At 50.9% G+C, this 71607-nt stretch overlaps 1 long non-coding RNA gene across 1 annotated transcript; it reads right to left on the reverse strand.

The window, feature by feature from the left end:
• Nucleotides 1-19532: 19532 nt before the first annotated feature.
• On the reverse strand, nucleotides 19533-54180 carry LOC104660450. The gene is made up of 3 exons (XR_747710.2): nucleotides 54110-54180; nucleotides 37232-37352; nucleotides 19533-20338 (listed from the first exon to the last, which is right to left on the reverse strand). It is a non-coding gene; the product is annotated as an uncharacterized LOC104660450 (long non-coding RNA).
• Nucleotides 54181-71607: the final 17427 nt, after the last annotated feature.

Raw genomic sequence — 71607 nt, forward strand, 5'->3', positions numbered from 1 at the left:
TGGACTGTGCTCGACAGACACACATTGGACTCCTCACAAGGGGATGGTGTGGCACGAGCAGCCCACCTGAGGCTGGCGGGGGACTGAGCCCCACGACTGCAGGGCCCTGCACAGTGAGGCTGTCCAGACTCTGCCATTTTGACCCAGTGGACATTTTCACCTTGAGAGTTCTTGACTCCAAGTTCATAACCCACCATATTAATCAGAATTAAACCAACTGTTGACATTTGTCAAGGAAGCATTTTCTGAAGCAAATTTCATGAACCCAGTTTAGTTCTTGGGTCCGTTTTCTACACAGAGCAGTTAACCAAATTGTTTCCATGTTTATTTTTCAGTGATAACTTGACTCATCCATTTTTTTTGTGGCTTTTTGTTGTTCTTTCCTTACCCGAGTCTAATTTCAAAAAGTGAATTTTCCGCTTTAATGAGTTTTCTTTTTGTGGCCATTACTTCTGCAAAGTCAAATTTCTCAAATAATTTGCACAGCTCTAAATTAAAAAATATTCTTCTTCTTCTGTCAATATGAATTTTAAATTTAACATCTGTATTTTTACATACTGTCAGTTACATTTTCCGCTGATAATTTCTAATTTCCCCAGTTCAGTTTTTATAGTTTTCAATGTTAATAATGACTGACTGTTCATTCAATTTTTTATCTATAACAACTTTTGCTGTATGCTTCAGTTTTGTAGTTTTTAAAATCTGTAACAATTTTTGCTTCAGTTTTTGTTGGCTTTATTGTGTGTTATGTCTGCTGTGATATTAATTTTGAATTGAAAGACATGTGTTTGTATTTCTTAGGTAGTCCTGAGCCGTCGCTCTTGGTAACTGCTCTTGTTCATCCTGAGCCATCGCTCTTGGTAACTGCTCTTGTTCATCCTGAGCCATCGCTCTTGGTAACTGCTCTTGTTCACAGCTGGCCACTCTATGGCTCATCAGGTTGTTCCATAAGCTTGTAACAGCTCTACGAACTCCCAGTAATCATCTGCTCTGTGGCAAACGGGCAAAGTATCTGCCACGGAGTCGAAACATCTCCAGGTAAATACGGCAAAGTCAAAGGAACTTCTTGGATTCACCCAGAGCCACGTCCAGCAGATAGGGCAGTGGCCATTCCCTAGGAGAAGCTGGGTGCTGCTCCTACAAGAAGGGCAAAGGAAAATCATGCTTGGACCCAAGGAGGCTTTGCAAGGTCTTGCCTATCCACTTCTTAAGATGTCTCCTTCCCCCAGTCTTTATCCTGCCTGCTGTCTATGCACGTCTCCATATCCCATGTCTCACTGTGGGATATGAACCTCAGTTAGCCCCCTCCCCAGGGTACTTATGCAGGGGCTTGGCAAATTACCAATGGAGGACCAGCCCAACACTCCCTTCTCTACTAGTACCCAACACCCACCTCTCCTCCCAAATCCAAAGCTCTTCTTTCCTCCCATACCTAGCACTCCCTCCCCACCTGTATTAGTCCATTCTCCTACTGCTGTTAAGGAATACTTGAGACTGGGTAATTTATAAAGAAGGAGGTTTAACTGGCTCCGGGTTCTGCAGGCTGCACAGGAAGCTGGCGGCACGTGCTCGGCTCCAATCATGGGGAAGGTGAAGGGGAAGCCGGCACTTCACACAGCCGGAGCGGGAGGAAGGTGAGGGGCTGCCACACACTTTTAAACAGCCAGATCTTGTGAGGACTCACTCACTGTCATGAGAACAGCACCCAGGGGGAACTCCACTCCCATGATCCAATCACCTCCCACCAGGCCCCACCTCCAACACTGGGGATTACAATTCTACATGAGATTTGGGTGGGGACACAGATCCAAACCGTATCACTAACCACACCCAACGCTCCCTTCTCTGCTAGTACCCCATGCTTCCCTTTTTAACTCATACTTCAGACTGCCGCCCACTGCCGGAGAAAATGCAAAGGCAGTTGCCTGGGTCCCCAGGGAGCAGGGAACACAATACCAGCTGCAGCCCTGGGCTGCACACGACGCCCTGTCTGGGCCTGTGGGTTCTCCACAGTGACTTGGTTTTCCTCCCTGCACACCCCACCTGCCCCTCACTCTCGGCTGATGTCCTGGCTACCTGCTTCTCTGCCTCTGAGTCCTCCACAGTGACTCAGTTTCCCTCTCTGTGCACCCTACCTGCCCCTCACTCTCGGCTGATACCCTGGCTCCCTGCTTCTCCAAGCAGACAGGAACCGTCCCCCAAATCCCTTCTTGCCTTCCTGCAACCCCCGACAGACTTACCTGCATCCACACTGTATCTTCTCCCGTGGTGCCCCGATGCCCTCCGTCTGGTTTATTAAGAACTCTTCTCCACTGATGATCTCTTCCTGTCTGTTGTCTTCAGTGTTCTCTGTGCAAGGGGCACAGCACCCCTAAGGCGCCCTTGAGTCCTGTTATCCGGGGACACCTCAGTCTCTCTCTCCAAAGCCCTGAGATCCGTTGTCCCGGCTCCTCCCTGTGCCATGTGACTGCTGTCCTGTTGCACTCTGCTGGGCCTGCACCTGCAGGGATCCTTGTCTTCCTGAGCCACCCCTTCCCTACCAGCGTGGTGGCTTTTCTGCCTCTGCTCTCAGCCCTCTTCTTTCCAGCCAGAGCCCCCCTTTCCCATTGCCAGCTTAGACCCCAGCTTTTCTCCTGAGATAGGGCCCTTGCTTGCCCAGGAAGGAGCTCAGTTCCAGATTCTTCTCTTTGTCCTGGAGTCCTGTGGTCTTACCTTTGGTCTGACCTCCTCTTGCCTGGGGCTGATTCTCGCATTAGGCTTAAGGTTCATGAGGGGTGAAATGGAGCAGTGTGGGATGTTTCTTGACCTTGGGGAAGTTGAGGCGGCAGAAAGGGGTGGATCCATCTGTTCCAGCTGGCTGGGAAATCTGCTGTTTGAATATGACCTGGTATATTCCAGACACAGAGGCATCAGATGGCCAGAGCTCCAGGACTACTCCACAGACACTCCTGTGCTGGCGGATGGCAGAAAGCCAGGGCTGGGCAGATCCGTGCTGCCTCCTTGGACCCAGTGTCCGCTCCTCTGGAGAAGCGCTTGGGCTTCAGTGTCAAGGGCACAGATCCACATAGCAGCCTCGCAGCTCACCAGCTCTGAGACCAGCCCCCATGCCCTTTCCTTTTGCACGGGGTGATAACAGCCTGACCCGTGACAGCTGTGTGATCTGGTGCTAAGGACTGTTTCACATAGAAGCTGTTAGGCTCCCTCCCAGTACGTTACAGTGGAATCACTTATGTTTCCTGGGTCCCTATGTGTTTTCTTCCTCCTGAGCACAGCATGCTATTGTGCATGTCTGTGCTGTCAGAGTCACCGCCTGAAGTTAACGATGGTGGTCACAAAGTGTCACAACTGTCCTTGACTTCCCTTGCCCTCAGCCGAAGCAGCTCTGGCCCCAGCGGTGCCCTGGCCTTGGCTGGGATGACCCCTGTCTTGCCTTACCTCCAATCTCTGCCTGGGAGCTCTCTGCCCCGCCCTTGCCCCCACGTGGCCTTTGTAAGGTGACACCATCAGACCTCTGCTTCCTCCTCCTCTCCTCTTTCTTGGAATTACAGCAGAATCCACCCTTCTGTCCCTGGAAGCCCTGACTGACACTGAGGCTGTTTGTTTGGATGACCTCCCAGCATCCATCTCTCTGATCTCAGCCACCCACTCCTGGTTTCCTGGGAGGTGGGTTTGATTTTCCCTCTTCTGTCATGGCCAGGATCAAATGCCCACTGGGTGCTCAGTGCTGGCGGCAGAGAGCTGAAGCCCCCGAGTTCCTACTCTCCGGGCACAAGTGATCTAGAAAACAAGGATGTGGGTCATTTCAATACAGGGACAGACTTCCAAAGGTACAGTCATGAAACTGGGCTGGAAATGCCATGAGGGGCTTCCCAGCAGAGGTGATGCCCCCGCTGAATTTAGAGAAGGGGCAACGTGTGCCAAATCGAATCACGGGGAGAAGGGGCTGGGGCCACAGGAACGGAGGTGCCAGCAAAGGCCCAAGCACCTGGAGCACAGATACGCACAGATCAGGGCAAGCTGGACAGGCACCTGCGTGGGGATGAGAGGAGGGGAGAGGACACTAACCCTAGCCTTGGGCCAGGAGCGCCAGGCAGCCCAGCTTTGGACATGGCTCCTCTCCAGAAAAAATCATCAGATACCAGATAAGGCAGGGGATGTGTGTGGGTGGCTGCATGGGTGACTTCACACAGACGGTTTGACACTGCTGCTGATCAGATCATGATCCTGCTGCTACTTTCTGGAGTGGAACTCGAGGGAGAAGTTCTTTAAACGGCCTGTTTCTGAGGTTCAAAAAGAGACTCTGACACTCTGTCACTGTCCCTAGACAGAGCCTCTCCTCCTTTCCCTTCAGGTTCCTGGAAGACGGTCCTCTCTCCTCCAAGCACATCTGTCTCTTGGACTCTGAATTCCACCCCTTTGCCCCTGCAGACCCTGGGCAACCCTGCCTGGCACAGCTGAAGGTCCACGCCCTCCCTGGGGACTCCCACCAGGCCCGGGCAGTGGCTTCATCAGTCAACATGGAAGGGGCTCCAGGGTGAATTGTCCTTGTTTGCAGATGAAGAAACAGAGCCCTGGTGTGGAAGGCCAGAGTCCAGCCGTAGAAAAAGCTGTGGCCCCCACTCCACTCCACATCTTGAGACACCTTCCTTACCCAATGCTGGGTGACCCAGGAACCCAAATATTCAAGACAGAGGCCCCATTTATGGCAGCCGATGGCCCTGGGCAGGGGTGGACTGATGTCTGCTGGATACGGACTGTAGGGTGCGCTAGTTGCCAATTCTGGAATGTCCTGGAGAGCCGTGACTGGGAGGGGACAGCATCGCCCACCCTGCTAGACAATTGTTCCCGTATGGGAAAGTCACAGCCCCTCTCGGGCTGTGGTGAGAGGTCAAGGGCCTGAGGGATTTAGGGTTCAGGTCAGTGTGCTAGTGAAGGATCAGATGAGGTCCAGGCCAGTAGCCGGGGCTGGGATCCCAGGAGGGCAGGGACAGAACGTTGGGCAGGAACTTGGAGTTTCTCTTAAGAGGGACCTGGGCTGGTTGGCATCTAGTACAGTGGTCAGGGAAAGAAAACACCCCGCTCAAGGGTTTAGAACAGGAAATGCGATATAGTATCTATCGAGTGGTGAGAAAAATACCACAAAGGGGAAGAAAAGGACCAGGACAAGCCTACAAAGCTCTCTGGTCCCGAGTCCATCAGCTCAGCCACTTCGGGCACCAGCTGGTGGTGACCAGCCACGGGGGCTCAGATGTCCCTGGGATGACAGTGAGTCCCACATGGCCTGGACCCCATGCTGGCGGCGTGGATCACAGACACCCCTGAGTGCCCTGACTCCACTTCTCACCAGGCAGATCTGGGGCTTGCTGTGAGACAGCTCTGGAGATCCAAGGCCCCCTTGGGCCTCTCCACTCTCAGGACAGGGCAGACCCTTCTCATTGTCTGGCCTCACCCACCTCTTTACCCAGCATAAAAGCTTAAGCCAGTCACTAATCGCATCATATCCACATTAGAGGGATGGCAGGGCTCCCGAACACAGGGCTTTAGTAGATTAGCTACCCTTGTGGGTCAGTGGCGCTGGTCACCGAGGGACCTTCAGAAACCAGGGAGAAGCCCTGGGAGTGCAGAGAGCCCGTGTGTGGTCCTGGCATCAGGGGGCACAGAGGCAGGCCCCGGGAAAGCTGCCTGGACTCCTGCGGAAAGTTCTGATGGTGCCGGTTCTCACGTCCCTGAAGCTGTCCCTCTTGATGTCTTCGGTTCAATGTGATACGTTGTTTAATGTGACAGATGGAGGCCTTATCACCTACAAGGGATGTTGGGTGCAGCATCTCTGCCCATCATCTGTCACATCACTGCTGGAATATGTAATCTCTCTCTACGGGGGTAGCCTGAGTTTTGCTGCTAATATTAATGCTGCACGACATGCGTGCATCTCCGTTTCATCAGGAAACGCTTCCTCAGAGGTGGTCTCAGTGGTCCTCCCAGGCTTCAGGCAAGACATGACTCATGCACTAGGTGCCTCGAGAATGCAAACATGCACGTGCCTCGGTTCCCCCATGAGAATGTAAACATGCATGCGTCCCAGTCCCCTCTCGAGAATGCAGACATGCACGCGTCCCAGTCCTCCCTCGAGATGTAAACATAAATGCATCCCAGCTCTGCCTTGAGAATGTAAACGTAAACGCATCCCAGTTCCCCCTCGAGAATGTAAAATAAACATGCACGTGTCCCAATCCTCCCTCTGTGTGCTCCCTGCGCCCTTTCTGGTTGTTATTGTGTGATCCAGATCAGGGGTTGGTAGAGGATCACTTGGGGCTGAGTCTGGCTGACTTTTTAAAATAAAGTTTTATTGGCACACAGTCCTCCCACCATTTGTATGTTATCTGTGCTGCTTTCCCACTGCCCTGGCATCAGTGAGGTGAGTTGTCCGACCGAGGCCGTGTTGCCCAGAAAGCCTAAAGTGTTTCCTGTCTGCCTCTTCACAGAAAATAAATGTCTCCCCTGATCCAGATCATGGAAAGGAAGACGTCGTTTTGATCCGGGAGTGCAGCCCCCAAGTAGCACCCCTCTGGGGGAGTCGTCAATACTCAGCTTTCTGGATGTTGCCGGGGTGGGGGTTGTGTGTCTGTTTTGTAAGGAAAGGCAGAGTTCAGACAGCACAAAACCAACCGTTAACACACGAATGTATCACAACGCAGGGTTTACCTCACACCATTCCAGAACTGTTATTTTCTGGAGGGCCACGAGGCACTCCAGATTGATGTGGATTCTAGTGTCTTCCTGATTTGATAGATGACAAAGCTGAGATTGAGAAAGGTGGTGGAGTTTGCTCATGGTAGCTTCCTGTCTAAGACTTGATTTAAAGCCAGGACTGTTGGTCACAACCAGCATCTCCCATGCCAGGAGGGAGGCCAGTGGACACGACAGTGCAGTGGACACGCTTGTGTAGCGGACACATCTGCGCACGCCATGCACCTGATCTGACCCCTGACATGGCTCCTTGAAAGCCTTCTGCCTGCCAGCCTGAGCCGCAGCCTGTGCCTGTGATTCTGCCTCCCGCGAGCCTGCGTGTGCATGGATTATGGCATTGGGTCCACGTCACGGAGCCGCACACAGACTTGCGGGCTTCCTGCACTTGTGGCTTCAGCTCCTGTGTGTGGAGATGTGTGCCTGATTGTGCTCTCATGCTGAATTTTAAATTAGTTACATTTTTTAAAATTATAACTGAAAGTGGGAAACAGACCTCTGGAATGGTATTAGCTAAACCTTGCACAGTAATAAATCTGTGTGCTAGTGGTTTGTTTTTGTGCTGTTTGGTTGTTATGGTGACAGGCTGCATTAACTAATACGTAAGTTTGTTTGGAGAATTTTAACACCGGTTTGCCAAATGTTCTGTTTCTGCTGCGATCTTAGGCCTTTACAGTTCTCATTGGTAAGGATCAGCTTGGATTTCAGGGCCCTTCATGGTCTGAAAATGGCCAGAGCCCCCTCAACAAACACTAACTGACACGTCTGAAAGAGGTGCCGTGTGTAAACAACTGTAAGAATAATGGCACTTCAGAGGCACTACAGGGGAAAAATAACCAGCAAGACTCTCTCGGCTTTTGTGGAACACGTTTTCACGCAGGAGCTGGGTTGTGACAGCCAGCAAGGAAGGCATCCATCTCTCCCCAGTGGCCAGACAAGGGCTCCCGTGGAGGGGGCATTGGTCCCAATGGGGAGCGAACCTAACTGGGCCTTCCCCAGTCACCATCAACTGCTCCAACAGGTCCAGAAAGACGGAAGAACTGCTGAGACACTGGGGCAGGGTGTCAGGTGTCCAGGCCGGGCGGGCAGCCTCTTACCTGAGAGAGGCAGAGAACAGTGAGGTCAGACGAGAAGGCCTGTGCTCCAGGTTTGGCCTAGGAGTCTCCAGATGGAGCACTGCCTCACAGTGAGGCAGCGTGGGGAAAAGGATGGGAAATGCGGGTGAGTCAGAGGCCTGTGCATTCGTGCCTGGCTGCTTAAAATGCTCTGGATCTCAGCATGCCTGCTTTAAAAATGGAGGAAGCAAGTGAACGATTAATACCGAATTCCAGGAACGGCTGTGCCAGAAAGGAAGTCAATCTGGGAAGGGGCAGCAGGGAGAGGCAACTCTTTAAAAAGTTGGCCAAGGGCCAGTCGTGGTGGCTTATACCTGCAATCCCAGCCCTTTGGGACACAGAGGTGGGCAGATCATAAGGTCAGGAATTTGAGACCAGCCTGGCCAATACGGTGAAATCCGGTCTCCACTAAAAACACAAAAATTAGCCAGTCGTGGTGGTGGGCACCTGTAATCCCAGCTACTTGGGAGGCTGAGGCAGCAGAATCTCTTGAACCCTGGAGGTGGAACTTGCAGTGAGTAGAGATCGCATCACTGCACTCCAGCCTGGCTACAGAGTGAGACTCAGTCTCAAAAAAAGGTGGCCAGGGAAAGCCTATGAGAAGGGGAGCTCAGGCCAAGCCTGAGTGGAGTGTGCAGGACCGTGGACAGGGGCGGGGAGTGTGAGAGAGTGTTTAAAGGGCACCCTCAGGGACACAGGTTCGGAGAGGCACTCGGAAAGCAGGTGCCATCAGTGCCTGGGAAGGGTGCTCTGCATGTGCTGGTGGCAGATCTGACGCCCTCCTCCTGGGAATGGCAGGGCTCCTCCAGCAGCTGAAGGTACCCGTCACCCGGGCCTCTGGGGATGATGTGTTGGCCTCAGCATGGGCCCTGGGCAGCCCGGCCTTCCCTTGAGATGTGCCTGAGCATGCAGCAGTGAAGGCAGCCTTGGGCCCTGGATGACCTGGAGACAATGTGGCAAGGCCAGGCCCACACAGTTTTAAGAATTCAGAGCCCTTCACATTCATTCAGAAAATTGTTGCCAATTGTTTGCAACGTTCACTTAACATTTATCTGCCTCCATCTCCTTGACTGGAAAATGGGGAGCTCGTGTTTGGACAGTCAGGGATGGACATGGCAGGAGAATGGGTAGCCAGGGTGTGTGGCACAGACGCGCCAAAGACGTCCAAAGCCAAGGTTGACGTCCCTCCGGTAGAAGCGTCCCCGGGGGTCCATGGATGTACGCCTTATTTTGGGAGTTCTTGGGAGTGCAAAAGGGGCTAAAACATGGCAATGCACTCAAAAGAACCATCGTAACATATATTTTGGTGTGTCATCGATTCTGGAGTTTTGAGTGATGTGTGTGTGACTGCGTCTGTGTGTTTGGGACGGAATTTACCCTGGTTTTCAGGGTCATTTCCAGAAAGGACATTCGTGGATGTCTGTCATCACTCTAGGCAAGGGCGCTGATAACAACAGGACAGAAACACGTGGCCACGCTGGAATACCTTCTCCTATGAGCACCGCCAGGAACCAAGACGCAAAAGCTAAGGGTTCGCCAGGCACTAAACTCCCGCATGTGACTGGGAAGCTGGGCCCTGAAGACCCTCCCTGGAAGCCCACTCTTTCCGCTCCACACACAAAGTAAACACATGTGCTTACCTGCTCTCCTGAAGCACAGCAGATCAGTCACAGCTCAAAGGGAGGAGTAGGACTTTTTACAGCAGCAACATTTGGAAGCTGCTGCTAGGATTAAAAAAACATAAAAAAGAGTACAAGGAAACAAAACATGGAAAATGCAAGGGCCCCTGACTGTCCTCGAACGCAGGACACTTTAGGGTTGGGGCAGCTATGGATTCCCGTGTGCGTGCCATGATGGGACAGACCTGCAGCTATCATCCGTGAAGGCATGTCATACAGGAACTTGCTATTGGTGTCCTCGTGAAAGGAGGCACAAAGGCACAACACAAAAGGCAAAGCTTTCATACTCACTCTGCTCTCCTGAGCTCCTCCTCTCTGGCCCCTTAATTTTATAGAAACGCCAGGCTCAGCGCAGACCAAAGCTATGTTGCTCATTGGTCAGCAGAGCCACATGCAGCTCTGTCTAGCTCAGTATTTCTCTCTGTGGAAAAATGAGGTGGAGGAGCACGTGGAGTGTCCCAGGTGGGGCAGGAGGACGACTGTTCCTCCTTGCGGGCAGTGCCCATGAACCCCCTCCCTAAGCCGGGCGTGTTCTAGTTGCAGGGTGGTGTAGGGATGAAAGCCAAGATTAAACCATTGGAACAGAAGAGTTTGAATGCTTGGAACCCACGGCAGCACGGGGCGGGGAGAAGGTGCCTCTGCTGTGACATGGAAATTCCTCTCTGCTTAAGGAGGATGTCCATTAATAGTTCACTTCTGACCAGATTATGGTATCACTGCCAGCAGATCTGAGAAAAGCCTCCGCGTTTCCAAATTCTAAAGCCATTTCACTTTTTCCTAACATCAGACATTCCTTGATTCCTGTTCAAAGCGGCGATGGATGCCAACTCTGCTTGGCTGAAGGCTCTGAGCAGACTCCTTTGGCCCTATTTACAACCTCACGGCCATTTCCCCTCGAGGTTCCTACCTGGACCCCCACAGAGGTAAGCCCTACTCTCTGCTCAGAGGCCCTCGGACGAGCTCTAAGGGGATCTCTTGGGCTCAGAGGGGAGCTGAGAGAAGCAGCCCCCGTCCTGGCCAAGCTGGAGCTGTGCTTTCGTTCCTTCTGAGCCCAGCTCAGCTCCTGGCACTTGGGGAGCTGAGGAAGCGCAGACCCACCTTCTACTGAGAAGCTCCTGTCTTTGTTGACAAGAGGGAGGGTCAGGAGGGGACTGGAGTCCTTCTCCTAAATGGCACTGAGCTGAGGATATCTTCCTGGGACACAGACTGAGCCTACAGTCACTCCCACCACTTGCCATCGGCCAAGTCAGTCGCCAAGGCCAGCCCGGACTCTGGGGAGGGAGCAGCGCCCAAACAGGGAGGAGAGAGGTGGTGGGCACCTTTTGAGACTCTACACAGACCCAAGACAGAAACACAGACACGAGGTTGGAACGCAAGGCCCTGGGCTCCAGGACACAGGGTGGGTCTTGGGTGGAGGAGCAGAGCTGGCTTTAAAGGAAGAAAGATGCTACCATGGATGGCTGCAGAACAGGAAGGGCCCTTAGAGAACGTCCAGGGTCCACAGGCTCCAGGATTCCTGGGAATCTGTGATGGTGCCTCGGCTGGTTCCCTGGGGTAGCAAGAGGGTTACAGGGTACTTTGTATCCTGAATTATTTACTTCTGTACTTATCTATTGTTCTAATGACAAGATAAGGTGATGCTTATTATAAAAACTCAAAGATTCCTTTTCCCTTAAAATGGAAAAATGAAAATCATCAACTTCAAACAGGAAAACTGTAAAAAGGAGCTACGTCAAGGAAGCAACATGGCCAGGAGTAAATGTCCTTAAAGCTCCTGCCATTGCACCCAGCATGCACGGGGCAGGCTGGACGGACAGGCGGACTGGCATCAGGGGAAGGGGCTCTTCAGACACATGACAAGGATTGAGTCTATTTTTCAGAAAAACGTTTTGAGCCAAATGGCTTGGCCTGTGGAGAAAGAACACTGTTTGAATCTCGTGTCTTTAAAACTCAGTAAATTCAGATCCATCAAAGAATTAAATATTAAAAACTAAAATGTGAATGTTCTAGAATCAAATGATGCTGAAAAGACTTGGAGTTACTGAAGGAGGCCTTTTTTTTTGTATGTTCCCAACTTCAGAAATCATATTGAAAAATACTGATAAGTATGACTATATAAAAATGTAAAATAGCTGGAAAAAAAAAAAAAAAAACGCCTACAGCCAGGATGAAAATCAAATTTAAAAACTGGGAAGGTGTTTTTCACACACATGATTGACAAGGTCTATTATGCAAAGGATATTTACAAATAAATTAGGAAAAAATCCCAATAGAAAGAAATGGCAAGAGGCTATGCACAGGCATACAAAAAAGACAGAAAAACACCCAAGAATTATAGAAAGTAATACAAGTATAACAATAAGAGTTTTAAACATTAGCTATTGGCTGGAGAAATATTAAAGATTAAAGAAATCTGTGCTGGTGACAGTCTTCTTGTGTGCTTAGTAGCAGCTTACATTAGAACCATCTAAAACACTGTTCAGAAACTAGCACCGTAATGCGTGATGGCTGCAGCTTCTGCCTGAGTCATTATTTGTTGTAAAGGCGATAATTGCACAAGGTTAAACGAGGGATGCACGAAGATGTTCATAGGAAATGATTTATTAAACAAAGGGAGAGAGAAAAGCACGACCTCTCTAAATGCTCATTCATGGAGATTGGCTACACAAGCTCTGATAAACATACTGGAAGATCACACACTAATTAAAAGCAATGACGTACCTGTCCGCTTGTTGATAGTGAGCTGTTTCTATAACAGATTGTTGATAGAAGAAAGCTGATTTCAGAATAAAGTGTACATGTGTACAGGGTGAACTTGCATTTCGATGGACAAGCATCCCTGTCCTCTCCCGGCAGTGCCATCGCCCTGGAACGTGCTTGGGAAAGAAGGAGGAGAGCTCGCGTGTTCTTGCCCAGTGTGTCCCCGTGAGCGCTGCACCCAGAGCTGCCTGCCCCCTGCCCCAGCTTGCTGCGCGCCCAGCACTGCTGGGAAGCACTTCGCTCTCCCAGTTCCAATTTGATAGACGGAGGAATCCCGAGCCAGGGCAGCCGCAGCCGTTTCTAGGTGGTTGAGCTTGAGTGGATTTCTACTTTCTGTTTTACGGATTGTGTCATGTTTCCCCCATGTGTAACTTCAAAAACAGAGAATAACTTTTCAAAGACAGGTGCAGGGTGGTGTGTGGAGGGCTGAACATTCCTGCACCTGACAGGGTGTTTGAAGAAGTCCAGGGCATTTATCAAAGCCCAGCGGGATTTGAGAAGGCGCCTAGCTGCTGTGAGCTGCCAGCCCTGGGGTTCTGATGATCCTTCCATTTGCGTCTTGTGCTCTGGCTTTCAAAGCCGCTCTCCTCCATGATCGCCTGGGGGAGCTTCAGCGGCGCCTGGAGGGAAATGCTTGGAAACGGGGCCTCTCTCAGCATTCCTCAGAAAGTCCAGCAGTGCCTCCGGGAGGCATGGACACTGGGCCTGGGTGCTGGCCTGGGGGCCCTGGTCTCAGGGACACCCAGCCTGGAGGCGGCGTGAGGGGAGGATGCCTTTCCGAGTCCCTTCCGGGAGCACCTTCCATCTCGCAGCAGTGGGAGCATTTCACCCTGGCTTTATTCCGTTGGCCCTCTCACCCTTTCCCTGCTGCTTAGACAAGGATCAAGGACAGGCCAGCGGGATGTTAAGGTAGCTGGACCCACCCCTGCCCCTTGCAGCGCCCCTGGGTGGGGGGGCATGTCCCTACCCAGGACTGGTGGGAGGATGAGCACCAGTCAGGGCTGAACACTGAGTCCACCTCCCTCTGGAACACAGCCTGTGGCTTGGGCTGGGCAGTGACCTCTCTGCTGCACGTGCCCCACTCCACCCCATGTGCCCCTGCTCTGTCCACGTGCCCCATGCTGTGTGACTTTGCTTTGATGTTGTTCAAGTGGCCCATGGAGAGGTTGTAGCAAAAGTTGGCCATGGAGTGCGGTCTCTCAGAAGCCCCTTGTGTCTGGCTCTCCGCATCCTCAAAGGCCTGTGTCTCCAGATTTGCCCATTTTCACCCTCCCCTCTGAGGGAGTGAGGTCTGATGATCCCTGGTAACTCTCTGTAGGTGGTTTGGACCCAACATCTCTCTGGATCCAGTAAAGAAACCAAAGATGAGAACCACCATGGCGACTTCTCAGAAGTTCCCCAGAGAACAGATGAGAGAGAAAACTTCCTAACTGCCCGCTCTGCAGGATTGGTTCCAACCCCAGCTCACTGGGTTCCTCTTCCTCGCCTGCTGCTCACTGAGTAGGTGGGACCAGTGAGGGCTCCGAGACCAGAAGCAGGTTCCCTGGGCCGGGGCTGCAGGGAGCTGGGCAGTACTGTCAGTTTCTTATTAGCAAATTTCCGCTTCCCTCATTAGGCAGAAGAGCAGGGTGGTAATAAAATAAAAGGACTGCTGAGTGCTCTCCGGGAGCTCTGTGCAGGGGGCAGTTGGCTTAAAAGGCAAAAGGCAACCACGAAGCTCATGGCAAGGTTAACACCACGCGCTACGAGGGTGGTGCTGCAGCCTGTGAGAGCCGCAAACATAACACCTGCTCTGGCTGATCCGGAAGGCTGGGGTATGTCATGATGTATTTTGCTTTTTAGTGTGTGTCATGGCACATCTCAGGACCCGAGTTCACTGTGCCAAAGGGAAAAATAAAGCTGGAAGCTTTGTCATGCGAGAAACTGCCTTCCCTCTTTTTTATTTTTTTTTTCTGAGGCGGAGTCTTGCTCTGTCACCAGGCTGAAGGGCGGTGGCTCACTGCAACCTCTGCCTCCCAGGTTCAAGCAATTCTCTGCCTCAGCCTCCTGAGCAGCTGGGATTACAGGCACCCGACACCACACCCGGCTAATTTTTTCGTATTTTTAGTAGAGACGGGGTTTCACCATCTTGGCCAGGCTGGTCTTGAACTCCTGACGTCGTGATCCACTCGCCTTGGCCTCCCAAAGTGCTGGGATTACAGGTGTGAGCCACTGCACCTGGCCTCTCTTGTTCTTAAGCAGAGAGCTCAGAGAGGAGGCCAGGGGTCTGCACAGTGGCTCTGCTACGCTTCCTGTGTCTCATGGAAAGTGCTGACTTACCAAATGCTGGACAAATGCATCACCCGTTCCTCTACCTGCTCCTCTTTACGTGTGATGCGAGGGGTCAGTCACGTGACCATACCCTCCCGCTTTCCTCTTCAAATATGGAAACTCTCGAAATCCTCTTTGGAAAAAGCACAGATCACAGACTCTTCCTGTGGTTTTGTGTTCCTTTTTTCATGGTCACGTCCTTAACCTGGGCAAAATAAACCTCTGAGTGGATTGAGACCTGCCTCAGATACTTACTGGTTTACACAGTCAGTGACAACATATGAGCAGTTGAAGCTACTGATTTATTCTGAAAGGGGATTCTCCGTGTGGTGTAAGAGTGAGGTCCAGGAGATCCCCGGAGACCTGTTCTCCCTCGCTGAGCACCCCGTAGGAGCTGGAGGCCCGAGCTTCCCAGTGCCCCCTCGGCCTCAGGCACACTGGGCTGGGGGATCTCCAGAGGACTGGGTCCCACAGACCAGACAGGTGGTGCCCACTACTCGTCGCTGGTTCAGGAAGCGCAGGCTCTGAGGAGCTTTGGGCAAATGACTGGGGGCCTCCGCTTCCATCCAGTCCTGCCATGACCTGCCTACAAGGCTGGATGAGACCTGGTTCTTTCACTTTAAAACCTGGATGGAGCTGAAAGGAGCATGGTATCTTGGAGACTCTGAAAACTCAGCCCTTTGTTTTACAGGGAGGGAGACAGGATCAGACTGTGGAGGAGGTGTGCCTGGCACTGGGGACTCTGGCGGTCACAGGTCTGGCGCCTGGCCCAGGGCCTTTTGCTGCAGGCTGCTGCCCTGGGAGGGCCCTCAGCTCCCTCTGAGACAGTGAGGATGCCTAGGGGCCGTAGCCCCTCACTCAGAGACCCGGAAAGCTCCCAGGGGGCCTGAAAAGTGTCTCCAAATGCTGGGCTGCAAAGAGGCCTGGTCACACACATGGCCTGCTGTCAGAAGTGACCATTTGCCGGTGGGTGGTGTCCACCATAGTCTGACCGTCTCCAGAGACCCCGCCCTCCCCGTCCTCTGCCCATCAGCACAGTTGTGTCCAACGAGCCTGAGGCTGAGGCCGCTGTGGCTTGCCGGCCACATGTGCTTGGACAGTGATTCTCACCACTGCACCTCGGTGTCCCCGGCAGAGGTCTCTGGCCTCCCTGGAGTGAGTGGATGAGCTACAGGGACATTGGAACTGCTGGCACGGAGCTGGGCCTCAGGGGCCTCTGTGGGTCAGTGGAAGCTGCACCAGGCACGTCCCTAGGAGCCTCCCTAGGCAGCATCTCAGAGGGCAGCACCTGCGTGGTGCATACTGAGGGCAGCAGGCCCCAGTTAGGACCATCACACGCAGTGGCAGTGAGGAAGGGTCACGATCGCTGAGACACACCTGTCCACACCTCAGCTATCCCCAGCACCTGAGGGACTTCACACACCTGGGATCTTTTCAAATCCCACCCCAGAGCCACGCGATTGCCCTGTGCAGCTTCCACACAGGTGCGTGGCCTCCTCAGCCAGCGCTAACTAGCAGTGAATTTGTCCCTCTCTTGGGAAGCATGACTCCAGCTTAATTTTTTTCTATCTTTAGCATCTTCAACTTCTTTTTCCTTTAGATGGCGAGGCCATCCTTGTCCCCGCTCCCTGCTGCACGCAGCGAGCCCTGCATTCCCCTTGTGCTTTCAGAAGTGCCGGCTGCCGTCTCCCGCACAGCGGCGGCAGCTCCCTGCGGATTGTGGCGAAGGCTTTATTCCAGGGGTAATAAGAAAATGGAGACTCCAAAACAAGGCACTGGCTCGTCAAGCCCTCGAGACAACCACATTGGTTCCTCCTGAACCTTGTTAAGAATTTGCAGTGACACGTTTTGGCTGCTGCTTGAGCACTGAAGGGGCCTCCCTGGTGGCCGCTGGCAACAGAGGTGGTGAACCGAGGAAAGGTGTGCTGTGATGCTAAAGGCGCCAAGATATGGATGCTATGGCGCCGGGATAATGACGCTACGTCGGAATTTAAAACCCCGTCAAATTCAGTTATTGAGTACTCAAGCGAGAACAGCAAATGTGAGGCTCCCTCACATAGGGAGGCTAGTGAGAGCTACACTCCTGTATGTGGGGCCTCCTGGGAGTCAGACTCAGAAGTGAGCACAAGTCAGAGATCGGGCAGGGCTTCATGGAGGAGATGTCCTCGGAGGGGCCTGTGAGGGTAAGAAGGAGCTCACCAGGCAGCCGCAATGGGGGCAGAGGAACATTGCGGGTAAAGAAGGGAGGATGAGAGAAGATACAGCCGGTTCCTCACACATGGTGTCCCCGGAGCCTCAGCAAGTGTGACGATGACACAGGCATGTAGGGGACAGCAGGGATGGAGCAGCAAGGGTGTGGGGTTCCTATCCAGCGATCTTCTATTCGGTCAGCAGGACCTGGAGCACAACTTTAAATCTATGGAATCCATTATTTGTTTGTAACACTAAGAGCGTTTCAGGCGGGGGAGGATGGAAGGGTAGGGGCTCGGGGTGATGGTTAAAGAGACTTTATCTTTATTATATATATATATATATATATATATATATATATATATATATATATATATATATTTTTTTTTTTTTTTTTTTTTTTTTTTTTTTTTTTTTTTTTGAGACAGAGTTTTGCTCTGTTGCCCTGACTGGAGTGCAGTGGCACGAGTTCAGCTCACTACAAACTCCGCCTTCCGGGTTCAAGCAATTCTCATGCCTCAGCCCCCCGAGTAGCTGGGATTATAGGCACCCACCACCACACCCAGCTAATATTTTTGTTTGTATTTTTAGTAGAGACGGGGTTTCACCATGTTGGCCAGGCTGGATTCAAACACCTGACCTCAGGTGATCACCCACCTCGGCCTCCCAAAGTGCTGGGATTACAGGCGTCGCCACCGCGACCGACCAGAGAAGTTACCTTTACCATTCACGTGTTTAAAGCAAAGATGGGAACCTGAGCTGGCAACAGGCTCATAGCAGCTCTTCCGCATAGCTGCTCACTATTTACGATACTCAGTATTTTTAACCTTCTTGAGATGAGAGTGTGTAACATGTGTACACATCATTTCACGGTTTCCCGGGCCTTGGCGTGACCTTTGTTGATAACAGACTCAGGGCTTGCTTCAGCTCCGAGGCTTCTCCCGCCTGCCTGGCTGTGGCTGGGATTTGTTCCTTCCCTCTGACGCTGTCTTCGCAGGGACCATTCCTGTGCTCCAGGCCCAATCTTTCTTGCCCCTCGTGTTCTCCATCGTGGGGCGTTTTCATTTTGCTCTTTGTCCTTCCCCTCTACATCCCACGACGGTGCCTGGGGTTTGCCTTCTCTGTCCCCAGCAGGTTTCTGCAGCAGCGCGAGGTCTTGAAGCCGAGTTCACAGCTTCACTCAGGTGGAACTTCCTCCCCCTGCTGTCCCCAGCGCCTGGCCCAGCCTGCGTGTTCCTTCCTGCTACTCCTCAGCCAATTCCATTTTCATCCTAGTCTGTCACTTAGTTATCTCGCTCTCCATGTCTTTTCACAGAGTTTCCTGAGTCTTGTTGAGAACACAGAACAGATGCTTTCTAAAAATTGCCATTTATCCCACGGTGAACAGTGACTCTATACCATTCACATTCATGAATATATAGAGACACAGACGTGTGCACACGAATGGATACCACGAGCTCCCTCTCTGCAGCTCCAGAGCTCTGTGCAGGTTGTAGAATGAGTTGTCCTGGAAGAGAAACCATTTTCCCAGGCAGAGCAGGTGGGCTCCCCAGCTCCTCGCACCATCCACCTGGCTGAATGAGGGCCTTCCCTGCAGCTCACCTGCGGAGTCCAAAGTCTGGGGTCTGGCCGCCCACTAAAAGGACCAACCCAACCCCAGGCAGAATTTCAGCCCCTACCCCTCAGTCATCTCACAAGTAAGAACGGAACTTACCTCCAGATAACTTGAAAGTTTATCATTATTCTCTTGCCAGAAAGGGCGAGTCACCAAGTACTAGAGGCCTGGGTTGCTGGGCCCAAGGGCTCTTCCAGGGCAGCCCCTCCCTTCTGCCAGCTGTGCCTTCCCAGATGAGGTCTCCCCCTGGCCACCTTCACATGCTACCCAGTCCCAAGGTGGGACAGAGGATGGTTCCAGGGTGGTGTAGACATGAACATGTTTCCATGGCCCAGAAAGTGGCAGACGCACAGCAGAGTGGGGCTGCATCCAGGGGGTCTCACTCCCAAGAATCCAACCCAAAGGCTGAGAGGTGCCAGTGGGGACCTGGATGCATTCCAGTTCACTGACCACACCGTGGGTGATAGAAATCCCTGTGGCAGAGCACTGACCCACAGTCCTGGCTCCCAAGGCCCCTCCTCGAGTATTTCACTGGCGAGGTGGTGATGGGTAGTGGGCAGAGCGAGGGTCCAGCAAAATACAAGCATCTCCCTTCATGCTTCTTCTCACCAGGTCATTTTCACAGGGCAGGAGGGAGTGGAATAAATGATTTAGGGTATTTTAGTGCCCATTTTACAGCACCACTAATGCCCCATTGACATACGAACTGGTTGCAGAACCAGTAGCCCAGCCACGAGGAGACTGGCATCAGGGAGGGAGTGTGGTTTTGCTCATTCTCCTCTTCTATGAGTCTGGCTAGAGTTGGGTTCAGGTGGCAGTTGACTGGGCGTGAAATTGTGTCTGGAATTGGTTCCTTCCAGTGGGTTCTTGGTCTCACTGACTTCAAGAATGAAGCCACAGACCTTTGCGGGGAGTGTTACAGCTCTTAAAGGTGGTGCGGACCCAAAGACAGAACAGCAGCAAGATTTATTGTCAAGAGGAAAGAACAGACCTTCCACAACGTGCAATAGCACCTCACAGTGCTACCGGTGCTGGCTGGGGTGGCCAGCTTTTATTCCCTAATTTGTCCCCACCCACGTCCTGCTCATTGGTCCATTTTACAGAGCACTAATTGGTCCATTTTACAGAGTGCTGATTGGTCCATTTTACAGAATGCTGGTGGGTGCATTTACAATCCTTTAGCTAGACAGAAAAGTTCTCCAATTCCCCCCGACCCAGAAGCCCAGCTGGTTTCACCTCTCAAGATGTCATCACCAGGATAGAGAAAAATACAGAAGCAATTGAACAATTTACTCCTCAGATGTATTCAGCTGAAGAGTTTGTCCCTGGATATTTGTACTAAAACATAGTAAAACCAAAAGCCAACACATGATATTAGTTAACAAATGGTTCAATTAAAGAATTCGTTGGAGAATCTGACTTGCAATGGAAGAACTGTTCAATGGATCCGTTTTCTAAATACTTGCTTGGGCTTGGCTCTTCTGAGCTTAGCTCACTTTGGGGACGGAGGCAGGAGAAGGATGTGACCTTCATGTTCTAGATTAAGAGGCTGGTGCTCAGGGAGGTAGGCGCTTTCTGGTCTTCTGGTTAGTGAGTACCTGAGCTGAGGCTGAACCCACAACGTCCTGCCTCTAGTGAGTGGGGGAAGGAGGCTGGGATTCGGATTGATGTATAGGAGCAGCGTTCCAGTATGGATTCTAATTCTAGACATAGAGTATATGTTTTGCTTCCTACTCCTCTCAAAGATGAGGGCTTCTCTGCCAACTTCAGTGCTTGGCTTAGTATCCCTAATGGCTGGGATGCTATCGTGATCATTTGGAGACTCCATGAAATCCTCCCTCTTCGGCAAAACATGTGAATCATCACTGTGTCTTCCTGGACTTCTGAGGTGTTGGGGAACCTGTGAAGAAGGGGGGCTTATTTTCCTAATGAGAAAAAAGATGAATGAAATGAGGACTTCGATGATCTGAGACAGCACCAGCAAACGCATGGCTCACCATGTAGAGTTGGTACAGAAGTTAACTGTTTACTCAGGAAACTTCAGGAAAGAAAAAAGAGAAAATGAGGCCAAGCAGTAGTCAATTCAAAGACAGAAGTCTTCAACATGCTTATTTATTCTTGGTATATTTTCAACTTCTTATTATGTAGAATTTTAAACATATAAAGAACATGTAGAATGCTACAGTATATTTTCATGTACATAACACCCAGCTTCAAGTACTGTTCTAAATCAATATACATATTTTTAAATCTAAATTCTCTCAGCCTGGCCAACATGGTGAAACCCTGTCTCTATTAAAAGTACAAAAACTAGCCGGGTGAGGTGGTGGGTGTCTGTAATCCCAGCTACTCAGGAGGCTGAGGCAGAAGAATCATTTGAACCCGAGAGGCGGAGGGTGCACTGAGCCAATATTGTGCCATTGCACTCCAGCCTGGGTGACAGATAGAGACTCTCTCTCAAAAAATAAATACATACATACATAAATTCCCTCATACTTCCCCTTTCCCCATATTTTTAAAGAAATAAACCGAGGACATTATAAAATACGTTTTGTACATGTTTTTGCATGTATTTCTAAAAGGTAAAGGCTCGTGTTTTTAGGCAAGATAATGGTTATGTCTTTACTGTTTTAGAAGCCTTCAATATTATCAAATATCATTAGTGTTCACGTTTTCAATGTCCTCATAAATGTCAATTTGCCCTTCTTACATTTTGTTTGTTTGAGTCAGAATCCAAATAAGGTTGACACAGTGTGATTGGTGGATGTTTTAAAAGTCTCTTTCAATCTGTAGATTTCCCTCTTCTATAATTATTCTTTGAAATATATCTGCAAAAGGAGCATTCCTGCATATTTCGTTTTGTGTAGTCATTGCTAGATTTCAAGATGAGAAGGAGAGCAAAGAAAGAAGGCCTGGGTCCAGTGGACTCTCGGGGTTCTGGATAAATCGGTTTCCTATGGCTCTTTTCCAAGTAGGGAGTGCAAAGGAGGATTTGGGACGTGTGCACTCTGCTCTGTCTTTGTTCTTGGTTAAAGCTCACATTTCAGCTCTCTGTGGCTGACTGTAGAATGGGTTGAAATAAATGCAAGTCTCAACCTTTCAGAACCGGCACAAAAGGACAAATTCTGCATGAAATCATTTGAAGAAGGTATTCCAAGTATTTGAAGAAATACTTCCAAGTATTTAAAGAAAGTAGAATGGGGTTTTCCAGGGGCTGGGGGAAGAGGGATGGGGAGGGAGTATTTAATGGGGGCAGAGTTTCAGTTTGGGAAGATGGAAAGTTTCTGGAGATGATGGTGGTGATGGTTGCACACATTCGGAATGTATTTAATACCATGGAATTGTACACTTAAAATGATTATTGTGGAAAATTGTACATTATGTGTCTCTTACCATAATAGAAATTGAGATAAAAAAGAAACTGGGGTTGGAGTTGGGAAAGATACATTATTTACAAAGAAATAAACCTGACAGCTACTTCCTCAACAGAAAAAAATAGAAGTCAGGAGACAATTGAATAATGTCTTTCAAGTGCTAAAAGAAAATAATTGCCAACTCAGAATTCTATGCCCTGTGAAAATATCTTTTAAACCTAAAGGTAAAGTAGATGTTTTCAAATAAAGTCTGAGAAAATTTGCAACTAAAATACAGAACTAAAGGTAATGTACAGGGGATTAGTTATTTATTTATAATTAATTAATTTTTTTGAGACTGAGTCTCACTCTGTCGCCCAGGCTAGAGTGCAGTGGCATGATCTTGGCTCATTGCAACCTCTGCCTCCCAGGGTCAAGCTATTCTCCTGTCTCAGCCTCTCGAGTAGCTGGGATTACAGGTGTGCACCACCAAGCCCGGCTAATTTTTGTATTTTTAGTAGAGACGGGGTTTCGCCATGTTGGCGAGGCGGATCTCGAACTCCTGACTTCAAATGATCCACCCACCTCAGCCTCCCAATGTGCAGGGGATTACAGACGTGAACCACAGTGCCCAGCCAGTACAAGGGGACTCTTTCTGTAGAAGGAAAATGATCCCAGGTGGAATCTTTGAAATGAAAGAATAATGAGAAGAAAGGTAATTCTACTTGGGCCAATCTAAATGAATATTTAGTGTTTAGAACAACAAAAATCATGTCCTGTGAGATTCAAAATAAATGTAGAATTGAAATACACAGCAACAGTAGTATAGAAGTAAATGGAGTCTAAATATTCTTAGGGCCTTGCAGTATATTAAAATTATTTTGGAGTTTTATTTTTATTATATAAACTCATAAAATTTTACTGTATGTTATATAAAATGTACATAATAAAATTAGATCTTATAAATTTGTATGTAAATGTATACTATATGAATATAAATATTTTATTTTATTTTATAAAATTTATTTTAGAATTTTATAAGTGAGGATACATTTTGAAAATCTCTAAGCCTAAGATAAGCTCTAAAAGAAGAATAAAGAAATGTACGATTAGGGAGTTTATAGGAAGGAAAAAATTCGCAAAAGAAAATTAATACTGTATAAGCCAAAGGAGAGAAAAAGATACAAACAACATTGAGGAAAAATGGAAAAACAATAAAACAGTAGTTTGAAAGGACAGAGAGTGTCCTTGCCATCCACATAACCCATGGCTCATCCCAGAGTATATAAGGACTCCTGGATACCAATGAGGACATGTCAGAAAGCCGAATGGGAGACAAGCAAGACACCTAACAGGCTGTGGATGAAAGAGGCCACACAGCTGGCCAGTGGACATCGAGGTGCTCAGCCTGGCCAGTTGTCAGGGAACACACATGAAGCCCACAGCATGGTGGAAAGGCTCAAAGACAGCAGCCTGTGCTGACCAGGGCCGGCCAGGTGTGGAGCAGCGGATCCTTCCCTGCTGGGGGAGCCTATGGCAGCACGGCTATGTTGGAGGCCAGTCAGGGCATTGCTATAGCCTAGCATGTGTGCTCCCCATCTCAGGAATGACACCCAGCCAGAAGCCATGCACACATACTCAAACCTGGGCACAAGGACGAGACGTCTCTGAAGAGCAGGACGAATGCATTGTGGCGTCCAATTCAATCCCAATCAGCAACAGCAATGAGCGCATTCACAGCATGCGCATACTCCCAGGCATGACTCTTACAGGTGCAATGGTGAGCAAAAGATGTCAGGCCAGGAGAATATATGCCACATCTTTCCATTCATGCAAACTTCCAATCTTCACATTCATACAAACTTCATGCGCACTTCCAATCTTCACATTCATCCAGACTTCAAATCTTCACATTCACAAACTTCATGCAAACTTCATGCAAATGTTAAATCTTCAAATTCATACAAACTTCAAATCTTCATACAAACTTCATACAAACTTCAAATCTTCAAGTTCATACAAACCTCAAATCTTCAAATTCATACAAACCTCAAATCTTCAAATTCATACAAACTTAGAACCTTCAAATTCATACGAACTTCAAATCAGCGGGACGCGTACTGTGGGGAGAAGGGGCCAGGTGGAGGCTGGGGAGGGCTCCAGCCCTGGGAGGCCCGGGAATGCCCGTGATGCCCTCCCTGTTTGTCTGTAGGCGGTGAGACAGGTGCTGTGAAAATCCAGCATGCTGTACACTGGTGATTTGGCACTTTTCTGTAGGGAAGTTAAACTTCAATAAAAGAGTTTATTTAGAAAAATAAAAGAGGCCAGGTCCATTTGGGGGGTTATGGTTATGTAAGTGCAGATATTCCAGGAAACTCCTTATTAAAGGCATGGTCTAGAGAACAGACGATGTCATTCTGTCCCAGCACTGTGCGCGTATAAGGCAGCAATGCCAGGATAAAGCAGAGCCCAGCCTGGGGCAGGCAGGAGAGGGATGGGAGGATGCATATGTTGGCGGTGACCCTGCAGGGCCTGGGTGGGCCGAGGAGCAGCTGCAGACTCCCACTGCTCTCACGAAGGCATGCGCTGCGTGCTGGGGTGGGGGCAAACATGAACAGCGCTGGCCCCTCCCTGTCCCTGAGGGCCCCCGCCAGTCCCCCCGGGATGCTGGCAGTGCAGGGGCTTGACCTGCTGGGATGTACTCTGGCCATGTTAGGACCCCTGGCACGGGGCCTCGTTTCCTTATTTGTTTGCTTGGACTCACGAGTTAAGCTAACTTGATTTTTTTTTTTTTTTTTTAATTCACTAAACCTGTAGTCCATATGAGCCCACAAGGGTCAGCCTGGGCACTGGGAGCCAGCCCAGGCCAGACATGGACGACGTGGATGATGTGGACGACGTGGACGAGGGCATCTGCAGGCAGCGAGGCCCCGCTCCTGTGGGAAAGCAGGAGACCCTGAGTGGAGCCAAGCACAAGGTCCCTGCTCTCAGACTCTCCTTTCAGACAAGGCACCTCCACCAGGCAGGAGCACCGGGGACAGAGAGGGGTCCAGATGCTGCCCCTGTGCTTGCTTCCTGGGAAGACAGAAGGGGCTGGGAAGGAAGCATCCCTAGCACCCAAGGACCGACTCCCGAGCTGTGTGCTGTGTGGGGCTTTCTTGGGTGAGGGACTGTTGCAAGGACAATTCTTTTTCTTCCACGCAGCAGCCCTGAGCCCTCTTGCGAGGGAGAGGAAGCAGGACCGAACCTGCTGCTGCGGGGGATGGGAAGGCGAGCTGCCCAGGCTCCGACTCCAGGAGCACGTGGGCACACTGAGAGGTCTGGGTGTGCAGTCGCTGGCCATGTCCCAGGGGCTCCAGTGACCCCATTAGCACCCAATGACCTTGTTCCTCCTCCTCCTCTGTTTCGGGTGGTTGGACTCCTGGCTTCCTGGAGCCCTTAGCACTACCTGCTTTAATTCCACGGCAGCCCCATCACTCACCCGTGCTCCCCACCTCGCCTGCCTGGGCTCCCTCTGCGTCCACACCCATCCTTGTCAACAGCAGGGCAACCACCCATGCTGGGGGAACAGGCAAGTCCTGCGTCACTGGATTTTCCACAGTGCTTCAAAAACTGCCTGGAATTGGGAGTGTGGGTCTCGCTGGGTTTATGAACTCCGAATTGCATTTCTGAGAAGCACCTTAGACCGATAATAGCGCTCCACCATGGAAACACTCCCGAGCTTGCCGGCTGTGGCAGTTTTAATGCTGCAGTTTATAAAACTGTTTTTAATTAGGCAATGCTCCCTTCCTGTGCGGTATTATGCTTGGGTCCTAATCCTTCGAATTAAGTGGCTAATCGTGGAAAATGCCTCTTGTTGCTCTCTGTAATACTTTAGTTCTGCTCTTTACAGGCCTTTCTATTTTTTATTTAAGAGAGAAAGAGGTATTATATAATACTGATGTAATAGAATGCAGTTAGAGTTCCAGTATGCAATAGAATAACTGAGGTATGCTTCTTGAAAAGACTGCTTCTCAGTTAAAACCTTCCCATTTTAGAAAAACAAGGAGGCTCAAATGATGCTATGTTGATATCTGTAGATTGCTCAGTATGGTCCAGGACCGTGGGAGTGCATGAGCGAGAACGGGGGGCTCTGGTGCCACTTCCTTGTTTTACAGGTGAGGAAACTGAGGCACAGAGACATTCCCTGCTCAAGGTTCATAGCTGTTCAGTCCAGGTCCTCATAGCTGTTCAGTCCAGGTCCTCATAGCTGTCAGTCCAGGTCCTCATAGCTGTCAGTCAAGATCCTCATAGCTGTCAGTCCAGGTCCTCATAGCTGTCAGTCCAGGTCCTCATAGCTGTCAGTCAAGATCCCCATAGCTGCTCAGTCCAGGTCCTCATAGCTGCTCAATCCAGGTCCTCACAGCTGCTCCATCCAGATCCTCAGAGCTGTCAGTCCAGGTCCTCATAGCTGCCCAGTCCAGATCCTCAGAGCTGCTCAGTCCAGATCCTCAGAGCTGCTCAGGCCAGGTCCTCAGAGCTGCGAAGTCCAGATCCTCAGAGCTGTCAGTCCAGGTCCTCATAGCTGCTCAGTCCAGATCCTCAGAGCTGCTCAGTCCAGATCCTCAGAGCTGCTCAGTCCAGATCCTCAGAGCTGCTCAGGCCAGGTCCTCAGAGCTGCGAAGTCCAGGTCCTCAGAACTGTCAGTCAAGGTCCTCATAGCTGTCAGTTAAGATCCTCATAGCTGCTCAGGCCAGATCCTCATAGCTGCTCAGTCCAGGTCCTCATAGCTGCTCAGTCCAGGTCCTCAGAGCTGTCAGTCCAGATCCTCAGAGTTGCTCAGTCCAGGTCCTCATAGCTGCTCAGACCAGGTCCTCATAGCTGCTCAGTCCAGGTCCTCAGAGCTGCTCAGTCCAGATCCTCAGAGCTGCTCAGTCCAGGTCCTCAGAGCTGTCAGTCCAGGGCCTCTGCCTCCAGTGTGCAGAACGCTGCACGTGGGAGGAGGAAGCTTCCATCTGTGGCTCTCAGCTCCCTCTTCATCCATGAAGGGAGCAGTCGGCGAGTGTGAGTGGGTGTCCAGGCTGCCTCCTGGGGCTTCATGCTTTTTAAAAAATATCCACACTGTATCCTCCCCTACTATGCATGAGGAAACAGAAGGATACTAGGTGAGATTATATGGTAGAGAATTCTTACTGAAGAGAAACCACAGAACTAACCATGAACACTCGCTGGCCACAGTCTGTTCGAATTCTGCCTCATAGCGCACACACTCTCCAGACCAGCCTGGGATGACCCGAAACACTGTCCTTCTCCCCTGGGGAGTGGGCTTTCAACAGAACCTACGAGCTGCCTGAGCCGTGCGTCAGTCATCTCTGTGACAATGTGTGCCGAGTGCTGGTCGTGGGTAACAGCTCCGGAGTCCCCGTCTGTGGGTGGCTGGTGGAGCTTCAGCAGGAGTCAGCGGGTCCTGGAGGGCTCTGTGCCCGGGAGGAAGAGTGCCCGCTGCTCCCCCGTCCCCTTCACATCTAGCAGTCCCTGAGCCCCTGACTGCCCTGGTCCAACTTCCATGAACTTCAGGTTTTACTAGTCTCCCTTTAGGATGTAAAGAGATGTTTATAAAATAAGTTGCTGGCAGGGTGCTGGGTGCCAAGGAGTAGCAAAGATGGCGGGGCATAATCCCACCCTCAGGTCTTGCCATCAGCCTGGAGGGCACTGGTCTGCTCTTCGGAGCCTGTGTTTGAGAGACACGTTGTTAGATGCTTGCTGTGCATTCTCTTTCTCCCCTTCTCTGGGATGTTCTTTTCTTTTATCATCGTTCTCTCCTGCATCCAGCTCACTTGAGGCCTGGCCAGACCCACTGATTCCTTGGTTCTGCCTCTCAAAGTGAGGAAGTGGGCGTGGACACTGCTGAGTGAGCCTGTCCCCCACCTCCTGGACTTCCTAGGACACTGCCCCCGGGGAGGGACTTCAGAGTCACCCTGTTCCACTCCTTCACTTTCCAGGCCAGGAAACGGAGGCTCGCAGCTTCCCGCTGCTCACAGGTAAAGTGAATTTCAGGCTGGGCCTGGTGGCTCTGCCTCCAGACTCTGGGGCAGGGTGAGAAAGCGCTGCTCTGACAATCAGAGCCTGGTGAGGGGCCCAGCCTCCCAATCCCAGACCTGCCATTCACACTGTGCTCCAGGGCCAGGGGCCTGCAGGTGCGATTTTACATACTCCACTGTCCTTAATGTCCACAACTGTTGAAATTCCAAAAATAAAACAAAGACTTTCTCTTTTAGAAAAAAATCGACTTGTCCAAGACTTGGAAGCCCTAGAGAAATGTGGCCTGGTGCCAAGGGACAAAGACCACACAGAGGCCGGCTGTGGCACACCTAGGAGGTTATCATGCTCTCCTGAGGCTGTCCTCATGCTGGACATCAAGTATTCCCTCCAGTGTCCGTGTCCCTCGGCACTGAGGAAACACAGACCTAGCCTCAAGTGGTTTCAGCAGGAGCCCTGTGGGGTTAAATTCCCAACACGACTAATGAGGCAGGAGTAAGATTAGGAGGCCATACTGACGGGTCCCCCTGTGGGAAGCCTCGCAGACTCTTCCTTGCACCTTCGTGCATCAGCACCTGACTCTTTTGCAAGGTAAGCGCTCCTGCAGGCTACCAGCCGCCCGCCAGATGGTTACCTTTTCCTGATCCCTGGCTCAGGAAAGAGAACAAAAGCCCCTTTTCCCTGATATAGCTTCCTCAATCCCCAGCCAATCACCACCAAAAGCCCAAGAATCTATTAGCTACAAGTTCTTGCCTTGTAGAGGGGGCCAGGGACTTCTTCAAGGTCCCTCATGTGCTAGGTTCAAGGTTTAGCTTAGAGTGACCTTTTCTTCATTTTAGTAGTAAAAACACATCCACAGGTGGAGATATCATATGCTAATGGTACATGGGATATGTGTTAGATGACGTAGATGCTGGGCACATGTGCCAACCGCAGGTCCACCTTTGCATACCTGACCACACCAGTGTTTTATGAATATTCATACGCGGCTCCGACAAGGGAAATTCCTCTTAAGGCACTGGCTGCTGTCTCTCCCTTTGAGCGGTCCACCCTGCCTCCCGGAGTGTACCTTTGCTTTGCAAGAAACTTCTTTGCCTACTCTTACTTTGAACTCGCTCTCAAATTCTTTTGTGTGACGACCTCAAGAACCTGAACCAATCTACCAACAACACAAATCTATACAACACTTTTACGACACGAAAATTCAAGCACAGCAACTAAATTAAAGTAGCTCGATGGCCTGATCCTTGGCTTTGTGGTTATGTTAATGCTTAGATCTTAACTGATTTCCTTAGGCTATTTTTAACAACAGTGGCTCTGTTGATGTAGAATAAATACAAGCTAGCATAGCCAATGACTACTTATGAGAGCAGTAAGTAATACCAAGGTGTTTTTCCTCTTCCCCAGTGCTCGAGATGTGTATTAGAAGGCGAAAGAGGAGGGAGAAAGGATGTGTATTAGAAGGCGAAAGAGGAGGGAGAAAGGATGTGTATTAGAAGGCGAAAGAGGAGGGAGAAAGGATAAGCATCTTTATGCTCAGAGGACCCATCCATCACTTTAATTCAAGTCAGAATTTTAAAATATCGCACCAAGTTCTCGTTTGTTGGATCCAGAGATCCGAGTTATTGGGCATTTCAGTCCTGACATTTGCATCCAGACAGTCTGCAAAGGGTAAAGGTAGAAAATGCTGTAAACCCAATCAACTGCTGCTTGATATTCCAAGTAGGGTGAGTAACCTTTTCAAATAGTAGAGGAACTTGTGAGTGATAAGATGAACTTTGATCTTCGGAATCACAGATTCTTGGTAATGCATCTCTTTACCTTTGACCTGCCTTCTTATAAATACCTTGAGGTGCTGGGTTTTGATAATAAAGAAACATCTTGTAGAGCTTACAAACAAGATCCCATATGTCACTGTGATGCTTTCTGGCTACAACCACGGCAGCCTTCATGACACCCTGTCCTCCTGCCTGGCCACACTGGCCTTTCCAATTGCAGAAACACTCTTGGGGGCTGGAGTGGGTGCAATCCTGCATCCTGACCAGAGCTTTCCAAGAAGGGGTCTTATTCCAGCCTGCCGGTGTGCATGGAGCAGACCTGACTCAGTCACCCTGACTTCATTTCTAATTGCTTTTTCTAACGACATGGTGCTGTGGCTGAGATGGACAGCCTCACCATGGTGACACACATCAGCTCATCTACATCTGCCTCTGCCATTCCAGTGGCCTGTGGAACTTTGGTTGCTGGGTCTCCAGGGACATGAGGCACAGTAACCACTGTTCAAACAGGACAGTCCTCAGCATAAATAGGACACTAGAAATGATAAAGATATGCAATGTTTGAAATATATATTTATTGACCAGCAAATTGATTACATTACATTACTGAATCCATAAAATAGCTCTATGAATAAATAAATTTCAAAAACAAAATTCCTGTTAAAAATAACGTATTTTTGTGTTCACCAAAGCAAGATAATCTTTATGTTGGATACCTGAACACTGAAAAAATAGCCAAGCAGATTATTATTGATATATATTCATATACTATACTTGAATCTGCTGCTTAGTCATTTCTCTTCTCATGAAATTCATAGTTTATCTCTCATCTTTTTAATTTCTTCATAAAATTACAATCTTCTTTAAATTTCTGCTTTATCATTAATAAATTTAAAAGTATAGACACTTTCAATGGACTCTTCTCTGCTGCTGCATTCTAATGTATGTTAGAAACAACATTCTCTCTAACCATGCTGAGGTATCAAGTAAGTACAGCATAATTTCTGCTAAATGGAGGATAATCTTAATTCTATTTCTCATATATAAGTGTGTAAATATTTCAGGCCAAATGTTTCCATAGATACTATCTTTATGCCTCCATTCAGAGTACATTTTTTTGGCAAAGATAAGATAAAACTTGTCAAATAAATTGTGTCTATTTATGGTTCTTTTGAATCTCTCCCCATATTTAGATCATGCAAAACTGTAAGACTTCTCAATTTAATTCCATTCTGGTATAGAGTATAAATTTATCCAATTAAAAATAGGTGCTCCCTTGAAAGATTTTTCCCACAAATTGAGATATACTAAAGCAAAGCCATACAATTTCAAAATTAAACCTGATACATGGCTAGAGCTTCCACCAAGTTAATGTGTTCGATTTCTTCTTTGATTTTATTCCATTTACATTTAACGTAATTACCAATAAAGTCTATTTGCTTTCCATTTGTCCCACCTGTTTTGCTGTCTTCCTTTTTTTTAATTAATAAAGTGCTTTTTTAGTTATTGAATTGTGTTGAACATTTAAATACACATTTTGTACTTTTAGATGTTGCCTAGAGATTGCAATAAGCATCATTGATTTATTAGACGCACCTGGAAGTACCGCTTTTATCACACTCAGAGTAACACAAGTGTGGTGGCCGTGGTGCTCTCAGGGTGCTCAGAGAACCCACTGTCAGGAAAGTAGCTGGTGGATAAGTTCTAGCTGTGCACCTGCAGACACACCATAGTGTCACGCCAAGCCTTCGGCACCCCCCACCCCCCAGGCTGTTCCCAGTCAATGATGGAGCATGGTAGGAGTGCAATACTAGCTCGTTCCTGACAACAGGGTTCCTATGACAGATAATCTTTGCCTGGGGCTCCCTTGCAGCCTGACTGAGACTACAGTCTGAGGCTCTTCCTGCCCAGTCCTTCCTTCTCTCCTCTCTTCTTTCACAGGTGTCAGACCAGCATGACGGTCTGAAGGTTCTACGTACCCACCCACCTTCCCCTCCGCTCTGTCTTTCACAAATGTATCCCCAATACATCTCTACAAGTCTCACTTTTTAAAAAAACATCTGCTTCTTGGTACCAGATCTGACAAAAGAAGAATCTTGCAGGAATATAATTCCATTCATTCCCCTCTGTCCTTTTGCTACTATGTGTTGTATTAGCACATTTTCATACTGCTATGAAGAAATATCCGAGACTGGATAATTTATAAAGAAAAAGAGGTTTAATGAACTCACAGTTCCACATGATTGGGGAGGCCTTACAATCATGGTGGAAGGTGAAGGATGAACAATGGTATGTCTTACATGGTGGCAGGCTAGAGTGCATGTGCAGGGGAACTGCCCTTTATAAAACCATCAGATCTCATGAGACTTACTCATTATCAGGAGAACAGCATGGGAAAGCCCACCCCCATGATTCAATTACCTCCCACCGCGTCCCTCCCATGACATGTGGGGATTATGAGAGCCACAATTCAAGATGAGATTTGGGTAGGGACACAGCCAAATCATATCATGCATTTTACAAACTTGGCAAACATAGTTGCTGTTGTTGCTTTGCACAATTAACATCTCTCATATTTGTACACATATTTTCTCTTTCTCCAGCTCTGTGTTCCTTTTGCAATTCCAATTTCCAGTTAGAATTGCTTTCCTGCAATCTGAAGAATTTTCTTTACTGTTTCTTGACATGTGGTTTGATGGCAATTCATTCTTTTTGCCTTTGTTTGTCTGAAAGTGTTGTTATTTTTACCTTCATTTTTGATTTTTTTTTTCTGAATATAGATTTCTAGGTTGGCAGGATCCCCCTTCCACCCTTTTATTTTAAAATATCATTGCAGTATTATCTGACTTCCACTAGACCATCTTCTATTATTCCACATCTTTCATGTTCTGTTTGGCTCTTTACTTTTTTTCTTTTATTTCTCTGTTTTATCTTGGATATTTTCTATTAACTTATCTTCAAGTCTACCAACTCTGTTCTCAGCAGTGTCCAGGCTATTTTTAAATCCATTGAATGGCTTTCCGATTTTGGATATTGTGTTTTTTCTGTTCTAAAATGTCTTTTTGACTTCTTTTATAGATTTTAATCCCTGTTGAAATTCTCTATCTTCCATTTTGTATATCTCTCCCTGGCACTTAACATATTAATCATAGTTATTTTTAAAAGCTTATCTGCTAACTCTGATATCTGAATCACCAGTGAGTCTGATTTTCTTGTCTGTGGGTAAAAAATTATAGAGGAAGGCATTCTTTTCCTCTGAAGAGTTTAACATTTCCAGTTTACTCTCCCATATTTCAATAATTATATCCCTTCCAGTTTCTTCTCAGTATCTTAAATTGGTTAATTAGAAAAATAATTTTTTTAGCTTTTATGATTGTTATTGGCAGAAGAATCAGAGAAATGGAAGCTAACTTATCATGATTGAAGCTAAAGTCTTTTTCTTTCTTTTAGATAGTTAAGTTTCAATGCCTTCCTATTTATGGCTTTGTTTTCAATAATTGTACTTGCTTGAGTCTTCAAAAGCTTAAGTTCTTTGACACTCCAATTAGTTAACACTTCCAGCAAAGATTTCAAAATGTTTTTTATAATATATCATTGATAGCATTGCAGGACATTTAGGTTGATTTACAGAACTCACACATTCCTAAAATTAAATTTATGATAGGTAATAAGAGGAGAGATGTATTTCCATGATATGTATATTTATACAATGTCAGTGTAACCATGAAACATTTATAGTTCAATCATTCCGTGTGTGTGTATGTGTGTGTGTGTGTCTATCTATGTGTCAATTTGAGTGGGTCACAGGGTGTCCGGGTTAAACATTGTTTCTGGGTGTGTCTGAGGGTGTGTCCAGATGGGATTGTCATTTGAACTGGTGAATTCAGTAAAGTAGAATTCCCTCCCCAATGTGGGTGGGCATTATCCAATCTGTCGAAAGCCTGAATAGAACAAAAGGTGGAGGAAGGAGAAATTTGCCCCTATCTTCCTGCCTCATTGCTTGATCTGGGAAAACTCATTTAATCTTCTCCTGTCCCTGGAGAGGTTAACATCACTACCCTAGTTCTCAGGACTTCTTTCTCAGAATAAATTACATCAACAACTTTCCTGTGTCTGCAGCTTGCAGACACAGATTGTAACGCTTCTCAGCCTCCATAATCACTTGAGCCAATTCCATAATAAATCTCTCTCTCTACACACACACACACACACACACACACACACACACACACACACATCTATCTATATCGCTATCTACCATTGCTTCTGTTTCTTTGGGGAGCCTTAAACAAATGCATACATACATACATACATACATCACACATATATGGACATTCCTCAGTATCCACAGGTGATTGGTTCTATCTATCCCCTCTGTCTCTGGTAGATACCAAAATTCAAGGGTACTCAAGTCCTTTATAGTCAAACCTCCATATCTGCAGTTTCCACATTCAAAGATATGAAGATATGGAGGACTGACTCTCTCTCTGTCTCTCTCTCTACACACACACACACACACACACACACACACACAAATTTACACATGCATAAAATGATATATATAAATATCCATAATTTAAAAACTTGATGGCTGTGACTTCTATTTCAGTTGGTAGACTATCATAGCTTGTTTGACAAAATTGTGGATTCTATTTGCATCACAACCAACTCCTGGTTTCCATCCTGCTGTGGTTTGAATGTGTTCCCCAAAGTTCATGTGCTAGGTTACATCGCAAGGCACTGCCCTCAGGAATGAATTAATGCTGTTATTGAAAGGATGAGTCTGACCCTCTCCCCTCCTCTCTCTCTCTCTCATGTGCTCTTTTGCTCTTCAATTTCCACTAAGGGATGATGTAGCAAGAAGGCCCTCACCAGATGCTGGTCCCTTGGATCTCCCAGCTTCTAGAACCGTAAGAAATAAATCCCTGTTCTCTAAAAATTATCCAGTCCACATGTCCTGTAAAGCAGCACAAAACAGACTAAGACATATCCTGAGGCTTCTTAGTTTAGCAAGAACACTTCCATAGTGCTGTACTCCACCAAACTTTGTATTTGTATTATCACTGCAAAACAACTAACTTTATCTCAATGTTGAATTGTTTGACTGAACTGCATCTACAATAATAACAGATGTTTCAGTTCCAAGACGATAAATTTCTCAAGGCCCTATTTTGATTCTATGAACTAAATTTTGAAAATTGGAATCCTTTATTGGAATTAACATAGTGGGTTTGCTGTTCACAGCATCTCGTGGTGCTCATCAAGTAATTGAAGAGCTGGCCTCTTGGAAGGTCTGTGAAGCCCTTCTTCTGTTACTGGAACCCACACGTGAGCAGCTAGGGCCTCATTCTTCATGTGTGCACACGGAAGTTTAGAATTTGAAGTGAGCAAAATTAATTTAGAACAAGAATGAATTGATCTAAATAAAAAGTCATGCTTCATAGAATATATGTAAATGTGCCTTCTGTATCTGCATGTGTTACATTATGATTTTTGGTCACAGTTTTTTATGAATAACAACTAACTTTTTAAAGTAGATGCTGATATAGTTTCAGCAAATTTGTGTCTTCTGCTTTTTATAAGTTCAGGATTATCACCATGGCCCCACATTGAATGGTACATGTCAATAAACATTTCATGCAGCTTACACACATTCATCATCACTGAGAAATAAATGCAGTAGAATTTTGTGTTAAAAACAGCAACATTTTTAATTTTGTACTTTTTAAAGCTTATGGTGCACAAAGGATTCACTGCAAAGTCAAAAAGTTTTGTCAAATGATAAATTAATTACCTGTATTCAACAATGGCAAAGCCCACAAAGTGGAAGTCTCTGTTCCATGACGTTCTACAGTGGGGCCCACTTGGCTTGCACTTCCCTGCAAATGTGTATTTGTTTCTAGAGCTGCCCTGACAGCTTATCACAAACTGGAGCATGTAAAACAACAGAAATTATGTCTCTCACAGTTCATGAGGCCAGAAGTCTGAGACTGAGGCGTCAGTAGGGCTGGATTCTTCTGGAGGCTGTGAGGGTGCCTTCCTTTCTCCCCCGTCTATGGCTCCTACCATGGCAGCAGCCCTTGGTGTTCCTTGGCTTGTAGATAGACCCATCTAACTTCTGCCTTTCTCTTTATATGTATTTCTTTCCTGTGTGTGTTTCCTCCTTGTCTCTATATGCAAGTATCCATGCTATTGGATTTCGGGCCCACCCTACTCCAGGATGACCTTATCTTAACTTGGTAACATCTTTAGAGAACCTGTTTCCAAATAAGGTCACATTCACAGGTACTAGGGATACAGACTTGAACTTATTTTGCTGGGGGGACACAATTCAACCCACATATACTTTCCCTATTGTTTCCTGTTTCCCCTGCATAGCAGCATCCTGCCATTGGGCATCTCACAGACCACAGGGCTTTGGGTCATGGCCCAACTGTCTGGCTCAGCCTGTGCTCAGCAGGGCAGCAGCATCCACACTGGAGGACTGAGGTCCTTCCTGCTCACACCTGAGCACTGCACCTCCTTTAGATGTTACAGCCGGTGCTATCCTTGAAGGGGACATGTTAGTAACCATTGTCTGAAAGGTGTGGAATGGAGAGGCAGGTGTTTGAGGTATTCTTCCAGATCGGACCACCTGTTCTGTGCACGTGTGCCTCCCGCTTTTCTGACCCCAGTGCACCCACCTCCACATGACCAGCCCCTTTGCTTTTCTCCGTGGGATGCCCAGCAACAGCCTCTGCCAGCCTGACCCAGGACGGGCATCCAGAAAGTGCAAGGAGGGACATTTTGGAGGCTTAGGAAAAGCAACCGCAATGGCCTGAATGTTTGTGTACCCCAAATTCATATGTTCAAGCCTAATCCCCAGTGTGATTCTGTTAGGATGTGGGGCCTTGGGAAGGTGATAAAGTCATGGGGGTGGATCCATCCTGAATGGGATCAGTGTCCTTATAAAAGAAGCCACAGAGAGCTCCCTTGCCCCTTGACCATGTGAGGACACAGTGAAAAAGCATCATTTAAGAGCCAAGAAGCAGCCCTCACCAGACATACAACCTGTTGGCAGTTTGATCTTGGACTTCCCAGCCTCCAGAACCATGAGAAGTAAATGTTTGTTGTTAATAACACCCGGTTTTTGGTATTTTGTCATTTCAGCCCAAAGAACTAAGATGGCCACAGGCAGCTCCAACAGAACCAAGAGATAAAGAGGGGATTTGGACACAGGCAGATCTCGGCAGGGGTCCGAGTCCTGCCGTGTCACAGCCACAGGGACCCTGCCAGGCCTTGGTGTGTCCACTCTAAGACAGCACCCAGCCCTGCCCCACTTCACCTGGGCACTGGAAGAATTCATGTGTGTGAAACTCTCAGCACAGTTCTGGCCGCTTCACAAAGGTCTTCTCTCTGCTCTATCTCCAGCACGTAGAACTGTCTGTTTCCAGCATGTAGCAGACACTCAGAGCTATGTGTTGAATTAACACATTGTCCTAATCGCTGTGATTATTTCTGATAGCATTCTCGGGTGAGTGGCTATCACCCCTGTGCCTGCCTTGTGATCCTACCCCGGTCATCGCCTCTGACCCGACCCTGTCAGGCACACACACCTGGAGAGATGCCCACCTGGCTTTTCACAAGGGACCCCCTACCTTGGGCCCCCACTCAGCCTCATGGCACCCACCCCACATGCTGGTCGAGCTGCAGTCATGTGTCCTGGGCCTCTGCTTGTCTAGAAGGAGACCTGGAAGCATCCCGTAGGCATGTGTGGGTGTTCTGTCACAGCTGGGCCCCAGCTCCTGCTCCTGTGGGGAGAGAAAAGGCAAAGGTGAGCATGCTCACTATTCCGGTGATCCCCCTTCCCCATCACCAGTGTGACCTCAGGACCCGCCACCTTTCAGGAGTCTTTGCAGGCATTGGCATCTCCTCTTTACCACTGGTTCCCTGCTATGGGGGAAGCTGTAGGCCTAGGTGTCAGTTCCAGAGAGCCGCTCTGCTGGGCTACTTGGCATTTGGACTGTCTGTCAAGGGGGAAAGCCTGAGCCCTCCAGAAAGCTGAACCTGAAAGTCAGGCTTCAATGCTAACTTTGAGGGAGGAGGGCAGGCCTGGGATGCAGGGAGGGAGGGAGCCACACTCAGGCAGGTGATGGAGCTGGAACCCGGTGAGTACAAGGGTTGCTCAGCCTCCTGGGAGAGACTGTCCCCTGAGAAGTGCCACAGAGCAGAGAGGAGGTGTCTGTCCATGGGCACCCATGTTCTGCTGGCCAAACCCCCTGCCTGTGGCACACAGGGCCGCACGTGGTCCAGGGCATCTGTTGTTCTGGCATCGACAGGGGTGGGGTGTGGGGGACCCTGTGGTGGAGCTGATCTGGGGGCTACAGAGGCAGTGTCTGAGGGGCTGTGTGAGGGGCACAAGGGGTTAGCTACTGCCTTCAGACCACCAAGAAGAAAGAGGTCAGAGAGAAGGGCCCCGGAGGCAAGGCCGCGAGCAGAACTGGCCAGTGCAAGGCTGATGAGCTTTTTCTCTTGTCTGTACTTAGCCTGAAGACTGCGAGAACTCAGAAAAGGGTTCCAAGAAAGGGTGGGTGCAGCACACAGGCTGCTTGGTGTGAGGTCTGGGGGTGTTGCTGCGATCACACACAGGAGTCAGCTTCAGCCATTCCAGGAGAGCAGGCCTGGGGCAGTGGTGCTGCCTGCTGGGGGTCTTCACCCCAAGATCCCAGCTAACATGGATGCTGTGTGTGGCCAGGACAGGGCCTGGTGGCCCCAGGAGGGATGGGGGGCTGGGTAGACCTGGTTGGAACCCACCTTTGCTACCTCCCACTGCACAGCCCCAGACAGATGGCACAGATTCAGCCCAACACCCTGTGCTGTGTATGAGTCCGTTGGGATTGGGGACACAGGCCCTGGGGCACACAGAGCCACCCCCTCCTGCCTCCATCCACTGTGAGGGTTCCACCTGTCCTGTCACCTCAGTGCCTGCCATAAAGACCGGGCTTGACAACTTGCCCCCGGGACATTGAGACCCCACCACCTCGACCCTCTAGCACCATGCCAAGGGGATCGGAGGGCTGGGGTTGGAGCACAGGGATGTGAGGACACGAGGTGGTCCCTCCCGTTTCCCTCCCAAGATGGATGCTGATGGCGGCCAGTGTGGGAGCCCGGCCAGTGCCTCCTGGCTCACTCCACTGTGCGCTTTCCAGCCTATCACAAATGCCATCGAAGAAGCAATTTTCTTCCTCCTTTACCGTGAGAAGGGAGGTCAGACCCAGCCTCGACATGGGAAATGTGTTCCATGCCGACTGACTTCAAGTCTCAGCACAGGCCTGCATCCAACTGTGGAACCGATTACTTGGCAGCCTGAGGGCGATTTCCAGCCCAGGTGCGGCCCTTTCACAGCGCTATTCCCAGGCCCTGAGGGGATGCTGGCAGGAGGCTGGGGAGGTGCCTGGGTTTCACCTCCACTCCTGGGCCCAGGCAGGGTCCAGGCCTCTGTTTCAGGTCACAACCCAGGCAGCAGGCATGACCCATCATGGTCTGCTTTGTGCCGAGTGCTGCACCAAACCCCAGGATCACTGAATCCCGCTGTCAGTCCCATGAGGATGGAGCAGCCCCTCAGACCTGCCTGTTCCTGCACCGGGAATCTGAGGCCTGGGAGGGGTGCGGCTTGCCCCAGATCACCTGGTTTGGAGCAGAAGTGGGGCTGCTTGTCCAGTCTAGTCAGCAGGAGCTTGGGCTCTGGGGTCAGGGGGCTTGAGTTCAAATCCAGGTCTTCCCTCCATGGCACCGGGACCTCAGGGGCAACTCCTTCTCTCCTCTGGTCCTGGGCTCCTCTCCTGGGAGTGGCGTGGTCATAGCTTCCCTCCCAGGGCAGCTTGAGCCCTGTTGATGGTGGCTCTCTGGGGCCAGTCCCACTTCTAAGCTCTCCTTCCAGCGCAGCACCCCTAAAGGCTCACGAAGCCCATCGAGCTCATGTTCATGGCCCAGGCAGCCTCCTCTTTCCCAGGCTGCCAGCAGATCTAGGGCATCTGTTAGCTGCCTTCAAGGTTGTGAACTTAATTCGTGTAAACCCATTCACAGAAGTGCATGGAAACCACCTATAGAAGCACCCGGACTGCTCTGAGCTCACCCTGGCCCAGCTCAGTGGTATGACAGGAGTTACTCCCTGATTCATGTGTTCAGTAAGTATTTGCTCAGAGCTGGACCCCCAGAAAGAAAGGCCTCCAAGCACATCATTCTCTCACCTGCCGTCCTCATCCTCAACTTAAACTTAGGAAACTGAGGCCCAGAGATGCCTCGGCATTTCCCAGGCTCCACGCTGTCAGGACCCTAGCTTGGATTCGAATTTCAGTCCTAGCAGTGCTTGAAGAGCACCCACCCACTGGGGTGGCACAGATCCCGGAGGGAGGGTCTCAGCTCCCAAGAGGACCGGGGTGGGCAGGGATGGGGGGGCATACCCACCTTCTTACGCCCAGTGCATGCTTCCTGTTTGCTCCCACCTCTCCTGAGTGCAGGCAGAAGTTCCTCTGGCCTTAGCGAGAACCAAAAACACTCCCTAGGACTTCTGGATGCACAGCTGAGGCCAGGAGGAAGTTGACGAAGACAGCTGGGCTAGGGGCACCAGGCTTCTCTCCTTGCCTCGCATGGCATCAACACAGCAGAAGGGAATCAATGCGGAGCCCCCGGCAAGCAGGTGCAGACTCAGGCATGGCAGCGTGGACTGGGGAGGGAGCTGAGCCCGGCTCCTCATAGACTTGTCTCCATCCCCAACCTGCCCTTGCCCAGGGACACAGAACTCCCACCAGTCAGACTTCGATCTCTCCCAGCCAGACAAGAAGGGGGCAGCAGCTCCGTAAAGAAACTAAATGGGCCGTTGAGGATGCTGTGCCTGCAGATTGATATTTATGGAATGAACAAGGAGACCCCCAGCAGCCTGTCTGATGATTGTTGTCCCCGAGCAAAGGTGTCGCCGAGGTCCTCTTTCTGGCATTCACCAACTGACATTCACTCCGTGCCCCAACTGACATTTCTTTTGCCTCATTCTTCAAAATACCCAGTGATCTCGGGTTGTCCATGCCTGTGTTTCAGAAAATCCACTACAGAAAGGAAAGAGAGGCAGAAAAATACGTAGCTGACCTGCAGGAAATGAACACAACCCATGATCAGGAAGAAAACCCTAAAGAAGCCAGAATTCCCATCCTCTGTGGAATAGGAGGGTGGAGCCTTCCCGGACCCAGAACGGGGTGCTGTGTGAGGACGCAGCTGAGAGCAAGAACAGCCCCTGGAAAGATGCACTTGCCAAGACTGAAACAGCAACAGCCAGCTGCGGTAGAAGTCTTGGTGGAGAAAGTGGATGAAATCTCCCAGAAAGTCAGATGGAAAGACAATGAAGTGGAAACTGTGGGGACAGAGGAGAGAACTGAATTCTCTCGAGAAGAAATGAGTCCCCACGTCACTCAGCAAGGAAGGCTTGAGCCGGACTCTGGGCTGCAGTCCACTGCCCACTGGTGGTCCTGACCCTGAGGGATCCCTCCCTGGGTGGGCGCCTGGTCCCACTGGCCTCGGGTGGTGACTGTGATTCATTGTCTCTCCTTTGTGCCCTGGGGTGTCTCGTCTTCCCTGCTAGAACCAAGGACTGACAGGATATTGTCTCTTATGTAAGTGAATCTCACAGCAATTTCATTGGTTCCAGACTGAAGGTGTGAACATGGAATAACAGGAAGGTCATAATAGGCTGGGGCAGCGGCAGGCGCGGGGTCTCTGGGCTGTCTGCCGGCTCCTGGGGAAGTCAGCAGGCACCCCTGCCACCTCTGCTACTGTGGCCAGTTCATGTCGCTGAGCATTCCAGCTCAGGGAAGGCTGGACTGAAGGGAAATGGGTCCAGGGCGCCCCTAAAACCGTGGCACTATAACCCAGCTGCTACCAGGGGCCTCACCTTGGCTGCCGGCGCTGATTTTTTGTCTCATCTTTTAGGATTTTACTAGGACATTTAAATCAAGCTGCGTGCAAACGTGTCAACCACAATGCAATAAAGAAAAATGCCCTCCCATGATGAAAGAGCCGTAACCTGTTATAAACATGAAGGCCGATGCTGTGGTGGCGTTTAAAACTGGGGAAGGGCTGAGCTGCAGTAAAATGTATCGGCAGTCGCTTCCCCATTGTCACAGCCCCCGTGCATTTCTGAAAATTAACAAGGTTAATGTTCGAGATCTAGAAAGCTGCCGTTTCCCACATACCAGCGCTTTCTCATAATCTTTTTGTGTAGGAATCAAAGGGTAATGGGAACCACGTGCTGTTTATGAAGCAGCAACAGGTTCTCCGCGCCGTCCCCATGATGGCAGCTCAAGGAAACGCACACTCTCCTTCTGGGAATTCGACTTTCTGGCTTTATTCACACGGTGTCTATTTCAAGATAGGCTTTGTGGTTTTGAGTGAAGAAATGAGACGGATGAGTCTGTCCTGCACACTTTTAGCATGCTGTCACAGAAGCTGGTGTGGCTTTGCACCTACCCACTTTCCAGGGAGCCTCTGTGTTATGTCCTTCCCGCTACCTCCAAAGGGCAACACCGCTTCAGAGTCATGTGGCTGACGGGTCCAACCACTCTTCCCAAGGCAGCTTTTCCCTTTTGCTCTTATAGGAAACCCAGTCTCTTTTCTTGGGTTGGGAGCCTCCGAAGAGGGGTCCTCTCTTTTCAGGGCGGCTGGGTGGCAGCATTCAGGTGCTTCTTAGGAGCATGGGAGGTGGAAGGAACAGGGGATGCCTCCCTTCATGAACAGCTGAGAAAACTGAAATAGTCGGGAGATTAGCTTTGGACCCAGAACGCAGGTCTCGCCCTCTGTTCCTAGTTCTGTCACCTTTCCCTTCTTTTCTCGCCCACATCAGAGTTCACGCTGGCTTCCAACTTTCCCTGTTCTGTGCATGGCACACCCAAAACCCAAAACTCACTGTCTTGGCCCTGGTGTTCCAAGGGTCCCAGGCACACCCCCTGCCCTCTGGGAGGTTTCCTCCTCCCCCTTTCCTCCGCTTCTATGTTGGGTCAGTCTCTGGCACCTCACACCCAGCCTCCTCTTCTCTCCCTGCTTCCAGTTCCATGGTGACCCATCTATCCCAACCTTGGCTCCCCACTATGGCAGAACTAATCTTCCAAAGCCACCACCTTCATTGTGCCAACACTTCTGCAGCAGCCTAGAATCCCTCCCGAGGACCCCAAGTCACTAGTGAAGTGGACAGTACTCTCCCCAAAATCATGTCTTCCTAGCACCTCAGAATGTGACCTTATTTGGAAACAGGGTCTTTGCAGATGTAATTAGTTAAGGATCTTGAGATCGAGTCCTCCTGGATTTAGGGTGGGCCCTGAATCTAGTAACCAGTGTCCTCAGAAGGACAGGAGGGACACAGACCCAGATGTGACTGGGAGCAGAGAGCAGGGCGATGTGTTCACAATCCAGGGAATGCCACAGCCACCAGGAGCCGGAGAGAGAGGCATGGCACAGGTCCCCCAGAGCTTCTGGAGGAACTAACCTTGGAGATACCTTCATTTCTGACTAGTGTCCCCCAGAACTGTAAAGAAATCCATTTCTATTGTTTTAAAGGCCCCCTGGTGTGTGGTACTTTTCTATACTGGCCCCAGGAAACTAACACTGATTACTTAGGCTGGACAAGAAAGCCAAGGTCTGCATCGACTAGCCAACCTTCAACACCACCGGGCCATTCGTGTGCAAGCCTTAGGCACAGAGTCTTAGCCCTGTCCCCCTCGGCACCATCCCACCTGTGACAGCATCCTGCCTCAGCCCGGGGGTCACAGCCCAGTTCTGCCGCAGGAGCCTTCAGACGCCTGCGGCAAACAAGCCTACCCTTGGAGCTGCAGGCATCATCATTCCTTTGAGGACTCCAAATCCTGCTTTCAGCCTGGCCCTTCCTCCAGGCAAGGCCCTCATTTTAAATTTCTGCAAGGACTGCCCCCTTGGAGACTCTGTGACAGTCATGCCCTCCTTCCATGCCAGCGCCTCTTCCTGTCCCAGGGGTCCTGGAAGAGGCATTAACGCAAACACAGTCTACCAGACTCCCGAGTCAGGGCTGTGTGGAGCATCCATTGGGAGATGTGTCCTTGACTTTACCCTAAAAGCGTGGACGGCTCCTCTCAGCCATTCATGCTTAGGGTGAGGAAACACCTGTTACAAAGGGAAGCTCTCATGCCTGCTAGAAGCCGTTGTCCCTACAGCCCTGGGAGGCAAGTTGAGACCCCAGCCTCCTTCTTCTCTATGTTTAATAGTTTTTCATCTTTTCTGACTGCCTGTGATAGCTCCGGCTAATGTCTTGATAGAAAAGATGACTAAGGGCCCTAAAGGACCTTACCAGTAGGGCAGGGATCATCTTGTCTGATGAGCCTGTAGCTGAGGCTGGAGCTGGGAGCTACCTTAATGCAGAGGCCACATCTTTGGTCAATATCTGAGCTTAAAGGTAGGAGTCTTGGCAGGGGTGGAGCCCACGCTGCAGCCTGGCAGGGCTGGGCCGTCAATGACCTCCCAGCTCAGTGGACACTTCCTGTTAAGTTAAGCAAATCAGCCTTGAGTGAGAGGAAAACTAACTAATGGGAAGCATAAAGAACCGTGACTGTGTCATGATGACAGCTATGGCTGGTGTGGGAGCTCCTTATCTCTACAAATGAAATATGCTGTCAGGAAGCCCCTGCCTAGCAGATACTACTGGCCCCAAATAGCTGTAAACACATTACAGGTTTAACTCATTTCATCTTTCCAATGACTGTTATACAGGGAGGAAATACTCTGATCCTCGTTTTACAGACAAGAAAACTGAGGCACAGAGGGCTAAAGCAATTTGCCTGCAGCCGTGGCAGAGCTGGGGTTGGATGCAGCCAGTCCAACCCTGAAGTCCACACACTTCACCACTGGGCTCGGCACTGGGACTCCACACAGGGTTGGGGCAGTTGGGGATGTACCTGCAGGACAGAGGCAGCCCTGCTGTACCAGATAGTGGGATGCAAACCGCTGTGACAGATAAACCCAGAAACCTCAACAGCTCAATACAATGATATGGGATTCTTGCTCCCATGAAGTTCAGTCAGCGGTGGTCGAGCTCCAGGCACGGATGGAGACTCTGCCTTCTTGAACCCCTGGCTTCTGAGGTCTCACTGAGTGTGGATATCCAGCCAGTGATGGAAGGAGAAGAGAAGGAGGGAGGACAGGAGGAGGGAGGATGGAGAAGTGATGCTTTGGTGGAGAGAGGAGGTGATTATGGGCCAGGCTTGGTAAGGTGGTCATGAACTCTGCTTATACTCCAATGGCTAGAATGAGTCACATGACCACTCCAATCCTCAGACAGGGCTGGGAAATGTGGCTTGAGGGGCTTGGTGACTGACTAGGAGGGGTTCTGGTGTGCAGGTTTTCAGCTCCATGCACCTGAGGCTGGCGGTGCTCTCTCCTTAGCTGCCAGTTGTCTCCTGTCCCCTCCCTGTATTGTCAGTCTGGGACAGGGCAATAGCATGGAACTGTGCAGAGGACATTTTGGGGGGAAAAGACCCACTCCTGGGTCTATGCAATGGGACCGTGGGGTCACTGTTTCCTGTAGTGGGGAGGGGGATACTCAGAGCCACCTCTCCAAGCTTTCTTTTGGTGGGCTGTGGGATACTTGTCTCCCTTTGATTCCCTGCCCCTTACTTTCCCTATGAGATAGGGTAAGATGTCATGACCCGGTTGAGATGTGGTATGAGCCAGGGTGCTAGGTTGGCACAAGCCCTTTCACCAGTATGCCCTGTAGCTGGGCAAATGAAGCCAGAACCCAGCAAATGAAATGTACCTTTGCTGTTGTCACTGTGTACTCCTGGGGACTTGGAAAGGAGGAGTGGTGACCAGAAATAACAATAATGGTTATGGTAAACAAACTTGATTGAGGGTTTCATTGCCAGACAGTGTTCTAAAAACCTGACATGTGCCAATTTATCCTCCTAACAATGATATGATAAATATTAATATTGTCTCCATTTTACTAGTAAATAAACTTGAGACACAGATTTTTTCATACAACTAGTAAACTTCATGGAGGAGCTTTAAACTCAGATGGTCCAACTGCAGGGCCCACACTCTGACTGTGATTTCCTTGACATTATTCAACAGGAAAAATGTTGCTCTCTCACTCCTACCAATTACACTAACAAAGTAGTATTTTTTTGGTTTACCCTGCACCTGTGAAATGACATTCTCTTGACTACTTCTAGAAGCCCCAGGTGTCCTTGTTTCTGGAGGCAGCCTGTGAATCCCCAGCAGTCAGGGATAGTTTGATCCCTCTGTCCCTCCTGACCATCTGGAGAAGACAATCTGGAGATCTGTGCAGGTTCATGGGGTTCTGGAAAGTGTATAGGGGAATAAGCCACAGAGTAAGAGAGGAGGGGACAGTCAGCATGAAGCTCCCCCAGGGGACCAGGGTGCAGGATGCAGCAGGAAGCCTAGGGGTCTTTGTTGTATAATTTCTACAGAGTCACAAACGGGCAGATTGCCTGCTGGATGTAAATTTTAGACACATTTTGACTGGCTGAGCATTATTTTTTAGAGTTCAGATTGATTTAATACATTTAATAATCTAGAAATCCTGGTTTCTCTTGATGAACCAGAAGAGCTGGCCACATTGGTCTCAGTGTTCCCCAGGACAATAAGCTGGGTTCACATGGTTCTTTGGGTGGGGGCTGTGTACTGCCAGTCCCTGCTGACTGGGCCACATCCAGTTGTTGATGCCAATTGGCCAAGCCCATCTCTGCAGACATTATGATCTGGGCCCTTTGGTATGGGGGGAGCCAGGTTCTGAAAACTCTTTGGGGAGGAGGTGGTTCTCAAATTTCTAATATAGATTAATGCAGTTGAATGTTTGTGATCAATATCTCAAAGATTTAATCAATAACATGAAGTCATATGTAGTTATGTGGGTCCTACTTTACAGCCAGAAAACATCAGCTGTTTTTAGAAACTGTGAAAACTTATACCTTAAGAATATATTTTTATGAAAAAGGTAGTTCCAGGAGTTGATGTCCCATTTTACACCTGCAGTTAACTAAGTCCTGCAGGCTCACGACCACTTCTCAGGGGACGTTGATGAAAACAGTATGGTTAATTGGTGTCAACAACTGGATGTGGCCCAGTTGGCAGGGACTGGCAGTACACAGCCCCCACCCAAAGAGCTGTGTGAACCCAGCTTATTATCCTGGGGAACACTGAGTCCAATGTGGCCAGATCTTCTGGTTTATCAAGAGAAACCAGGATTTCTAGATTATTAAATGTGTACAATCAATATAAACTCTAAAAAATAATGCTCAGCCAGGCAAAATATGTCTAAAATTTAGATCCAGCAGGGAATCTGGATCTATTTTTCTGGACCCACCCTTCAAATGTGTGCTCTAGGAGAGGGTCATGGTGGTGTCCACACTTATAAAGTGGACAGAGTTCAGAACGGCATTTGCCTTACCAAAGCGTTTTTGAGGTGACATAAGGTCCACGGCTGTTTTCTCTAAACTGGATCCCTTCATTGTGTTTCAGGTCTATTTATAGCCCCGGGAAATGCTGATGAGGTCAGCGCTCACAGGTGGGGCTGGAGATTGAAAAAGCACTTCTCCACCTGCGAGGGAATGTGAGCCTCCCAACACCTGTCATGTGAGAGAGAATAGCTTCCATCTGAGACTCCTCGATGGGCGTGGGGGCGGGGGTGGTGAGCTCTGAGCTCTGGCCTCTGTCTGAAGGCAGCTGCAAATGGGTTTTTGTCATCCTACCTCTGCTGCTGTGACCCCAAGGAACCAAGTGATATGACCTAGGAAGCCCAGGTGGCAGGGACCCCAGGCACCCTGCTCTTAGTGCCCCAGAGGCCGATGGCTCAGCTCCCCTCCTGGAGGGGGCAGTTCTGCTCCAGGCTATCTTTAGGCGGGACCTGAATTGAGTGAGACCACCAAGGCCATCTCGAACTAGATTATAACATCTGCTGCCTCACTGCAAATGCCGGGGCCAGGGTGTCAGGGGAAGATGCTGACTCCAGGTTTTGTGTCTGAGATGGCCGGAGCAAGTGACTGCAAAAGGCCATTTTCCATGCTCACCCTCCACCACCGACTGGGTCTCTTGGAATGATGTGGACAGTGCTGCTGTGACCAGTGATCAAATGCATCTTCTGACGGGTCTGGCGATGACCCGGCATGCTGTCTGTCCAAACCCAGATGGTGGCAGGTGTCAACTGAGACCCTGCACTCTGCCCCTGCCTCTGTGCCTCACTCCGGAGGGCAGCTCCGAGGGGCTATGCAAGGGCCCCCACCCGGGCAAGACCTCTACAGAGCCCAGTTCCAGCTGGCAGGGGTGTTCATGGCACAGCGTCCCCTGCCCGCGGCAGACAGTGATGTCTCCTGGCACCACGGCCACTGCGCCTGTGGTTTCTGATTCCTTGCCTGTCCCGTCGCTGGTGTTGCGGATGATTTATTTGCTGCTTGGCAGAACTCAGTAGCCCTTAGGAAATGGATGTCAGCTTATCGTGTTTGGGGGAGGGATGGGTATGTACTTTCTGCTACATAAACTGGAGCCTTCCTAGCTCTACGTCCGTCTGCCCACAGGCTGTGTTGGGAGCCTCAGCCTGGCCCTCACCCACTCACCTTCTTCATGGTCTTTGCCTGGAGACAGTGGCTACAGCCTTCCCAAGTCCCAAGTTCATGAAAACAGCTCATAGTAAGAGATACTTGCTTTAAACATGAACCCAGATTCATTGGCTGAACCAGATTCAACCAACAGGCTGAACCTCAGAGCCGGGGCACACACGGGACCTGGATCGAGGATGTGCGAGGGACTGACTTTGCCGAGCCACCGTCCAGCCCAGGATGGGAGACAGTCGTCTCCTGGTTCCACCCAAGATGCTGCATGGTGCCAGACCCGACCGTGACCCTCACCACACAGGGCCCAGGCTGCCACCAGGATGGAAAGTGACTCAGGAAGGCAGGTCACCCCCTGCTAACAAGACCCAGTCACTGCTTTGGGAGAGGCGGGCAGTGGCCCTGGGAGGAGAGGGTGGGGGTTTGAGTGTGGACTAAGGACATCAGTGGGAAGGGGCGGGAGGTGTGTGGGCCCAGGCTCCATGCCTGGAACATGAGACTCGGCCTCATCAGATTGTGCTTACAAAACAGACTGAAGAAAAAGTGACCAGGGGTTGCAGGAGCAGGACTGCAGAGCTCTGAACCCCAAGCATGGAGCCCTTCTGAGCATGGGTGTCAGCACTCACGGGTCGAATGCCCGTAATGCTTGCCTGGTACCTGATTAGGTTTGGATATTCACCTCTCATCCACAGAAAGTGCCGCTGGGAGAGACAGAGCATACGCCAGCAGTGCCTGGGGCTGAGGGTGAAACTGGGGGCTGACAGCAAGCAGGCTCGAGAGGATTTTGGGGTGATGAAAAGGTTGTAAAACTGGAGTGTGGCAATGGCTTCACAAATCTGTAAGTTTACCGAAAAACATGCAATTGTACGCTTGCTCACGGTGGGTGAATTTTATGACATGTAAATTATACCTTAATAAAGCTTTAAAAAGCACACTGCTGGGCATTCAGAATTTGGAGAGCAAATGGTCAGCCATGGGATTCTGCCTCTGCTCCCTCTTCCCTGCCTCAGTTTCCCAGTCCATGACATGGGAGAGGGATTTCTAGAGAACCTTGTGCTCTGCAACTCTGGGCCTTGTTAGCTCCAAAGCCTCTCCCAGACAGTCACTCCCAGGAGCAGCGAAGGCCACATAGTGCCTGAGGTTGGCCCAGGAGAGGGGTCTCCTGCTCCTGGGAGGAGCACCAGGCAGGGACCACTCCTGTGGTTGCTCTGGAACTATCGTCTAGCCCCCCGAGATGTAGATGATGGCAGGTTGAGGGTGCCCTAAGCCAGGTGGTGCCCAGGTCCATTAAAGACACAGCATTGGTCTCTCAGTGCACCTTCTCCACCACCCAAAAGCTGTGCTTGTGGCCATGGTGCAACCTCATAGCCCGGGTCCATCAGGCCTGGAGCAGTGTTCAAGCTTCACACCCCAATCCAGGTGTGGTTTCTGGAATGCATCTGCCACAATAAACCCCTGGGGTTCAAATAACTGCTAGAAACATGGCTCTGTGTCAGGGCTTGCCGTTCCAGCATCAGTACTGGGTGCTCACTGTTATGGGAACGGCAAGGCAGGTGGGAAGCCCTAGGCCTATACAGCTGCTAACTGAGCTCCCTTGCAGACACAGAGGCCCCGAGGGTGAAACCGTGAAACTGAGCACAGCAGCCCGTGGGTAGGAGACGCTGAGCCCAAGCCTCCGTGCCACACCTCCCTGAGGAGATACAGGAAAGCAGCCAGGTGTGGGGCCTGCCCAGGGTCTCCCCAGAGGCCTGTGGATCTTCAGGCTTCATCCAGATCAGGTGGGGTCCCTAAGCCAACCTCCCCCAGCCCTGTAGGCACAGGCACCTTCGCACAGAGGAGCAGAGGGAGGGAGTCAAGTTGGACAGGCTGAACTCCCTCATGGGCTGGTTGGCATTGACGCCCTGGGCCGGGTCTGCAGTCAGTCCAGGGGCTCCTTAGGGAGACTGGCGGTGCTGGGAGACGGAGACACCACGCCTGCCACGTCACCTCGGCACGCAAGTGTGCTGGGGACAGATTTGCATCCCTCTATTGTGCGTGTGTCATGTGAATATTCAGTCACCAAATGTGTGGGGCTAAAATTAATGGATTCTGATTCATCTGGAAAACTCCCTTCCCCACTGACAATGTCTTTGATCTTTTTTTTTTTTTTTTTTTTTTGGTTTATCTTTGCCAATGGCCAGCATGAAGTTAAACCAATATGAAAATATGGACATGCCCTCCTTGAGCCCCTGAGGAAAGACTGCTCCCAACGTGGCCCCCACCACGCCCCTGAGGGCACGCCATCTCACGGGAGGCCCTCGAACTTCCCTGAGTCCTGACCCAGGTGAGTGGGCACCAGAGTCTTCCACTGCACACAACATTTCTCCTGAGTCCAGATTCCTGTTTTCTCTGGAGACTGCCAAAAAAATGTCACCTACAGTATCTGCCTTTCTTTTCTTACGATTGAACTGGCTGTCCCCAGCAGATGAGTCTGTGGGAGCAGCTGGGAAACTGACGGAAACCCAGGGAAGAGGGGAAAGCACGGTGGCTGGCCACCTGGAGGCCAGGAGTTGGCCACTGCAGGGCACCCCTGCCCTTGTGGGTAGGAGCCTCCTCCCTGGAACCCTGTAGCCTTCAGCAAGACTCAGAACACACACGTTTTCCCTCTTAGATTCACAGCATGTGCTTCTGTGCTAAGGTGGCCACAGCACACATGGAGGTGAGGACTCAAGCATGGCCAACAGCCAGACTATACTCTCCACCTCCCATCACTATGACCGCCAGTTTCTCCAACAAAAGGTTCTGCGTGGTGCTGGCGAGGTCCTCAGGGCACCGTGCTGCGTGAGTGTGCATGGGCGACTCTGATACAGCCCTGCCCTCAAACAGCTCCGGGATGTGTGGAGAGAAACATCTGTACACCAGCAACATGTTTTGGCGGCATGGTGGTCACAGACCTGCCAGCCACCAGCCTCTGCTCCATATGGGATGCAGCTGTCCCTGGGATGGTCACCTACAGAGGCCAGCAGTTGGCAGGCCATCTTCATCTGAGAGGCAGGGAGCAGGACAGAGGGAAAGGCTGCTTTGAAATCCTGTCCCTTCACCCAAACCAAGGACACCTGGGGATAAACCAAAGCTCCCTAGGAGTGGACGCTTCGACGTGTCTCCCCAGGTACCTCCCTGTGCACCCCCCATTCGAACCTGCTTCCCACGGGGATGCCTGCAAGGACACACTCTGAAAACTCATCCCAGGAGATGAGCGGCCACGTGAACGGACCCTGCACACGAGGGGAGGCTGCATGTCCACGGAGATCGACTGCCCTGGGCTGCTGGGCAAGAGAGTGTGAAGGCTCCGAGTCGGCATGCAGAAGGCACTCAATAAGTGCTAGAGGAACTTGAATCTGCCATGTGGGGGTGACAGGGTGTTCCGAGCATCTGCTGCTGTGTAACACGTGACTCCTGAACTCGGTTGAAATAACAACCATCAGTCCCTGAGCTCACCAGTCTGCAGTTTGGGGGTGAAGGGGGCTGAGAGATGGAGACAGAAAGAGAGAGAGAGGGGAAGCTGTTCACATTGCTCTGGGAAGACATGTCCGGGCAGTCCTCCCGTCATGGCAGTGATGGTGGGGTGTGCTGCTCAGCTGCTTCCCATTAGAGAGAAGAACCTTTTCTAGAGGCCTCCCTCCCTTTGACCAGGTCAAGAGCTAAGGCTGAATGTTGCCTGGCATGCTGTGAAGTCCCACGGGCCTGTGGCCCTGCCTGACTCTTGGGGAGCCTGCGGAAGTGAGGAGGGGTGGGCAAGAGGACGCCAGGAGGAGAAAGATCAGTTCGGGGGAATTAGCACCAGGTCAGAGGGCAGGAAGAACAGCCGTCCCCACTCCCCACTTAGGGTGGCCAGGCCTAGAGCCTGCAAAGGGGTCAACCCTTGAAATTCAGAAGTCCCAAGCCAGGCTGCCGGCTCTGAACCTCACATAGGAATTCTCCTGAGCCACCCCACATCCCTGAGCCTCGGTTTCCTCATCTAGGAAAGGCTGAATCACTGCACTTTCTTCCCAGCCTGGGCGAGTGGCATGTGATGCTCGCGGCCCCGCTGCATGGCGAGGAGACCCCTTTTCTGACAGTGAGATCACCTTAGTTCCCACACAGCAGTGTATTTTGTCCCTCATGTTTGCACAGCCTAATATTTTGTCTGTTATCACCTACCCTTGAAAGGCCGGTGAACCTCCAGCCTCTTCCGCGTGCACCTGCAGCTGCAGCCTGAGTTGATGGCAGGGCCTGCTTTGCCCCCAGGCAGCAGTGGAAAGGGCCAGGGGTCCTTCATTTCCACACCTGGGTACTCCCTAACCCTACAGGATGGATCTTTTTCAGCAGCTGGGGCATCTGAGAAGGAAGTACAGTGCATAGGAGGAAGAAGAGTGGCCGGTGAAGCATTTCAACTTCATATGCTAAAGGCCTTTCTGCAGCTGTCTCTGGATAAGAGGGCCCCATGTTCTCCGGTGGACGTGTGTGTATGAGGAGGTCCCCACTGGACTCCACCAGTGGTCCCTGGAGTCACAAAGAGCAGGTGGCTGTACCTGCAGACTTTACCTTTGGGGTCACTTCTGTGGGCTCTGACCTCGGCACACCTAGGATGATCTTGCTGGGGACCTGGGAAGAATGCCAGGGAGCTGCAGAGTTCCTTTCTTGACTTGTGAGGTGGACAACAGGCCCTCTGTGCTCAGGATCCAAGGGGCTTATCTCACTGGGCCCGGATGGACAGGTCACAAAGGGTCTCCAGAGGAAGCTGTCACCCTTCACAGGCGCTGCCATGAAGGGCAAGTGACACTGTGTGCAAAAACATTGTGCAAAGCAAAGCAGACTGCACAAATCCAGAAAATGTGGAGAGCAGGGGGCTGCCCAGGAATTCGGTATCATTTGTAAGTAAGACAAGAACTGCAGGTTCCAGGAGGTGGCGGGGGTGCTTGGCAGGCACCAGGCTGTGATTCTCTGACGGGTCTGATGGTGCCTGAGGCCATCCTCTGGGGAAGGGCCACCTGCTCCGTGTTAGGGAGAGAAAGCCCTGCCCGTGCCCTGAAAGCTGATGTTATGCCTAAAAGAAACGCACACAAGCAGAAGTGTCCTCAGCCAGATTCTCCCTCGCTACAAACATGTCTTTTGGCCAAAGAGAAATTCTGGTTGCTCTAAAGGCAAAATCTGCAGAGCCCGTCTTATCTCTGGCATTGCCACTGCCTTCTCATCCTGCCACGTGGCCCTTCCGGTTGCCCCACCCTCTCTCCACCTCAGACCTCTTTTTCCAGGAGCCCCTCAGCCAGCGGGATTGCACTCCCAGTTTCACCGCTAGGCATTCCTAATGGAATTCTGCTTCTTTTTCATTTCTTTCCAGGCCTCCTTTTATCCATGAATCTTAAAATTTCCAAATGATTTAGCTAGTCCTTGGAACGGAATCACTTGTATAGAAGAACATAACAGCTCAGGGAAGAAAGACAAGTAGCCAAAGCCACAAACAAGGCTAAGGGCTGAACCGTGACTGGAATTCAGGTTTCCAGGCCAGACCCTTCTTTGCAGCTTGGAGGAGAAGGATAACACATTAGCAGAAAGAAGACGCATGAAGCAAGCTGGAGATGCTGCAGTTAGCAGAGGGAGTGAGCTGAGGAGGCACTTCTTCCACTCAGGGAAACAGCCAGGAGCTGCCAAGTGACACACTCTGACCAAGGAGAAATAGTGGAAGCTTGCCAGGGACATCTGAGACAACTTTTCCTTTCCTCATGGAAATGGCAAAACAGCTGGCACTGCTCTTCAAGAGTGGACACAAAGCCTGGAGAAGCAGCAGACATCCCACAAAGGCGAGAGAAAGGCCAGGAGAGCCACAGAGCCTCTGCCCGGATGTACAGCTGCTGAGCCAACACCAACCAGCACTGACCCCCAAACCACCTGCCCCGTGAGAAAAACACACTTACTGGTTTACACCATTGTTTTCCGGGTATTTTATCACACGCAGCCTAATGTATTCCCACATGATGCAGGTTTTCTGCCTAGATGCAGCCCACAGCCACTCCATCTCAGGGGAGCAATAGGTGCAGGAACAACAACAAATTTCAGTCTCTCGACACAGTCGACTTTGTTGCCTCCTGACTGGCCCGCACAGCAGGTACTCCTGGTCTGTGGAAACCTTCCTTCTGCACTTTTGCCCTCCCCCAGGTCAGCGGAGGATGCTGCATTCAGCCAACAGATGGGAAACATGCAACAGTTATCTACTGATGCAGAACAAATCACCCCCACAACTTAGTGGCTTCAAATCACAAACAGTTATGATCTCACAGTTTCTGTGGGTTGGAAATCCATGCACAGCTCAGCTGAGTGCCCCCACCTTGTATTCTTGGATGAGGGTGGAGTTAAGCCCTCAGCAGGGTCTTGGGTTTTATCCGAAGGTTCAACTGGAGTGGGTTCCATGTCTAAGCTCATTCATGGCTGTTGGTAGAATTCAGCTCCTCATGGACTCTTGGACTTGGAGCCTTTGTCCCTGGAGGACCGTTGGCTCCAGTCTGTGCTCAGGCCCTTGCCATGAGGGCCTCTGCCTGGTGTAGTGCACAGCATGGCAGCTGGCCTCATTAAAATAAGGGAGAAAGGGAGAGAGGGAGGGTGCTGGGAGAGGACAGTGAGAGCAGAACAGAAGCCACCGTCTTTTTGTGTCCCACCCCATTACTTCTGCAGTGTTCTGTGTAGTCCCTTCCATACTCAAGGAGAGGGGTCCCACAAGAGTGTGAATGCCAGGCGGTGGGGATTGCTGGGCATCTCGGAGGCTGCCTCTCACAGGTGGAAAGGCAGGCCTGTGCCTTGTTCACCTGTCCTGGGGTGGCACACTTCACTTCTGCTTGCCTGTCTCATCAGGTGACCACACCTGACCACGAGGACGCTGGGAAGGCAATCTAGTGGAGGTCCAGAAGCCATGGTGAGGAGAGTGACCACAGTCAAGCTGTGCCCCACCGGGTGGACGCCCCCTTCCTCCAGGACCTGCAAGGGTCCCTGCCCTCATCGGCTCCCCCAGCCCAGGAGATGCTCTGTCTCAATTGCTGGAAGGTATTTTTCCTTCATGCTTCTGGCTAAGATACTCTGTACTTCAGATTCTTGCTCTTCCACTGAAACCTAGGGCTTGCGTTTTTGGAAACAAAATCTATAAATTCTCGCAGGGGGTGAGATTTCTGCTTTGACTAAGTCGTGACCCTCTGTGAGGCAACAAGCCTGGCGCTGCTGACCACCTGCTTGAATTGGAGGATGCACAGAGAAGGAGAGATTATGGGGGCAAAAGCAGAAGGATGGATGCCCTCCAGGGAACACAGCATACATTCTAATCCCTCAACCAAGGACTCTGATGATATCAGGCAAGCTTGTGTTCCCCCGCAAATACCTGGCCTTTGCTACTCAGGTGGGAGATGAGTCTTGGAACCACGTGCCTTTCCCATCGGGCTGCTGGGAGTGAGTGGGACCCATGTGTTCTGTGGAAACAGAGGCTCTCAACAGAGTCCAACATCGGGGCGTGGCTGCCTCACTCAGAGGTAATAACGTGGGTCAGGGTTGATGTTCCCCGAGAAAGTAATTTTAAAGTAATGTTGACTTACTCCAACCAATACCCCCGCAGACATCTTCACCATGCAAAAAAGTGTTGTGTCTAATGCATGTGTCCTAACAATGAATCACTTCACTGGGGCATCTTAGAATGCCTGACACGCACGCCACGTGGCAGCTTGGGTCTCCCCACAACACTGCTCCAGTCCTGCACACTCATCCAGAACTTGCCACCACTCCCGCTAAGTAGTGAATCTCTTTCTTCTGATCTTGGAACTGACGAGACTTGAGGGCCATCTCACTGAATAAAACGCTGCAGAAGTGACACCATATGACTTCCCAGGCCAGGACATGCAAGACGAGACAGCTTCTTCTTGGACTTCCTTTCTGTCAGGACTTTGACCTTGTAACCAAGCCACCATGGTGTGAGGAAGCCCAGGTGCTCTGGCTGACAGCCCCCGCAAGGTCCCTGCCCACACTCAGCATCAGCAACCAGACACGAGTGAGCACTCGGGCCACTTCAGACCCAGCCTGTAAACCCTCCTCGCTGGCGTCCAGGGCATGGGGAGAAGCTATCCCACCCAGCAGATTCATGAACAAAATAAAGGTTGTCATTGTTATTAGCATCAAGAGTTGGGGTTTGTTACACAGCATTAGACAATAGCCATGGCACATGCTTCCTAGCACACTGGCCGAGGTGAATAACTTGTGACATGCACAGTGAAAGCCACCTGCTAGTGGAAGGGGTGACAACAGGCAATAAACCAGTAAAACCAAACAGAAGCAGATTTGGTTTAACACTGTTTTTCCATGGTCTTGCACTCTGACCGTCATCTCCTGGGAGACCAGGGCATAATGATCAAGCCACACGCCTGTGAATGAGGATGGAAGAGTGGAAGTCGTGTCCAGAAAGGGGCACGTGAAGATGCTGCAGAATCCCCCATCTTCATGGCGTGCAGTTCTGGCACAGGCTCCCAGTGCAATGTGACACCTCCCTTCTCCAGGAAGAAGGGCCTGTATCCAGCTCTGCAGCGGTACAAGGGCATTGAAAAGGCAATGAAATGAAGTGAAACTTTGTGGGGGTTCTGGAAACAGACCCTGCCTCCACTCCTCCCACTCACAGGAGATTGTCACCAGCCGATCTGCCAGGAGCCGCTCCTGCGGCCCTGGACCACACTCGGCATGCCCTGTGGGCTGTCCCCAGAGCCCAAGCCCCCAAGGCTGTGCTGGCCTGCAGTTTCGGCTACCCTGATCTCCACCTGCAGGAGAAGCTGCAAAGATGTTTACAGTCGGGCTCTGACACCCCTACCCTGTGCAGCGGACCCAGGTGTGTGGGGTCTGAAGACACTACAACCTTGGAGACCTGCAAGAAAAAGAGAAAAATTGTAGACACAAATTTAAGCATAAAAGTGAACAGTTATTTTGAATGAGAAGAAAATTGCAACCAATTACGACTCTTTAAAAACTGACAAACACCACAAGCATCACAAAATGAAGAAAAATAGCAGCATCAGTCATTTACTAATTATCAGCCTGTTGTACATTTCTCCCAAAATTTTGTCTGTATACTTTTTGATGGTCTCTTCATACAAGAACACAACATCATTTCTATGATGAAAATGGAAAGATAATCCAGTCTCCTCCAGTATGAGTGACCTCTTTTTTCTCTTAGTTGTTGACAGTTTAGAAAAGTTCATTTTAACTTGGCAGCCTATTGTTGGTAACAACAAGAGAAATTTTAGGATTCTTGTCAAACTTAGGAAAATCTCTACCATATTTCTTTCACACCTAATCTGTAAAATATTAATCCTTTTTATGTTTTCTTGGGTAGTGAGTGTTTTTAAAAATTTCGGATTGATATTCTGAACTAATTTCACTTTTGTTGAACAGAGAGGGTTTTCAGGTGGCAAAAATTACAAATTCCTCGTAAGAATTTTTTCCCATTGGATGGGAACTACATGTTAGAGCTCCTGGAACTTCAGTCTTATTAGCTTCATGTAAATTTCTCTGAGCTTGTGTGTCCCCAGGCAGGCAAGCCTCTCAGCAGCAAAGCCAGGGCTATGCCATCGCCCATCACACAGGGCTGTGGGGAGTCAGTGCGGCCGTGCAGGTGCCAGCCCACTCCTAAGTGCTAGATACAGATGAGCTTTATCATTACTTACTGCTGTACCCCCCTGGCAAATGTCTCCACAAGACTGTAAAGTGAATACTGGCAGCATGTGTTAGAGCAGCCTGGATAGTTCTCCTGCAAAAGACAGACCTTGGAAAACCTTGGCTAACTCTTGTTTGTTTGTTTGTTTGTTTTTTGAGGAGTCTCATTCTGTCACCCAGTCTGGAGTTCAGTGATGCGATCTCTGCTCACTGAAACCTCCACCTCCCGTATTCAGGTGATTCTCCTGCCTTAGTCCCCCGAGTAGCTGGGACTACAGGCGTGCACCACCACACCCGGCTAATTTTTGTATTTTTAGTAGAGGTGGGGTTTCACCACGTTGGCCAGGCCGGTTTCAAATTCCTAACCTCAGGTGATCGGCTTGCCTCAGCCTCCCCAAGTGCTGGGATTACGGGCATGAGCCACCTCACTCAGCCAGCTAACTCTTTGGCTGTTGCCCAGTTTTTGAAGGACAGCACTGTCTTTCCAACCCTAATGGAAGCTAATTTCTTGCTTATAAAGAGTTAACTAGAAATTAGCTTCCACTAGGGGTGGAAAGACAGTGTAGTCCTTTAAAAACTGGGTGACAGCCCTACCTGCACAGCCAAATACATCTATTAGAACGGTGTGGTAAACCAGCACACGTGCAGGTGAGAACACCGCTGAGGGGAGCGCAAAAGGGGGACAGCCTCCTGGAGACTGGCTTGGCTGTGCCCTAAGATGTCAGCCACATACCACTATATGACTCAGCAGTCTAGGTTCCTGGACATTTTCTCTAGATAAATAAAAACCTGAATGTGGATGTTTATAGCAACTCTAGTCATAATCACCAAACACTGGAAAAGCGCAAATGCCCTTTAACAGTGGAATAAATGAATGCACATTTGTGTCATGGACCACTTCCCAGAAATAAAAAAGAACTAACTTGATACAGGCAACAACCTGGGGTGGGTCTCAAGATGTCACGCTGAGCAAAGGTAGCTCTGTGCTGTGGGGCTGATTCTGCTCCATTCTTGAAGAGACACCACTGTGGGGATGGTAAATAGGTCAGCAGCCCCGGGGTCTTCGGTGCAGGAGGGTGTGGTTACATGGGGCAGCAGGGGGGCGTCGTGCTGATGGAATGTGGTGGTGGTTACATAAATCTGTATGTCTATTAAAACTCACAGAACCACGCACAAACAATCAATGCTACTATGTGGCTCTAAAGTGCTGCTATAAAGAAATACCTGAGACTTGTGCTGCTGTAAAGAAATACCGGAAACTAGGTAATTTATAAAGAAAAGAGGTTTAATTGGCTCATAGTTCTGCAGGCTGTACAGGAAGCATGGCTGGGGAGGCCTCAGGAAACTTACCGTCATGGCAGAAGGCGAAGGGGCAGCAGGCACGTCTCACATGGCTGAAGCAGGAACAAGAGAGACAGCGGGGAGGTGCTGCACTCTTCAACAACCACATTCCGTGAGAACTCACCCACTAAACAGTACCGAGGGGATGGTGCTAAGTCATGGGAACTCCACTCCCATGAACTGATCACCTCCCACCAGGCCCCATCTCCAGCACTGGTCATTACAATTCGACGTGAGATTTGGACGGAGACACAGGTCCAAACCATGTCAGAGACAATGACAACTACACAACCAGGGGAGCCCTTCCAGGCCCAGATGCCCAGGACCTCAACCAAGTAGCTCATGGGGTAGCAAAGTCTGCATGCCAAGCAGGGTTTAGGCGTCTGAGCCTTGCTTGTTTCAGAAGCACACGTGGTGGAGGAGCAGATGGACTGGAGTCGGGGCCCGCGGGCAACCTCCTCCGAGGGCAGGGCCGGTATCCAGGGGATAGGAGAGAGGGGTAGCCTGGCAGCGCCTCGTAGGCATGGAAGGAGGGAAGGAGTCATGCATGTCTGAGAGGCAAGAAGATTGCCCATGAGGCTGCCTGGCCGGGGACGTGGCAGGGGGAGCCACAAGGGTCCAGGGCCCTGAGCAGCCTCCCGTGTGGTGAGATGGGTCAGGCCTGAGTGGGCAGTGCTCAGAGAGTTGATTCTGAGATGTGGGAAGGTGCTGAGGGCCAAGCCCTCTGAAATGCCAGCAAAGCACTGGTCATGTGAGAGTGGGAAGGGGGGTCAGGGAGGGGACTGCTGTGTCACCAGGGACACCCAGCTGGCTCTCCAGTCCTGGACCCCTGACCACCTCCCTCCCAGATGCCTCTGTCCATGCTTCCTGAGAGGCGACCCCAGCTTGACAGACAAACCGTTGGGAACCAGGAACACAAGGAGCCCACCCATGCACGGGGCTGGCAGGGGTCTAAGGAAATTGGAAAGAGATTTTGTCTACCCACATGGAGTCCATCTGATTCAAATCCACTGCAGGATGCGGTGCGGGCCAGGAGCACCCAACCCCTGCCTGGAGAATCGAAGAGAGTGACGGGAGCAGCCCGTTTCATGGCATCTACCCCGTGGTATGTGGCGTTTCTAATTTTAGACGCAGGTTGTCATGGCAACAGGATGTGTTTTTTTGTTAAATATAGCAGCTGTTTCTGTCTTACATGCCCTATGGACAGGAGTGTGCTTTTGCTTGGAAAGCACTCGGATATTAGGTGTAAGGAATGAGGAAGGGAAATCATCGGCTTTACACAGGAGAATGGAGGAAGCGTGCCTGATAAAGAGTGTTTTCAAAGCATCAGAGCAGAGGCTGCGCGATTCCAGGCTGGGGGCTTTCCCCCGACTTGCCAGCACACCAGCGTCTCTGAAATAAGACCACACTGCAGAAAACCTCACTCCAGCCATGCCCAGGAGCCCAGGCTTTGGGGGCTACCCAAAGGTAGCTATCAACAAAGGTCGCTATCTGGGGCCCTCTACACTTGGGCACATCACGTGAGCTTTGTTGGTCCTGGTCTCTCCATCTGCAGGTCAGAAAGGCACCACCTCCCAGCGCCCTGGTTCTGGGCGGATCCTGCCCCCACTGGCTCTGGCACCACTTCCTAAATGACAGTCCTATTTCCGCTGTGAAGAACAATGCACACTGATGCCAGTGAACACAAGGCAGCTTCCTTCCCACGGCCGTGTGTCGCCTGCGAAGGAGGCTAACAGAGCCATGCTCAGGCCTCCCAGGGAGGGTCCACTGGCTGACCCAGCAGGCTGGGTCCAGGCCCTTTTAGAGGAAAGGCTGCTTTCCCTGGGCCCCATACAGAGACATCACTCAAGAACTTTGCCCACTTCTCTATTAAACAGCAAATCCCTCATATTAATTTTCTGTTTCTGCCACAGAAAATTGCCACACATTTAGTGGCTTATGACAGCATGCAGTGATTACCTCACAGTTCTGTTGGCCAGAACTCCAGCTCAGGCTCACTGGGCTAAAATCAAGGTGTTTGCAGGGCAGGGCTGTGTTCCTTCTGTAGGCTGAAAGGGTGAATGCATTTCTTCATCTTTTCCAGTGTCTAGAGGCCACCTACATTTCTTGGCTTGTGGCCCCTTTATCCATATCTGAGGCCAGCGATACCACATCCTTCTGACCCTTCTTCCACTGTCATTTCTCTCTCTGACTGCAGCTGGGAAATGTTCTCCACTTGATGATAACTGGTGACATTCACAGATACTTACATCTCTAAGTAGCTCTCAAATCCTTTAGAAGAGGCTGTAATCATCACTTGACCATGCCTGACTTTCATTCTTTCATCCACTCGTCCATGCACTTATCCATCCATCCACTCATGCATCCACATACCTACTCATCCGTTCATCCACCCATCATTCATACATCCACCTATCCAATCATCTGTCCATCCACCAACTCTTCCATTCACTCATTTACCTGTCCATCCACCTACCACCCATCCATCTACTCACTCGCCCACCCACCCATCTATCCATCCATGTATCTACTCACCCATCCTTTCATTCATTCATCCATCCGTTCACCTATCTATCTACCCCTCCACCCACGCATCAGCCCACCCATCCACTACCCATTTATTTATGCAACCACCATCTATCCATTCATCTATTCATCCATCCATTTGTCCATTCATCCTTCCACCCATCCATCAATCCATCATCTATCCATCCCATCCCTTTCATCCATCCATTCATCTATCCATTCACCCATTCACCCATCCTTTCATTCATTCATCCATCCATCCACCTATCCATCCACCCACCTATGCATCAATCCACCAATTCACTACCCATTTATTTATGCAACCATCTATCCATTCATCTCTCCATTCATCCATTTGTCCACCCATCCATCGACCTATCTATCCATTTATCCCATCCATCCATCCATCTATCCACCCATCCACTCATCCTTCTATTCATGCATCCATCCATCTACTTATCCATCCGCACACCCACCCACATATCAATCCACCCATCCACTACCCACTTACTTATGCAACCATTCATCTATTCATCTATCTATCCATCCAATTCTCCACTCATCTATCCATTCATTCATCCACCCACCTATCCATCCATCCCATCCATCCATCCCATCCATCCATCCATTCATCCGTCTATTTATCCATCCATCCACCACTTATCATACCTTACTACAAGGTATTAAGGCACCTGCGCTAAATTCAGGAGAAAAAGAATTGAATAAAATGACTCTTGACCACCAGGAGCTCACATTCTATTAGGGAGTAAAGCATGCCAATAAGAAATTTCTACACACCTGCACAATTATCTCAGAACAGAATTGTGTGGGGCAGGGAAAATTCCTTCAGTCTGGGGAATATGAGCATTATTCACATGAGACTGCTGTCCCCCATCAACTGAGATCCAGCTGGAGACTGAGAAATATCAGAAATCATGAGACTACAAGTCAGTGAGAAGTTGTACTAGGAAAGGTCAAAGGGAGGCATAGAACAGGTGTTGTGGGAGTTAACAGGAGGGGGTAGTTGCGTCCATCGTCACAATGCCACCCTAGCCTCCCATGGGATGTTTGCTCCGTAAGCTGGCCTGGGTCGACCTTATGAATGTTTCACAAGAGAGAAACATTCTCTTCTTGTGCTGTGTCTGCTGACAAAATGTCTTAGAGCAATATTTGGATTTGAAATTCTAGCTCTGGGCTATTAATTTCTCTGAATCTAATTTTTCTCATCTATAAAGTGGAGATAATTATACTTATTTAAGGAGTGTTGCCATGAACACATAAAATAATGTACACTGAGTACCTGGCTCCCTGCTTGGCACCTTCCTTGGTTGATTCATTCAACAGATACCAGTGGACACTTACAAGGGCTGAACGTGCTTGGTGGAGGAGAAGCAGGCACACAGTTAATGAGAAGTGCACCTATGTAGGGGCATGAGAGCTAAGAAGGGAGAGACAAATGGCAGCAGTGCACAATGCCGAGGTGACACCTGCTTGGACAGGGCACTGGGGAGATCTCCTGGGAGGCAGCACAGCCAGAGGCTGGGCAGGAGCCTGGGCTCTGGGCAGAGGAACGGCGCTGTGCAGTCCCTGACAGATGCCGGCTTTCTGTCCGCCCCTGTCTCCTGCTTGGCCTGCAGTAAGCAGCTGCAATCAGCCCCGGGTCCCTGGAGAGGCTTGGGAGGGGAAAAAGTCATAATGCACATTTTATCGAGTGGAGGATGAGGTCACCGGTGATTGATGCCTCAGTTGCTCCCAACACAGACACGTTGGGGGCTCTGAAAGTCGATGCCAGTGCCATGAGGACAAGGCTGGGGGAGACGGCTCCCAGGGCCCCTCCCTCTGTGCTCTGTGAGGACCATTACCAGGAGAGAGGGTAGGCGTCTGGAGGAGGTCCATTAGGCCCCACAGCACAGCCCAGATCGATGCCATGGAGGGCAGAACAGAGTAGCAGGGAAGGGGTGGGCCGCTGTCCCCACTGGCCAGACATGGAGAGCACAAAGAATGCACGGAGGGGCCCAGGATCTGACTTGAAATATGCGCTGACATCCAGGGGCCTTCAGGCCCCATTTCCTCCTGCTTCCATAAGGCTGTGTTTTCAGAACAAGGATGACGATGCTGTCTCCCTGGTCAGTAGAGGATGGTGAGGTGATTCAGAGGAAGCAGAAATTCTCAGGAACTTTCCAAAATGCAGGGCATTGCAGTGGCAGATTTACTTCCCGCTTACTCAATACGTTAGATCTAAGCAGAGAAGCCTCCTCGGTGCGCGTTCCCGAGGCCCATTCCTGAGAACTGCACACTGCAGGCTGAGGCACTGGGAGCTTCCAGGACAGAGGGTGAAGAGGGGACCACAAGGTGTATGTCACCCATCAGTAGGGTGAGGAAACCCCATTATTAGGGGCACATTAATACCTGAGTGAGAATGATGCCCCAACCCTTCCTGAGCTATGCATGGGGAACCAGCTTCATGGGGCCTCCCAGTGCCAGCAGGGCCCTAATGTGGCCTGCAGATTCAATGCTGTACTGCATTCGGAAAATCGGGTGGACATCGCCAGACACCCCCAACCCTGTGGCATCCAGGCTAAGCATCTTAACCTCTCAGGGGCTCAGAGAGGTGCAGCCACATGTGCTCAGGCTCACACAGCAGCCTGGCCTGAGATGGACAGCCGGCTCCTGCATCTGGGACCGGGGCTTTGGCACACCAGGACCCACGGAGCGCCCTGTGCCCACAGAGCCAGTGTGTTTTCGGGGGTTCCACGTGCAAACCATCGGCCGGCCTGCTGCCACCAGGCCTCTCTCTCCCATTTTCCAGACGGTTGGCCTGCTCCTGTTTGGAAAACAAGTGCGGAAACCCAGCCAGGGCACCTGAGGTCTTCCGCATTCACACCCTTCCCTCTCCGGCTCCGTGGGTGAGGCTGGAGCTCATGCATTAAACATTGTCGGCAGGGTTGGTGACTCTTCCCGAGATTACTCAGATGGTGTTTATTTTTATTTCTTTTGTCCATCGCACAGTAAGTTTCTTCTCCCTTAAAAACGCTTCACCCGTGAGTTGCTCAAAACAAGGGGCTTCTGCCAGCACCGTTCCCACGCAGGGCAGAGTTCCCACGCAGGGCAGAACTCCCACGCAGGGCAGACGCCCAGGGGTCAGCCTGGGCCCGGTCACGGTGGGATATGGGTTCTTCATGTAGCCCCACAGACCCCACCCAGCTGGGCAGAGTTGTCCTCACCCCTGGCAGAGCTGGTGTTATGGTCCCCACAGCCTGCTCCTGCTGGGAGGGGCAGAGTCGCTCCTGCTTTTGCGGTGACTTCCAGGCTGGCTGGAAGCCCCTCTCCTGGGCCTTTGGGTGCTGCGGCCTTCAGCTCAGCCTCCTCAATTCCCCAAGCTTGCACAGTGTGGGAAGGCTGCCCTTCCCCCTCCGCCCACACTGCAGGAGGCACATACCTGCTGCAGAGGGGTGGGAAGGGCCCCCGGCCGTGCTCCAGCAGGCCTGGGGTGCTAGCAGCCAGGATGAGCTTGGTCAGTCCGGGGTTTACCTGGTGTTTCTGTTCTAGGGTATGGAGGCAGCACAGAGACGAAGCCCCCAGTTCTGCCCCCAAGACCACCAGGGGGCCTGCACTGTGCTACCCCTGCCCTTGGAGACCACTCCTCACACAGAATGGACCCAATGACCCAGCTGTGTGGGCCAACTGACCCCTCCTCCCTGGCCTGGGTGTCCCCTGGGTGACGTCTACTGCCCAGGTTTTAGAGATGTAAACTGACTGTGGGCATGTGACCACATGTGCCCTGTCCGGGAGGGGCTCCCCTGTTGGGAAGGGGCTCCTCTCTGGACTGCAGAGGCCCATCCTCCCCAGGCTTCCTGCACCCTCTGTCTGGGAACCAGCAGCTGCCGCCCCTGTGCCACCATGGCCACATGTGGAGTGCAGTGGCTGGGAGCTTGGGGGTGGCATCACGCAGCCCCTCAGATGCCACCTCCCACCTGGAAGACTCGTTACCTGGCTGAGCCTTAGTTTCCTCATCGGGATCTTACGCTTCCACCATGGCAGTGGTGAGGTTGGCCTGAGGTCATGGTGAAGTGGCCTGGCAGGGACAGGGTGGGTGCTAGGATGGGGAAGGTGCCTCCTCTCCTGCCTGGGTCCTGGAACAGGACGGCTCCCTGGGGAACGGGCAGGGGAATGGGGAGGAAGTTGTCTGTGTGGAACCTTGGAGCCTTGTGGAGAGCAGGGCCTGCAGAGGAGGGCTTCAGAGCAGACCCTGGACCCACTGGACCCACTGGACCCACTGGGGTAGACACAGCCACAGAAGAGCTGCAGAGATCCCCCCAGCAGCCTCTCCCAGGACAAGGCCACATTGTGGTCGTGGGGACGTGGGCAGCCCACTGCCTCTCTCTGTCCTTGGGCTTCACTTGTAAAGCACAGAGCCTGGGAGGAGCAACAGTTGATGTCTGTGGGCCAGTGAGGACATTCTGGCTCTCTGGGCCCACAGCCCAGGGACGCTGCCCAATGAGGCCAGGACAGCCTGGGTGTGCCGGGCCCCACACCCTGGGCTTGCCCTCCAAGTGGAGGCGTCCAGGTGGGGAGGTGGGCATCCAGGGCCTCTCGAGGGCCCCTGCGTGTGGGATGTGGATGACCTTCGAAGCAGTCCTGATGGGCGGTCTGGGCAGCCCCTGCAGGGAGAGCCTGGGAATGAGTACGGTGGTCCCAGGAGAATGACCCGCCTGACCTGGCCCTGCCCAGGGAGATCCCAGGGACAACCGCTGATGCCTGAGAGGCTGCAAAAGAGACCAGCCTAGTGGGTGTTGAGAGCCTGGGCTCATCCAAAGGCCATGCTCCTTCTGCAGGTGTGAATGGATATTTGGGAAAGGGGCCCACAGAGGAGAAGAAAGCGGGGAGCTCGGTGGGGGCGGCGTGCTGGTGCCAAGGCAGAGCAGGCAGCCTACAGAGCAAGGGGCAGCCATCAGCGTACAAGGAAGGGGTTTGGACCCTTGGGACGGCTGCTGCAGGATGAGCGCAGGGGATGAGGGGGGCCAGGCCCTTGTCACCGTGACGGCTTCCCAAGCTCCTTCCCATCCATCCTCCTGCAAGACCTGCATGTGGCCCTCCTGCATCAGACAGCCCCAAGCTTCCAGGCCTGGATCTATGTCCGCCCTGTGTCTGGGGGTGTCCTCGGACACGGTGAGGGAGGGGGTAAGCAGCCCAGCAGATGGAGAAAGCCCCAGAACTGAGGGCTGGCTGAGCATCTGAATATGCCTGAATTCTCATCCCAGCTCACAACTGCTTCCTGACAGTTGCTGGTTCATTGCTACTGCTGTCTGCTTTGCAGTTGTGATGGAGAATGAGAGAGAAATATATTTGTTTTTTTTTGGAAGAGAGGCTTGCTGTTTGTCCTCCCTAGTCCCTGCTCAGAAGGTAGCATCTCTGCAGCCCTGGCCCCGAGACAGCCCCTGCTCTGAGCACCACTAGCAGAGCTGCTCTGGAGATGCGGGAGGTAGCTGCTCCCAGTGGCCCCCAGGAGGCCATGGCCACTGCAGGTAGTTATTCTAAAGAGCTTCTCCTCCCACTTGCCAGAGCTGAACATAGGTTCTGGGAGCTCCTCTAGCCAAGCAGGAAGATGGGAGACGCTGGCCTGGCCCAGTCCCTGCCTCCAAGGCCCCAGGACTGAGGGGTAAGGGACTGAGCAGGGCTATGCTAGAGGCCAGGGCTGGGTGACGGGGCTAGAAAGACGGGCCCTGCATGGGGAGAGGGGCGAGTTGTGCAGCCGCACATGGTGTCCACTCCTGCTTTCAGGCTCGGCAGCAGACGCTTTGCCAGAGTCGAGACTCTGCCCGTCAGGGGTGGTCTTGGTGCACCCGCAGCCTGGCTGGCATCTGAAGGCGGGGCTGTCCAGCCCCAGGCTGGCGTCTGAAGGTGGGGCTATTCACCCCCAGGCAAGGTAAGTGACTCTAGTCCTGCAACTTGTCAGGGAGTCAGGACACAGCTTCTGTCTACGGGGCCCTCTCAGCTCCAGGGATGACCAGTCGACAGTCCTGGCCACCTTTGGGGGTCTGGGTGCTTACTAAGGATCCCAGCCCACTGCACACCCTGAACAATCAGCTCACAGAATTTGGGGTGAGGGAGCTTCCCCAGGCCCTATGCATAGGCCTGTGTGTCATCAAAGCAGAAGTTTTTACTTCTATGAAGACGTAAAACCTACCACGGCTTTCTAAACAGCCATGCTCGCAGGTGACTCTGTGTGAGCTGGTTGGTCAGTTGTTGCAGATGATGAAGTGGCCAGCCTGGGGTCTCACCCTGTCACCACTCAGCTGGCCTGCAGTCCTAGCCCCGCCACAGCCCAGGGTAAATCAGGGAAGACCAGGGTAGATCAGGGTAGACCAGGGTAGACCAGGGTAGACCAGGGTAGATCAGGGTAGATCAGGGTAGACCAGGATAGACCAGGATAGATCAAGGTAGACCAGGGTAGATCAGGTTAGACCAGGGTAGATCAGGGTAGATCAGGGTAGACCAGGGTAGACCAGGATAGATCAAGGTAGACCAGGGTAGATCAGGGTAGATCAGGGTAGATCAGGTTAGACCAGGGTAGATGAGGGTAGATCAGGGTAGACCAGGATAGACCAGGATAGATCAAGGTAGACCAGGGTAGATCAGGTTAGACCAGGATAGATCAAGGTAGACCAGGGTAGATCAGGTTAGACCAGGGTAGATCAGGGTAGATCAGGGTAGACCAGGGTAGACCAGGGTAAATCAGGGTAGATCAGGGTAGATCAGGGTAGATCAGGGTAGATCAGGGTAAATCAGGGAAGACCAGGGTAGATCAGGGAGGTCGGCTTCCCAGGAAGATCATCCTGAGTAGGGGCCCCAGGGTGGCCTCAGTGGCAAGCACTTTGGTATTGGGTGGAGTGGGTAGAGCCCAGCTCTGCCCTTGGCTGCCTGAGACTCTTTGGGTAAGGAGCTGATTGGTTCTGAGTTTTGCCTTTCTGTGAAATGGGAACAATGATGTCTTCTCCAGGAAGTCCTCGTAGGGATTAAACAGAAGATCACATGCAAAGCCCTGGGCACGTGAGTGGAGCGTGCACCACAGGACCAGATGGTATTCACGTGTGCAATCAGAATGTTTGCATCTGCTCAACAGTGTGTGACCCAAACAGCCAGTGTTCCCTCCCCTGGCAGAGCCAAATTTTCAAAACCAGGGCTCAGAGCTTTGGGGGCGGTTGAGAGCCCTTTGTTGAGTGGCATCTGGTTGGTGCGACCATTTTTACTCTGAGTGCAGACCTGTCGGGGGACCGTCCCCACCACCTGACCATGCAATGTCCTCCCCACTGTGCCTGGACAGGCACTCTAAGGACACCCAGACTCTGCTCTGGACCAGAGCCTTCCTCTGTGGACCACCCCCCAACTTCAATGGTAACACTGACCTTCTTCATGGTGGGCTCTGGCCTGGGCCGGGAGCCCATGCAGTGGCTGCATCCACGGGGCAGGTAGGCCTCAGTTCTTCTTCCACCAGCATCCCTGAGACAGTTCAGAGAGGAGAGGCCAGTTGAGCAGATTATTAAGCTAATTTAAAAACCAAACATTTGCTTTTTATCTTTGACTTGTGTCTGTCTTGTTTTGGGGGCCTGTGAGGAGCAATGTGACTTTCCACACCTCAGATGCTGCAGAAAGAATGGCTAAACTCCAGCCCAAGTGAGCACAGGTGAGGGGCAGGTGAGTGCAGGTGAGTGCAGGTGAGGGGCAGGCAGGCTCGGTGTGGAGGGGCAGCCCAGATGAGGGGCAGGCAGGCTGGGTGTGGAGCTGCTGCCCAGGTGAGCGCAGGTGAGTGGCAGGCAGGCTGGGTGTGGAGCTGCTGCCCAGGTGAGCGCAGGTGAGCGGCAGGCAGGCTGAGTGTGGAGCTGCATGTTCTGCACTAGTGGTTCTAGCCATGCAGGGTGTGGAAAGCAGAATTCCAGAGTCCCTGTGGTGACGAGGTTGGAGAGAGAAGGAGCCTCGGGTGGGCGACACAGACTTGAACCTGGTGCCTCTCGAAAGCCCCCCAGACTCCTCTCCCTTGGCTCTGAGAGCCCTGAGGGTGAGCACCTTCTTCAGCTTGCTCTGGGCCTGGCCCTGACTGTGATTCAGGGGTCTTTGGAGAACTAAATTCTAAGTAGCATGCAAACCTGTCACAGGAGAGGGAAAAGACATTCTGACTCTAATGGCAGAACTCACTGGTGGGGGCTGCTGTAGGGTCAGGGCTGGGGTGTGGTGAGCTCCAGGGCGGGACTTCTGCTGTGGGCAAGCACCAGGTACTGGGCATGGGCAGAGCTGCTCTGCACAAGGGGAGAGTGGGAGGAAGTCAGGATGCAGGAGCTGTGCAGCCAGACCAGCACGTCCGGGACGTGAGCACACGTGCTGTTGAGGACGCTGGGGAGGAAGCGGCCACAGGGATGAAGGTGGTAAGCCAGGCAGCCAGGGAAAGGCACTACAAGACCCCTTCCACCGCAGCACCTTCCTCCTGCTTTGCAGAAATTTGGGTGTGGGCTTTTCCCTAAGCAGTGGGTTTTGTAGGTTCCCAATAATTGTGCCTTAGGCGCAAGAGATGGGAAGAAACCAAAATCACATCGGGGTGACACATTTGGAGGTTTCCAAGTTTCCCAAACACTGGACACAAGCCCGGCCTCCGCCTGCTGCTACCATGGCCCAAGCGCTTCTCTCCGACAACTCCAAGGTCTATGGAGCACTGGGCACCGGGCCAGGCACCCAGCGGGGCACTGTCAGGGGTGCAGAGATGAACCAGACAGCGTCTGTGCCCTCAGGGAGCTTACCGGAGGCTGGGAACACAAGACAGCTGCCCTGTTCCACGTGTACGGGGTGACATCAGACACAGTCCATCCATTGCCCATTAGAAGCAATCCCCCAACTCCCAGTGGGAGGGCTGGGAGGCTGTGCCGGTTCAGGGGTGAACTGGAACCCTGAGTCCTTTCTCCATCCTGCCTCACCTTCCCCGATGATGTCTCTGCTTCATCCCAGAACTGGGAGCAAGACCATAGCTGCAGCTCCAGGTGGGACAATGTCCTAGAAAGTGGAAAGTGGCTCTCTGCCCAGGAGACCTATTAGACAAACAGAACAAAACAGAAAAAAGAAGCTTTTTATGATGGAAAATTTCAAACATGGACAAAAGTGGAGAGAACTGGAGAATGGGTGCCAGGCTCCATCTTGGCGTGTGGGTAGTGCTCCCTCTGCCTGTCCACCGTCCTCTCCTCTCTCCTCATGCCCCAACCCGCCTCCCACACCTGTGAAAAATGCACAGTCATTCCTCAATATTGGGGTTCACATTTTCCTGATAGTCTATCCTTTGTTTTACACGTTTAAAAACAACTGGAATCAGGACACAGTTAAGGGCCGTGCATTGGGATTGGTTGGTGTATAAGTTTTAGCCTGTAGGTCTCTTTCCACATCTGTTTTTACATTAACTTTTAAAATGTTTTCCTACTTATTTGTTTGTTTTTGTGGTGGTGGTTCTTAATGAAATTGGATCATTTTTCATTTTCTGATTTTTGCTGCATACATCCCAAGGGTGGCATTCAACCTTTTCCTCTGTCCCCTGTAATTCCTGAAAGCTGTTGACAGGCTCTGCCGGGTATCCTGGGGAGCCTGCTCTTAGACCATGCTGCTGGCTTTCATCTGGAGGCATGCGGGGTCCCGCTTTCTCTGTGCTGTGTGCAGCGGCTGATGATGAGCTGCCTTGGTTCATGGCTTCCTCGGGGGCTGTAAAACAATATCCTCACTCTATCCTCACTTCTGTGTTTATCAGCCGGAACACTCCCACCAAAGCAAACTTCCCTTTCATACCAGCTTAGCTGCCCTGAGGGACAGTTTGCATAGAGAAGTCGGTAAAGGCTGCATTTTT

Source organism: Rhinopithecus roxellana, chromosome 14 (genome assembly GCF_007565055.1).
Source record: "Rhinopithecus roxellana isolate Shanxi Qingling chromosome 14, ASM756505v1, whole genome shotgun sequence".
Taxonomy (NCBI): Eukaryota; Metazoa; Chordata; class Mammalia; order Primates; family Cercopithecidae; genus Rhinopithecus; species Rhinopithecus roxellana.